Consider the following 67,597-nt stretch of genomic DNA (forward strand, 5'->3'; position numbering starts at 1 on the left):
AAAACTCAAATATATCTTGATTAGATCAGTATTCACCCTCCTGGCCTCCCGAGTGGTGCAGTGGTCTAAGGCACTGCGTTGCAATGCTTGAGGTGACACTACAGACCTGGGTATGATCCCAGGATGTCGACCGGGAGACCCATGAGGCAGCGCACAATAGGCCCAGTGTTGCCCGGGTTAGGGAAGGGTTTGGCCGGCAGGGATTTCCTTATCCCATCGCGCTCTAACGAGTCCTTGTGGCGGGGCGGGCGCCTGCAAGCTGACTTCGGTCACCAGCTGGACGTTGTTTCCTCCGACGCATTGGTGTGGCTGGCTTCCGAGTTAAGCGAGCAGTATGTCAAGAAGCAGTGCGGCTTGGTAGGGTCGTGTTTCAGGGGATGCATGGTTCTCAACCTTCACCTCTCCTGAGTCCGTAGGGGAGTTGCAGGGATGGGACAAGACTATAACTACCAATTGGGGAGAAAAAGTGGTAAAATTACAAAACAATAATGTATTCACTCTCCTGAGACAATACATGTTAGAAACAGATTTGGCAGAATTACAGCTGTGAGTCTTTTTGAGTAAGTCTCTAAGAGCTTTGCACACCTGGATTGTACAATATTTGCCCACTATTCTTTAAAAAATTCTTCAAGCTCTAGCAAGTTGGTTGTTGTTTATTGCTAGAAAGACATGTTCAAGTCTTGCCTGCATCTTGGCCACTCAGAAACATTCAATGTTGTCTTGGTAAGCAACTCCAGTGTAGATTTGGCCTTGTGTTTTAGGTTATTGTCCTGCTGAAAGGTGAATTCGTCTCCTAGTGCCTGTTTTTTTCACCTTTATTTAACCAGGAAGGCCAGTTGAGAACAAGTTCTCATTTACAACTGCATCTGTTGGAAAGAAGACTGAACCAGGTTTTCCTCTAGGATTTTGCCTGTGCTTAGCGCTATTCCTTTTCTTTCTATCCTAAAAAACTCCCTAGTCCTTGCCGATGACAAGCATACCCATAACATGATGCAGCCACTACCGTGCTTGAAAATATGAAGAGTGGTACTCAGTGATGTTTTGCATTGGATTTGCCCCAAACATAACTCTTTGTATTCAGGACAAAAAGTAAATTTCTTTGCAATATTGTTTTGCAGTATTTCTTAAGTGCCTTGGTGCAAACAGGATGCATGTTTTAGAATATTTATATTCTATACAGGCGTCCTTCTTTTCACTCTGTCATTTAGGTTAGTATTGTGGGGTAACTACAATGTTGTTGATCCATCCTCAGTTTTCTCATATTGCAACCATTAAACTCTGTAACTGTTTTAAAATCCCTGTTGGCCTCATGGTGAAATCCCTGAGCAGTTTCCTTCCTCTAAGGCAACTGAGTTAGGAAGGATGCCTGTATCTTTGTAGTGACTGGGTGTATTGATACACCATCCAAAGCCTAATTAATAATTTCACCATGCTCAAAGGGATTTTCAGCATCTGCTTATTTTTTTATATTTATATTTTTTTTTAAGATTCTACCAATTTTTGGGGGTGAGGCATTGAAAAACCTCCCTGGTCCTTTTGGTTAAATCTGTACTTGAATCTGTGCTCAATTGAGGGATCTTACAGATAATTGTATGTGTGAGGTACAGAGATGAGGTAGTCATTCAAAAATTATGTTAAACACTATTATTGAACACAGAATGATTCCATGCAAATTATTATGTGACTTGTTAAGCACATTTTTACTCCTGAACTTATATAGACCTGCCATAACAAAGGGGTTGAATACTTATTGACTCAAGACATTTCAGATTTGAATTATTATTCATTTCAAAAATGTTATACAGACAAAATTCCACTTTGACATTATGGGGTATTGTGTGTAGATCAGTGACACAAAATCTAAATGTAATCCTTTTAAATTCAGGCTGCAACAAAACAAAATGTGGATAAAGTTATAGGGTGTGAATATTTTCTGAAGACACTTTACAGCCTTAAGCATATCTTCTTGCAGCCTTTAACCCTGGTGAGGCTAATAGGCCTGAATAATATAGGTCTTCCTATATCCTATATTATAAGAATAATGACAAAGTGAGGGTGATTATCACACACACTGTGGGGATTCACGCCTGTCCAGGTGCTCTGTGTGTGTGTGTGTGTGTGTGTGTGTGTGTGTGTGTGTGTGTGTGTGTGTGTGTGTGTGTGTGTGTGTGTGTGTGCGTGCGTGCGTGCGTGCGTGCGTGCGTGCGTGCGTGCTTGCTTGCTTGAAATTAAAAGTGCTTCTCGTGTGAACATTAAATCCTTCTTTGTTTATCTGAAATGTTAATTAAGATGACCGGAAATGAATAGATTACCCAATAAAATAAATATATTACTCACACGCCCTATCGAATGTTGCAAGAAATGTATAAACAAATTGTCCGTCCATATGGATGAACGTTCCAACCCCCCTTGAAAATCATAAAACGAAAACTTGTTTTTGTATCTTAAATTAAAGTTAGATTTCTAAAGTAGCAGACAACCTAGGTCTGAATTAGCAGACCGCATTTCAGTCTAAAAAAGAAGATCAATTACATGAGAGCATTGTAGCGTCAGAAGATTTGTAGTCTAACGTAGTTTATATGATTTATTCAGAGTGTGTGAGGGCTTTGGTTCTTTTTGCTTAACTTTTTTCTCTCCCGTTTATGGGCTTTAAAAATACAACCATTATGTTAAGGAAAATGTTCCTATTTATCCTAACAATTAGCCGGTATACTAAGTCTATTATTAATTCATTAAACGATTTACTGAGACAAAAAAGCAATAACACATTTAAATGTACATTTCGACAGACTTTATTCATTCTGAATTGTGCTCCAGAGAACTCGCATTGATTTTCTCCTCTCTCTAGTCTGAGAGGCTGCAGTGAACCTTGAATTCTAAACCATTGATTCGACGGGCCATTTCAATTCAATCCAAATTGACATCTTACCCAACCCAACAGCAACTCTTTTCATTATATTCTAAACCCAAGTTTATTTTTATACAAAATATTCTGGTGGTCCTGTAATAAGGCTCCTCGCCCATATACGTCAATAGCAGACAATTTTTTTATGTTAACTTTATTTAACTAGGCAAGTCAGTTAAGAACAAATTCTTATTTTCAATGACGGCATGGGAAAAGTAGGTTAACTGCCTTGTTCAGGGGTAGAACAACAGAGTTTAACCTTGTCACCTCGGGGATTCGATCTCGCAACCTTTTCGCTTACTAGTCCAAAGCTCTAACCACTAGGCTACCTGCCTCCCCAAATCATTCTGCACATCATGTAGCCCAGTAGTGGTTAGAAAGACTCGCACATACACCAACCATATTTTTACCGTCAGCGCAATCTGGAGTTAACCCATGTCACGGACAGTAAACAAACAGTCGCCATGTGCTGCACAACTGTTGGGAAAATGAAATGTGAGACGGAAGGAGAATGCGGCCGCCAGGGAGCAGCAGAGAGCTGGTTACAACTTGTATGGGTCTGTGCGGTAGCCTACAACAACCGCAAAGGCAGCTGTCAACGACATTCTGTCTGTATGATAAAAAAATGTATCTTATTAATCAGAATTAATTTGTTGACATTCAACTGAGTACTAGTTTATAAGATGAGGTGCAACAAAGGAATCGTTAGGAAGACATTATAAGACGATCCATCTACAGGTCCTAGGAAGTCCTAGAAAACATTATTTTAAGGAGGAAATACTGAATATGGAAAATAACAATGCAGAGTTCGTATCTAAAATTGAGTATATCTTTATTTTCACTGTTCTGTTTTAATTAAAAATATTTATGGTGTTAGGCTTGTTACGTTTCATTTACTATAATGTTTATTTTATTTTTTGAAAGACATGCATGCTGGATGAAAAGCAATAATGCACACAACATTACATTTCTAGTGGAAACAATCATATATCCTATAAATATAAAATAAACCTATGAATATTAGCTGCATATACAATGGTTCAATACTAATAAGTGACTTGTTTAGGCATACAGACTACACTGTTGAGCAAGTTAATAATGCAATTCCTCATTCCTCTTAACAAATGCTAACACAGACCTACACAGCTATGACAATGCATATACAGTCCATATGATAATGTACTGGCCATTGAGACAAAGACAGACAACATAATCACTGCAATAATAAGAGATTGTTTTATATAGGTCTGCTGTCCTCATATTCATGGTCGGGGGTGAAATAGTCAAATCAGTAATAGAGGTATGTGAGCCCGTAACCCCCAGTAAGCTGGGCTAAGACCCTCAGACAGGCTGGTACTTCTCTACCCGCGCCAGCAGAGTCTCTGAGTAGCCAGGGGAGTAGTACCTACAGCAAGAGAACAGAGGACACATTTAGGGTTCACTTGGGGCTGAGGAAATGCCTGGTAGTCGAAACATGCTAGATGAATATGATGTTTTTGTGTGAGATTGTGTGTGTGTGTGTGTGTACCTGACTATCTCCTCAGGGTAACAGTTGTTGATAGAGTTGATGTACTCCTGCAGGGCAGATCCAGGATCAGCCTTAATTTCCTGAACCTTCTTCAGGCCTCCGCTGGTTACAAACAGACGACGAGCCTTGCTGTCATGGGGCAGCACCTGGAGAGGGGGGAGAGAAGGGGAGAGGGGGGAGAGAAGGGAAGAGGGGAGGATACAAGGAATAGAATGCACTGGATTTTGAAACCCTGGGCTGTCTGAACAAAACCTTCAGGGCTGGTTACCCAGACAGAGATTAAATCAAGTCTTGCACTTGTAAACTGGACTGATGAAAATTATGTTTCTCAAACATGTTTTAAAAAATGTCCTAAACTTATATGTATTAAAACATTCTGATTTCCAAGTTGAAAATAGTATTAGGCTGTGTGGGGCCCTTGTAGAATATTTTCTGTGATACCTAGTAGTCTGAAGAGGCCTATGTAAATAAGTGTTGACAAATGCGCCCCCACCTTGCTGAACTGGCAGACGACATGTTTCAGGATGTTGCTCGGAGCTTCGTAGAGCAGGGGCTCCAGAGCAGGCAGGTAGGTGCACTTCTGTAGAATGCTCTTCAGAGCCTTCTTAGCCTGGGGGACAGAAGCAGGGAGGGGAGATGTCAGGACTCAGGATGATAGAGAATACGTTATGGTCTTACTGTCTGCAGCTCTTATGACCCTCAGAATTGTTCAGTAAGATCTTCAGTAGCATCCCTGCCTACTACACAGGTTTTGTGTAACCTGTGACAACATTGACATATGACACCTTACCTTGACCTGCAGGTCCTCTGAGCTGTCCGTGTCCATGTAGAGGGCCAGCAGCTTGGGCAGGACGTTAGCTGTGGACACGGCCCTAGCGTGCTCCGGGGTGTGGCGGCCGATCTGGCCAAACGCCCACGCTGTGGCCGCTTTGATGTGCTCCTCTGGCTCCTCAGACAGACAGATGGCCAGCTGGGGCACCCCCTACAGGGCCGGAGGAGCAACAACAACCAGGGAGGACAGGAGGAGGCGAGAGGTTATGAAGGAGAGGGAAGGAGGGAGGAGGAGAGCGGTTATGAAGGAGAGGGAAGGAGGGAGGAGGAGAGAGGTTATGAAGGAGAGGGAAGGAGGGAGGAGAGAGGTTATGAAGGAGAGGGAAGGAGGGAGGAGGAGAGAGGTTATGAAGGAGAGGGAAGGAGGGAGGAGGAGAGCGGTTAGAAAGGAGAGGGAAGGAGGGAGGAGAGAGGTTATGAAGGAGAGGGAAGGAGGGAGGAGAGAGGTTATGAAGGAGAGGGAAGGAGGGAGGAGGAGAGAGGTTATGAAGAAGAGGGAAGGAGGGAGGAGGAGAGCGGTTAGGAAGGAGAGGGAAGGAGGGAGGAGAGAGGTTATGAAGGAGAGGGAAGGAGGGAGGAGAGAGGTTATGAAGGAGAGGGAAGGAGGGAGGAGGAGAGAGGTTATGAAGGAGAGGGAAGGAGGGAGGAGGAGAGCGGTTAGGAAGGAGAGGGAAGGAGGGAGGAGGAGAGCGGTTATGAAGGAGAGGGAAGGAGGGAGGAGAGAGGTTAGGAAGGAGAGGGAAGGAGGGAGGAGGAGAGCGGTTAGGAAGGAGAGGGAAGGAGGGAGGAGAGAGCGGTTAGGAAGGAGAGGGAAGGAGGGAGGAGGAGAGCGGTTAGGAAGGAGAGGGAAGGAGGGAGGAGGAGAGAGGTTATGAAGGAGAGGGAAGGAGGGAGGAGGAGAGCGGTTAGGAAGGAGAGGGAAGGAGGGAGGAGGAGAGAGGTTAGGAAGGAGAGGGAAGGAGGGAGGAGAGAGGTTATGAAGGAGAGGGAAGGAGGGAGGAGGAGAGCGGTTAGGAAGGAGAGGGAAGGAGGGAGGAGAGAGGTTATGAAGGAGAGGGAAGGAGGGAGGAGGAGAGAAGTTAGGAAGGAGAGGGAAGGAGGGAGGAGAGAGGTTATGAAGGAGAGGGAAGGAGGGAGGAGGAGAGCGGTTAGGAAGGAGAGGGAAGGAGGGAGGAGGAGAGCGGTTAGGAAGGAGAGGGAAGGAGGGAGGAGGAGAGTGGTTAGGAAGGAGAGGGAAGGAGGGAGGAGGAGAGCGGTTAGGAAGGAGAGGGAAGGAGGGAGGAGAGAGGTTATGAAGGAGAGGGAAGGAGGGAGGAGGAGAGAAGTTAGGAAGGAGAGGGAAGGAGGGAGGAGAGAGGTTATGAAGGAGAGGGAAGGAGGGAGGAGGAGAGCGGTTAGGAAGGAGAGGGAAGGAGGGAGGAGGAGAGCGGTTAGGAAGGAGAGGGAAGGAGGGAGGAGGAGAGTGGTTAGGAAGGAGAGGGAAGGAGGGAGGAGGAGAGTGGTTAGGAAGGAGAGGGAAGGAGGGAGGAGGAGAGAGGTTATGAAGGAGAGGGAAGGAGGGAGGAGGAGAGCGGTTAGGAAGGAGAGGGAAGGAGGGAGGAGGAGAGAAGTTAGGAAGGAGAGGGAAGGAGGGAGGAGAGAGGTTATGAAGGAGAGGGAAGGAGGGAGGAGAGAGGTTATGAAGGAGAGGGAAGGAGGGAGGAGAGAGGTTATGAAGGAGAGGGAAGGAGGGAGGAGAGAGGTTATGAAGGAGAGGGAAGGAGGGAGGAGAGAGGTTATGAAGGAGAGGGAAGGAGAAAGAGCTAACACCTTAGAGACATGCACAGTGCACACACACACACACCCCTTGGAGACATGCACAGTGCACACACACACACACCCCTTGGAGACATGCACAGTGCACACACACACACCCCTTGGAGACATGCACAGTGCACACACACACACACACCCCTTGGAGACATGCACAGTGCACACACACACCTTAGAGACATGCACAGTGCACACACACACACACCCCTTGGAGACATCCACAGTGCACACACACACACACCCCTTGGAGACATGCACAGTGCACACACACACCTTAGAGACATCCACAGTGCACACACACACACACCCCTTGGAGACATGCAGTGCACACACACACCTTAGAGACATCCACAGTGCACACACACACACACCCCTTGGAGACATGCACAGTGCACACACACACCTTAGAGACATCCACAGTGCACACACACACACACACCTTGGAGACATGCACAGTGCACACACACACCTTAGAGACATGCACAGTGCACACACCTTGGAGACATGCATAGTGCACACACACACCTTGGAGACATGCACAGTGCACACACACACACCTTAGACACGATGACGGCCATGGCAAGGTTTTCAGAGTGTGCGGCCACATATCCAAGCATCATGATCCCAGGTAACCGCACGTTACCACGGCTATCACCCAGGTAGTCAATTACCGCAGCCACACCACCCGCGTTCACGATCATCAGAGACAGCTATACACACACACACATTCAGGCGAGGGTAGGGATACAGGTGAGAATTTGTTTTGGTACCTCTAGTGTGTGGTGTGTTTGGTGTAGATGAATGTGTGCTTTGAAGTGTGGTGTGTGTATCATCTGTGTACCTCTGATGTTTGGTGTGTGTGTGTGTGTGTGTGTGTGTGTGTGTGTGTGTGTGTGTGTGTGTGTGTGTGTGTGTGTGTGTGTGTGTGTGTGTGTGTGTGTGTGTGTGTGTGTGTGTGTGTGTGTGTGTGTGTGTGTGTGTGTGTACCTCAGGTGTGTGTTTGGTGATCTCTCTCATCAGTGTGGTAACATTCTTCCTGACGTACTCATCTGGGTCTCGGAGGCAGGCCAGGACAGCAGGGAAGATCTCTGCTTCCACCACCATCTCAGCCAGGTCCACCGAGTGCTTACTGATCTGACTCAGGGCAGAGAACACCTGCCTCTGAATGGAGGGGGGGGGGGGGGGGGGGGGGCATGGGGAGGGAGAGGAATTGAAGAAGAGGAGAGGGAGGAAAGAACGAGAGTGGGATGCAGGGTTTTAGAGACGACTGTAACATCTAACCTAATCTCGTTTATGTCTTTCCACATGACATACATTTAATCTGCAAACCTGTCTAGGTAGGCCTTATTTTGTCTCAGTGTTCCTGCCCCTCACCTTCAGTTTGGCATCAGGGTTGAGGATCATCTGGGCCAGGTGTGCGATGGCGCCAGTGTCGACCACAGTCTGAGCTAGCTCAGGGGAGTGCTTGGCGATGTCGCTAAGGGCCGAGGCAGCGATGCGTTTCAGGGCCACCTCTGGTTCCTGGATACACAGCACCAGCAGAGGAACGGCCCCCGCATCCACTACCGCCTGAGACAGGTCTACATACAGAAAGGGGAGGGTTGTTACTGTGTGTGTGTGTGTGTGTGTGTGTGTGTGTGTGTGTGTGTGTGTGTGTGTGTGTGTGTGTGTGTGTGTGCGTGCGTGCGTGTGTGTGCGTGCGTGTGCGTGTACGATATCCTTACGTGCATTGTGGCGTGCAATGTATCCCAAAGCCCAAGCAGCAGCCTCCTTGACCCCAGGGTCAAACTCTTCCAGAGAGATGACCAGAGCGTCCAGCGCTCCACAGTCCACCACGGCCTGGGCCAGAGCAGGGCTGTGCTTGGCCACCGCACGCAGGACAAACGCTGCTGCCTTCTTATAGAACCTCTACACACACACACACACGCACACGCACATACACACGCACACAAACACACCGATGGGAGAATAAAATATTTAATGAACATTTAGCAGATGCTCTTTAGCAAGAGTATACATTCAGAGCAATGGCCAAGCACCCAGATCCCTGTGAGAAGGTAGATACCAGATAGAGAGAGAGGCCCTGCTGTGGTGTGAAAGGTGCTTTAGGCTCTGCAGTGGCCCCCTTCCCAGGGGAGAATGCCAACACACTCTCAGTGTCAGGGACAACATTCAGCATGGTGCATGAGGGAGGGTATGTAGGTGTACACACACACATACACACATACACAGACAGAGACATACGTTCTGCTCGGTCAGGGAGTAGACGAGCTGTGGGAGGATGTCTCCCTTGACGACGGCCTCTGCCAGGTCGTCATTGTAGTTGGCCAGCCGTCCCAGAGCTAGAGCAGTTGTCTGCTGGATGGTAGGAACCACGTCTAGCAGTAAAGGCCTCAGCAGGGACATCACACCTAGAGGAGGGACAGGTAGGTACAGTAGGGAAGGACTTGTGTCTTGTTATAAGAGCTAACTTTAGCTATAGAAATGTGATCAGAAGCACATCAATGAGTCACCTAAAAGAGGATATTGGTTTAGAGAGAAACGGGTACTGTAGGCGACTCAAGTCCCAACTTACCAGCATTTTGTAAAGTTTCAATGTTTTGTGGTCTTGTTGCAAGCTCAGCAATAGTCTGCACAAACTGTGTCCTTGATTTCTGATACTGCTCAAACACTAAAAAATAGATCCATTAATATTTCAACAAATGAGTCATCGTGTTCTTCAAGTTTTGCCTGGCACTGCTTGGGGTTCAATCAAAACTGTCTTGAAAACAGTCGTGAAAACATGCAACTTCGAATGATCTTACCTTGTAAAACCTGTCGTTGACTCATGATTACAATTCGATTTTTTTTTTTAAAGAACTCCACTTTTCTAATAAATTTCTAATAAATATGTGAGTTTTCCCTGAAAAGCAGCAGTAAACAGTGCGATGCAGCATCTAACTCTCGCAGCCTCAAGTTTGGGTTAGCGTGTTACTGTTGCCGTAGCAACAAACCGGAAGCAAAAGCAGGTTGCGTCACTGAGCTGTAACGAGATACACGTCTCTTAGACCTTTTTTTTTTTAAACAACAAATCAATACAGAGAGTACACGAGGGAACACAAGTATATATAGATTATATACAATGGACAATTGAGCTAGATGGTACAGTATTACATTACACAAAGACCTTAAGGGATATACATACACTTATAATTCTAACAGCTTTTTGGTTAGTAGAGTATTTAATGGTCTTAAAATACAGTTCCATTTCTTTTTGTTGGGTAAGAAAATGTGTTTTTGTGTTTGTTAATTTACATTTGTGAATATGAAATTTGGCCAAAAGAATAATTAAACTAATTACATAAAAATGTTTCAGCTTATTCCTATCGTAGGTAAAGAATCCAAGCAGTACATCTCTCCACAATAGTGTAAGACCTTCATAAAAGTGTACGTCTCTTAGCCCTCACAATGGGAGTCGTTGTCCACAAGCTGTCTAGCTCCCGCCTTTCCTTTCTTTGGATGAGTGAATACATCTCATTATTGTAAATCTTGTTTTGAATATTCGATTATATTTGTTGACGTCAACCGCCTGTATTCAATGGAGATAGATGCTATGCTACTAGCCTACATGAATATGCATACTCTAATGGCTGCGTTTCAAACTCATTAAAAGACACATCCTCCTCCACTTACCTTATGGCCTTGGGGGAATCCCCGCGGCCATCTTTGTCGTGGGTCGAAATGATTATCCAAGCAATGGAAGTTGGCAAAGTAAGCCCATCATCCCTCGTTTTTGGTCGAGTTTGTGAGTGTACAATTATGTTCCAGTGAAGGGAAATCTTTAATGTTACAGCATACAATGACATTCTAGATGATTCTGTGCTTCCAAATTTGTGGCAACAGTTTGGGGAAGGCCCTTTCCTGTTTCAGCATGACAATGGCCCCTTGCACAAAGCAAGGTCCATACAGAAATGGTTTGTCGAGATCGGTGTGGAAGAACTTGACTGGCCTGCACAAAGCCCTGATCTCAACTCCATCGAACATCTTTGGGATGAATTGGAACGCTGACTGCGAACCAGGCCTAATCACCCAACATCAGTGCCCAACCTCACTATTGAGGTCCCTGTAGCAACATTCCAAAATCTAGTTGAAAGCATTCACAGAAGAGTGGAGGCTGTTATAGCAGCAAAGGGGGGACCAACTCCATATTAATGCCCATGATTTTGGAATGAGATGTTCCACAAACAGGTGTCCACATACTTTTGGTCATGTAGTGTATATGTACAGTACCAGTCAAAAGTTTGGACACACCTATTCATTCAAGGGTTTTTCTTTATTTGTACTATTTTTCTACATTGTAGAATAATAGTGAAGACATCAAAACTATGAAATAACATATGGAATCATGTAGTAACCAGATAAGTGTTAAACAAATCAAAATATATTTTAGATTCTTCAAAGTAGCCACCCTTTGCCATTATGACAGCTTTGCACACTCTTGGCACATCATTACAACACTGTATATAGACATAATATGACATTTGAAATGTTTTTATTCTTTTGGAACTTTTTTGAGTGCAATGTTTACTGTTAATTTTTATTGTTTATTTAACTTTTGTTTATAATCTATTGCACTTGCTTTGGCAATGTAAACATATGTTTTCCATACCGATAAAGCCCTTAAATTGAAATTGAATTGAGAGAGAGATCTTTTTTTTTAAACCAAAGAGATGTCTGAAATCCATCAGATAAACAGTTTTTTATGAAGCCAGCAACGCAAATAATTAATCTCTGATTGGCAGTATACAGGACCTGTATGTTGTCAATCACTGAGATGAATTATTTGCAGGTAGCCTCTTATTGCATGTTGACTAATCAATCGCAGTGAAATATGTGTAAATCTAATTCTCAGGTAAATATCGCGTATTGGCTTGGTAGCGGCATTGACGTTATTGGTTGGATAGCAGGCAAAAAGTTACCCATGTTACGCTTTTGGGAAAACTGGTCCAGCCACATGGTAGCTAGCTGTCGTTGGTTCAAATCAAGCTAAATGTACTAATATGAAAGTGGAATTGTAAACTATATATATGCTAAACCCACCATATCTTAATTTATGAATGAGGTCCCAGGGTTCTCGGTTGAACGTGGACGCGCATCGGACAGTTCTTGCACTTTGAAGTATAGCATGCCGACCGAGAGAAACAACGTGAAAAGTGTGCCCCTTCTGCTTCTGCTTTCCATTGTCTCGCTCCCGCAAACATATATTGCCCAAGTAAGAGAGAATCAGTATGATTTTTTTCTATGGTGAAATAATCAATTTAGTCGTTGATGACTTGGCTCGCACATTCACGCACATAAAAAAGCTAATTATAGAATAACAACATTGTTACTTTGAAGCTTCAAATGGTTAGCCTACACTGAAACGTTGAAGTAAGAGAGAATCTACACACAAGTTTGCAACAAGTTTGCAACAAGTTTGCAACAATGAGCCACCATGGGGATATCATGTGGTGCATCTCCATTGAACCAATAGGTCTATAGACTTTATATATACGCACTAATAGATATAATAAAAAAATATATATGCTTAGTCTATATGGTGACAGAAAAATGCTATATGCCTAGCTACGGTTGATTGTAAGTACTTTTATTCCGAAATTAAGCTTTATGCTAAGGAAATGAAAGTAATGTAAGATGGTAATTGTTTAGATATATTTTTGTATCTTCAAAAGTCTGACATGAATGACTAGGTTTGATTCCCTCTACTCAAGGCTGCTTTAGGGCATCAGAAGAGCTGAGAACAGCGTGACAAAGGAGAGTGCTGAGGGGGGAGAGTGAAGACTAACTTTCAGGAGATGGTTGTAGCACAGACAGTACGTAATGAAGACAGGCTAAAACTGCTTCTCCAATCGAAAAACGTGTAGGCGATGTCATAGCGACTTTGGCTAGCAAAGCTCATGTGTAGAACAAGTCACCGGGTCTAACGGTCGTCTGGCGCCCTGAAATGCGCGTGCGCAGGCCGTTAAATCAAAGACACTTGATATAAAGTTGTTTTTGACGAAAATTAAAACGTTTCAGTTTGTCACTTTCACGAGGTTGGAGTAGTAACATGTTCAACTACTTAAGACATTGTCTCGAATCTAGCTTGTTCCTTTAGACTTTGAGAAAATTAACAACTAAGGAATAATGCTTAACTTCTGTCATTGACTTTTTTTTTAAAACGGCCTGGTCTGTTTGGTCTGTTTCGCAGGCGTTCCCGGAAGTCTTGCGATGTTGCGCCTCTTAGTTCAGAAACTCTGTGGTAGTAGGCTGGGCCTGTATGCAGCGCACCGGAGTTGGATATGACCTGGACGAGCCAGCCTCTGTTGAAGACCATTGTCCAGCCCAAGAACTACATGTAGCCTGCGTTTGTTTTTTTAATCTGTATAATGAAAAGCGCTATATAAAACGCATATATGATTTGCATTATTTTTATTATTATTATTATTAATCATAAGGGAAATGGGTTGTTCCATGAAATGAGTTCCTTCTGCATCCCTAAGATATTTAAAGTACAAATTGTACACAAATATTGCATTTTAAAAACCTGTTATATTAAATAAAGTGCCCTTTAATATAGACCACATTAAATATTCAATAAATACGATTTTTAATATGAATAAACTTGCTAAAGTGCCAAAGTTCAGCATTTTGACATGTCTGTCTAAGCATCCTCTGACTTCTAGGAAGATTTTAACCCACTTAACCCCATAATTTCTCAAAGTTTTCACCGTCATTGTAAAGCCCTAGTTATTTTGTTACTTCTGAAGATTATGATTTATTCAATGTGATTAGTGATTCATAAAAACAAGCATAATTTTAAGGTCAACCCTGTTACATAAACTGAACTCTTGTTTTTTTATGGTGAAACTATTCCTTTTTAAATATTTTTTTTAAGAAACATTGAACATCTAGTAGTCAAGTCATAGTGTTAAAGCAGGTGAGCTGGTTCTACTCTTTTTGGCCATCTTTTTGTGTTTTGTGGTGGAAAAGTTAGAGGGTCGAGCATAGCAAGTCAACCCTGTTACCCATAGAAAGACAGGATAGAAATGTTTTAACAATGTAATTTTAGGGGTGAAAGCTTGCATTTTATTGCCCCTCCATGGTGCACACAACAAGTTTCTATTCCCTCTGTAACAAGAGGATTTATGGATGGTTTAAGATTAAGTTGTCAACCCTGTTATTGTCAACAATTACCTTATTTGTCACTAAATAGGCACTTACTATAGTACTTTTTTTATTTAACTTCTTGCGATGGGAATTTTTTTAATGTTATTATGTTGAACATAATAACAGCTCTTCATGACAGAATGTAAAAGTTTGGTGAAATAAAACGTTTTTTTTCATTCAAGTTACACTACGCAAAAGGCACCTAACTGGTGGACCACCCAAATACTAACCGATATTGACGTTCTTTCAGACCTGTCAGACCAATATGCACAGCTCCAAAGTTTCTCACATATTAAACAAATTAATGAAACCAAAGTTCTACCATGTCGGCTACAAGGCTACAAAAGAAATCATATATTTGAAACTTTTTAATAAATGTTGTATTTTGTCACGATTAAAAACATTTATTATTAAATAAAAAGCAAAAAGTTAAAAAGCTAAGTTGTTTCTAGGCGAGATATTTTAGCAGAATGTTAAAATAAACAATATTAGGCTAATGCACGGGCCTAATTTCTGTCCATTTGGGAAATAATCTGTCGAAATTTAGCATGATTCAAATGCATTTACGTATATTTTCAGTAAATCTAATTCTTGGTCAGATAAGGAATGAGTGGGGATAGAGGTTCAAAGAAACAGCCATGCAATAAATTAATGAATAAAAAATAAAAATAAACTTTGAAAATGACCTTTGAATGTCATGAAAATAGTGATCTCAAACATCTGCATTAGTGCAGTCTAATTACTTAAGGGGTTGTTGCCGATTTACTGAGAAACTTATACAACCAATATGGTGTATAGCTTACAGAACTACAAACCAGCAGGCAATTGCAAATACAATTTTCTTGGGATTTTGTGTTTGAGCACTCAAAACCGTCAATCTTCACAGACACCGTTTTAAAATTGTGCAGTGCCTATAAATATACATAATAAAATAAAATAAATGTTTATAAATCATTATAATCAATATCAAAATTGCCCTTTCCATTGTTGCACTGATAAGACACACACCTATTTATATGGAATTTTCATATATTGATGGTAATTACATTAAATTAACACTTAGCATTTAAAAAAAAAAATCTTTCTACAGTAATTATTTCACATGATTGGGAATATAGATATGCATCTGTTGGTCCCAGATACCTTAAGAAAAAAGGTAGGGGCGTGAATCAGAAAACCAGTCAGTATCTGGTGTGACCACCATTTGCCTCATGCAGCAAGATACATCTCCTTCAAAGAGAGTTAATCAGGCTGTTGATTGTGACCTGAAGAATGTTGTCCTACTCCTCTGCAATGTCTGTGCAAAGTTGCTGGATATTGGCGGGAACTGTAACAAGCTGTCGTACACGTTGATCCAGAGCATCCCAAACATGCTCAATGGGTGACATGTCTGGTGAGTATGCAGGCCACGAAAGAACTGGGACATTTTCCGTTTCCAGGAATTGTCTACAGATCCTTGCATCATGGGGCCATGCATTATCATGCTGAAACATGAGGTGATGGTGGGGGGTGAATGGCACGACAATGGGCCTCAGGATCTCTTCAGGGTATATCTCTGTTCACAACGTTGACATAAGCAAACCGCTCTCCCACACAACGCCATACACACTGTCTGCCATCTGGCCTGTACAGTCGAAACCGGTTTTTCATCCGTGGAAAGCACACTTCTCCAGAGTGCCAGTGGCTATCCAAGGTGAGCATTTGCCCACTGAAGTCGGTTATGACGCTGAACTGCAGTCAGGTCAAGACCCTGGTGAGGACGACGAGCATGCGGATGAGCTTCCCTGACACGGTTTCTGACAGTTTGTGCAGAAATTCTTCAGTTGTGCAAACCCACAGTTGTATCAGCTGTCCGGGTGGCTGTCCTCAGACGACCTGCAGGTGAAGAAGTCTGATGTGGAGGTCCTGGGCTGGCGTGGTTACACGTGGCCTGCGGTTGCAAGGCCAGTTGGACCTACTTCAAAATTCTCTAAAACTAATTAGGAGAAGGCTTATTGTAGAGAAATTAACATTACATTTTCTGGCAACAGCTCTGGTGGGTATTCCTGGAGTCTGCATGCCAATTGCACGCTCCCTCAAAACTTGAGACATCTGTGGCATTGTGTTGTGTGACAAAACTGCACATTTTAGAGTGGCCTTTTATTGTCCCCAGCACAAGGTGTACCTGTGTAATGATCATGCTGTTTAATCCACTTCTTGATATGCCACACCTGTCAGGTGGATGGCTTCTCTTAGCAAAGCAGAAATGCTCACTAACAGAGATTTAAACAAATTTGTGCACACAATTTGAGAGAAATAAGCTTTTTGTGTGTATGGAACATTTCTGGGATCTTTTATTTCAGCTCATGAAACAAGGACCAACACTTCACATGTGTTTATTTTTTGTTCAGTGTAATAAAAACATGATCTAACAAAGATGTGTCAAAATGATTGTCACCCCTGTTTCAAATACTTTGTGCACCCCCCCTTGCGAGGATAAAGGCACCTTGGGAGGGATCTTACACCAATCCGTACATAATCAATCCAGATCCTTGATATCCTTCATCTGCGCTTATGGCCTGCTCTCTTCACTTCAAACCACAGGTTTTCAATGGGGTTTAAGTCCGAAGACTGAGATGGCTATTGCAAAATGTTGATTTTGTGGTCAATTAACCATTTCTTTGTGGATTTTGATGTATGCTTGGGGTTATTGTCTTGCTGGAAGATCCACTTGCAGCCAAGTTTCAGCCTCCAGGCAGAGGCAACCAATTTTTGGCTAAAATGTCCTGGTATTTTGTACATTTCATGATGTAGCTTACTTTAACAAGGGCCCCAGGACCAATGGAATAAAAACAGCTCTGTGACATCAAAGATCCACCACCATATTTTACAGTAGGTATGAGGTTCTTTTCTGCATATGCATCCTTCTTGCATGGCCAAACCCACAAGTTGTGTGCTTGGCCAAAGAGCTCTATTTTCATGTCATCTGACCATAGCACCTGGTTCCAGTCCAAGTGCCAATGCCGTTTAGCAAACTCCAGGCATTTACATTAGTTGTTTGCTCTCAATAAAGCTGTTTTATGGCAACCCTTCCAAATAGCCTATTGGCATGGAGGTGCCGTGTAATTGTAGATTTGGAGACTTAATGACCCCAAGATGCGACCAAGTTCTGTAATTCATCTGTGGTTATTGGACTTTTCTTTGCCTCCTGAACCATCTTCCATACTGTGCATGGGGACAAATACACATGCCCTCTACCAGGCAAGTTTACCACTGTTCCAGTGGTTTTAAACTTCTTAATTGTTGCCCTAATAGTGGAAAGTGGTATATTTCGTTTTTCAGTTGTTTTTTATAACCATTGCCTGATTTATGAAAGTCAACAATCATTTGTCTCTTTTCATTTGTGAGTTCTTTACCTTTCCCCATGGGGATGGATGATAAAGGGATTTTACATGCGTGTTACCTAATTGTTATACCCTAGTGAAACAGGAAGCCATGGAAGTCCACAATACAGTTCCTGAAGCTCAGATTAACTTGAATAAACTAGAATGATAATACAGATTTTATTTTGTTTGATTTTATTTAGAATCATTTGAATGAGTGCTAATAATTTTGACATCTATCTTTAAACCTTTTATTTACTTGTTAAACAAAATCTCTTTCTCTGAGTAATTGTAGGCCTATTAGTATAACATAATGTACTTTTTCCAATCCTTTGAGCATACAATTTAGCTCGGCATTTGTATTATACAGTCTTTTTTTATCATCTTTATCAAGGGTGCCAATCATTTAGGAGTTGACTGAACATACATACATTACATACAGTAGCCTGAAGATTTATAAAATAGGTTAACATCTTTAAGCATATTTCAAATGTTTTATAATGCGCTATATTAATAGAGATTTTGTCTGATTTAAATTGAGTGTTGTCGCATGGAAGACCAGACAGTTGATGAGATACTACCTTACAGTATCTGAACCCTGTAGTCTTATTTCATTGAGTTCATCTCAAAGTAAAATCAAAGAATATGAGCTTATTTTATTTCTTATAACAATGTCCATATTATCTGTTCTGCTGCCACAACCAATATGTGTTCGCCATAAAGGATAAAGCTTGAAACCACTCAATGCCTCTTCAAATGTCATTTACCTTTGATAAAATCAACGGCCTTGAAAAACATGTAGAGTAACATATCATCACCATGGCACACATGATGTTTGATGTGCACTGGTCACATTTTAAAGGCTAGACCTTGGCCTCTCCAGTGAAGGATTGTTGGGTGACCCATGCATTAATGCAATCCACTTGCCTACAGTGCACCTGCCCGTCATGCCAGTAGACCTATAGGCTACGTAAAACAAAACAAAACCACTTGAGAACCCGATGAAGTCCCAATCAGCTCTGTCCCAGTTAGGTGTGGAGTGCCTTGAAGTAGAAGGAAGGAGTAGCGATTGCATATATATACATATAGATATATACACAGCACCAGTCAAAAGATTTGACACACCTACTCATTCAAGGGTTTTTCTTATTTTTTTACTATTTTCTACATTGTAGAATAATAGTGAAGATATCAAAACTACGACATAACACATATGGAATCAGGTAGTAACCAAAAAAGTGTTAAACAAATTTAAATAGATTTTAAATGTTAGATTCTTCAAAGTAGCCACCCTTTGCCTTGATGACAGCTTTGCACACTCTTGGCATTCTCTCAACCAGCTTCACCTGGAATGCTTTTCCAACAGTCTTGAATGAGTCCCCACATATGCTGAGCACTTGTTGGCTGCTTTTCCTTCACTCTGCGGTTCAACTCATCCCAAACCATCTCAATTGGGTTGAGGTCAGTGATTGTGGAGGCAAGGTCATCTGATGCAGCACTCCATCACTCTCATTCTTGGTTAAATATCCCTTATACAGCCTGGAGGTGTGTTGGGTCATTGTCCGTTTGAAAAACAAATGATAGTCATACTAAGCGCAAACCAGATGAGATGGCATATCGCTGCAGAATGCTGTGGTAGCCATGCTGGTTCAGTGTGCCTTGAATTCTAAATAAATCACTGACAGTGTCACCAGCAAAGCACCCCCACACCATCACACCTCCTCCTCCATGCTTCACGGTGTGAACCACACATGCGGAGATCATACGTTCACCTACTTGATGTTGAGATGTGTCTGTTACTTGAACTCTGTGAAGCATTTATTTGGGCTGGTAACTCCAATGAACTTATCCACTGCAGCAGAGGTAACACTTGATGGTTTTGCGACTGCATTTGAAGAAATGATCCACATTGACTGACCTTCATGTCTTAAGGTAATGATAGACTGTCGTTTCTCTTTTCTTATTTGAGCTGTTCTTGCCATAATATGGATTTGGTCTTTAACCAAATAGCACTATCTTCTGTATACCACCCCTACCTTGTCACAACAACAGATTGGCTCTAACACATTAAGAAGGAAATAAATTCCACAAATGTACTTTTAACAAGGCACACCTGTTAATTGAAATGCATTCCAGGTAACTACCTCATGAAGCTGGTTGAGAGAATGCCAAGAGTGTGCAAAGCTGTCATCAAGGCAAAGGGTGGCTACTTGGAAGAATCTCAAATATAAAATATATTTTGATTTTTGTAACACTTTTTTGTACTTTTTTTTTTACAAAAACGTGTTACAAAAATACATGTGTGGAGCCAATCTGTTGTGTTATGACAAGGTAGGGGTGGTATACAGAAGATAGCGCTATTTGGTTAAAGACCAAATCCATATTATGGCACTTATGCATTTAGTGTACCTATGCATCATGCCAGCAGGCCTATAGGCTACGTAAAACAAAACACCAGTTACTTAATATAGGCTACATAAAAAATGTAAACCAGCACACACACCCAAATGTTTTCTATTGCACGAAATTGTGTAAAATTAAGTCACATCATGCCATCTGCAAGTCAACATCAACGTCCCAATCTGAATACAATACCTTTAACTCACCACCATAAACCGAGGACTAATACTGCGTTCATATGCTAGTTGGAACTAGGAAACTCGGACATGTCCGACTTCCTAACTGATTGAAGTCGCACCTTTAGGCTATACATAACCAGTTAGCAAGTCGGAAATGTCCGAGTTTCCTATAGTTCCGACTAGCACGTGAACGCAGCAAGATTTCCCAATATCTCTCAGCTCAGTAAGAATATGGGATGATAACAAGGGCTACATGTAGGTTATATGGAAATGTAAAACTACTCACATTTACCAAGACTATAAACCCATCACAAATGAGTTTGTAAAATTATTGAATGACATTTGGAAAATCTTTGGATTGTGGCTTTAGGCTACGTTAACCACTTTCTGGTTCTTTTGACCAGTGTTACCACTTTGTTGTCTCTCCTCCACGAGCAAAATTGGCTTTATAAAACCTGATAGTTTCTAGGTTAATATTTATATTTTAATCCATATTTTTAATGTATTAAATGTAAACAAATAAAAACCTGTTTATTTTTGTGGGGGAGACGAATCTCGCTTGAAGCGACATCAGTGTACTGTAGTTAATGACACGTCTTTTATAGCATCTATTTGCAGCCAACGGAAAATTACCTCAACAATTAAATCCTTAGCTATTGAGAAATGTTCACTTCGATGGCAGACGAAGAAAGATATGAAAATAGTGGAATATTTAAATATTTCATGTTAGTCCACAAGCAATTGACAAAATGTTCTCGATCTGAAATGCACCTAAATAATTGTGTCTGTAGAAAACCTGTTTTGTCATTTGAAGAAAAGCTGTGTTCTTTCAATTTGTTAGCAGCAATTTATTTCACCCATTAAAAGTATAATCCTTGCTACAGATATTGAGCGCGACGGAAAATATCTAAGTCAAGGATGTTCTAGGCCTATTCAAAACACAAAATATATTTGCGACTAGTGGTCTCTGGTGAATTAAATTAAATCAATCCTGCGCCAGCACAAGACATCTTTTCAAAATGTCCTTGGAGGTCTGCTTTGTCTGCGATTTTTTCTTATTCGAAAACAAAAAAAACGGATATTTAACTTAACAATTCATGAATGAAACTAAAATAGATTATATGTAGGAAAATTTGTACAAATGACAGACATTTTCAAAATGCCTACAAAGAGGGGACAATACCAGATTTATGAATCACAAAATTAAAAAAACACACCCAACGTCTTTAAGTGTAAAATGTTTTATTTAGATGTTATACTGTGCAACAGTAACAATACAATAGTTGTCCATACAATCGAGCGATACAAATACGCAGAACATGGGAGACATCAAAAAACATTTGTCATCTAGCATGAAGGGGGGGGGGGGGGTTTGTTCAGGACAGTATTTGACATAATTACTGCTTAAATATGCATATATTTCGCTATATACATGGGTGTGTGTGTGGACTTTCTGAACTGCTTGGCTGCTTCAAGGGTTCAGGGATGTCGAGACTATAAGCAATTCGATTCCACAGCAGCTAAAAAATTATTTCCCCCCCGAGTAGCCTACAGCCTAATAAAAGCTCTGTACATTTAGCAGATCTTTCATATGTTTTCTCATAAAATCGTGGGCCCAATACTACAATAGTTGACTCCACATAATATATTGATTATTATATTTCTCTGTGAAACGCTTTCCAAAAGCCAATCGAAAGAACAATAGATACGTTTCAAATATTAGTAAAGCCTATCGGTTTCTACCATGCTTTTATCTGACAACAACAGGCTGAAATACACACTTACAAGAGTCAACACATGTATATTTTGATATGAAAAAAATAAAAAATAAAATAAAGGAAATAATATAAAGGCCATCTTCAGTCACATTTGTAAAATAAAACGCAGCTTTTTGGGGGCTTTCATTTTCGACCATTCATCTATCACCAACATCCCTTTCACCAACTTAATGTCCCATCCCTGCTATGTTCCTATTGAAATGCTTCACTTCCACTACTTAAACAGATATCATATATTTATAACAACAACGATAACAAAAAGAGAGCGTCTACAACAATGGAACTACATTGGCATGAAGATATTAGCTGAGCGGTCTGGCGTTGGCTGTCGGCCCGGATTTCAGGCCAGTCATCCCGAGGATGCAGAAGAACCATTCAGCGAGGCCTTCCGTGGTTTTTTTCCAAAGGGGAAGGGTCTGGTAGGGGCTGGGGCTGGGGCCGAGGTGGAGGCTCCATTGACAGGCTTGGAGATGTGGGGGAAGTGTGGGTGTGGCGATTGCACCGGGGTGCCAGGGCTGGGCAAGGAGGAGGAGGTGGAGGGGACAGCGGCAGGGCTACAGGCTTTGTCGCTGGCTGAGTCGCTCTCAGCGGACCGACCAGTGCTGTTCTGGCCCTCCTGCTGCAGATGACTCATCTTCATCTTCTTACAGCTAGGTCTGACGCGGTACTTCAATGGCAAAGGGCCATTCTGAAAAATATTTGTAATACTTAGAGCTACTTTGTCTCAACTTGCAGGGCAATCATGATTTTTTCCTTCATGGATAATAAAGCTTTTGAACTGTGAACTTTCATGCATTCCACACTCTAAAGTAGGCCTATGAAACATCAGAGCCAAAGGTTGAAATAAAGTCATGCAATCATTTACAAAAAAAACATTACTTTCAACTTGTTAAAAACGTTTACATTGCCTTTAATTGCATGTTTTTACAAACTTCCCCTTTAATATCATGTTCCTTACCCTTCTCCAGGTGTAGATGTAGGCTATGTCCATTAATGTGTAGTAATCTTTCAGTGGCTCGTCTTCATACATCACTTCAACCTACATTGTAGAAATTACAAAATGAGTTATAAAAATAGGCCAACAAGTACTTATTCTACTGAACTTCCATGGTCCTTCAAGAATTGCTGAATATCTTTGATCTTTTTTATTGGTTCAAGAGAAGCATATGAGAGAATGATCTTGCAGTGATATGTACTAATGTCGTTAAATTCATCTTAATTAAAAAATATATATATAATAATAAAAAATGGTGATGCAAGCGTTATGGCTGCCCTTGTGTCATTTCATATAACCAAACAAATTTTTACCTGATAGGTACAGGGGATGTCCATCTTACTGCGGAGGAACTTCCTCAGGTGCATGATGGTCATGGCTGCTGGACACTGCAGATACCTCTTATTGTTCACCTGGAGGAGGACAGAGCCATTTAGATCAGCTCAAATCTCCATTTTACTACAGACCAAACTCGAACAGGAAACTGAAGCTGTCTGCAGCAAATACACAATAAAATAGCAAGAGAAAAGAATGTAGCTACAGTTCCTAAAGACAATTTAATTTGAGGGACTTTATATGCGGGTTGATGTTTATTTTCAAGAGTCTTGTCCTGGAGGCAGAACTGAGCAATTTGGCTATATTGTAAAAATGTATGCAAAGAAAAATTAGCTTTTTGGTTAAGGTTAGGTTTAAAATCAGATGGGACTTTGTGCCTATGCCAGCTAGCGACCACTCTGCAGAGCTGCCTCCAGAACAAGATTCATGCCGAAAAAAGGCTAACATGCACTTTATACAGTACCCTTATTTACAATAAAGTATAAAAGAACATGGAAAATGGAGATGAGACATGCAGTGAGATTTGAAGACAAGCTCTTTAAGGGTCCAGAATAAAGAACAATCTTATATCAGAAACCAAGCAATAGGCTCTGTGCAGCAACAGAGTGTTAGAACTATCTGATATGGAATGCTTCTGAGCTTCAGCCGTAGCGGCCTACCTGTTCTTTAGTCAGCTGGTCCTCAGCCACGCCGGTCTGTTCAGCCCTGAGAAAAACAATGTTACACTTGTTTTACAAAATGTGTTAGAAAACATCTTGATAATGCACTCAAGGTTTTCATGGTTGGCAATTCATGTACAAAAAGCAGAAACTAGTAAAACCAAAGTCTCAAAATGAAAATGACTATAGAAAGGAAAACATATACTGTAATGTATTGTAATGAAACAGGCAGGGAATGGTGCTCAAACCATCAACCTTCTGGCCCCAAGCCCAGTGCACAAAAGCATGGTCAAGTGGCAACGTCGATATACACGCTTATATACCAGGGTCACTACAGAATAATAAATAATAAACACTAACACACAACTGACCTAAACGGTTTTTGAACACACTGAATTAATAAATATAAGTATACATCTATAAATGTTCTAACATAATTGTCTTCCTTAGACCTTATGATGAATCCATAGCGAACTAGATTTAATCATTTTTAAAAAGCCTGGCTGTAACAGACTTGTTGAAGTACTTGTTGTGATCGAAGAACTCAATGGAGAGGCTGATGATCTCATCGTCTGTGATGATTCTCTTGTCCTCGTCCGCCACCTCCCCTCGATCCTCATTAGACCTTGTCGTAGCTACAGACACAAATGAACAAGTTGCATGAGATTTCCCAAAAACTTGTAAAACCGTGAAAGTGAGAGCTTAGAAATCCTATCATTATAGGAGAATACCATCAGCTAATATTGAAGTTACTTTAGTGGGTTTGTAGAGGGAAAACCAATAGAATCTTACTGGAGCAGGAAAAAAATAGACCATTATTTTTGTTGTTAGAAATAAAACTACTTAATGACAATTCACTTTTTACATCTTCAGTAGACTTACACCCTATCTGACCTAGGAAAGAAAGGTCATGAACCGTTTTCTTAACATTTACATTTGAGTCATTTAGCATATGCTCTTATAGGGTAGCTAGGTGACACAACCATATATCACAGTCATACAAGTTTTAAAAAATCTGAAATAAAGCAACTATCAACAAAGAGTGCTGAGACTCACCATCTACAGAAGGGTGATCCGCGTAAAAGTCTCTCCTTCTCTTCATCTCATCTAATGGGAGAGAAAAAAACTGTCACAAATGTTTATTTGAATAGGGATAGAGATACAATTGAAAAATTGAATTATCAATCGGCTGATGCATTGCACCCTCATGCTTTAACTATATAGCACCCATTTCCAGAATCAGTCCACGGGTGGGTTTTAAACCATTTTCCAGGGGAGACAAGCCAGCAGCTCCGATTTGAAACAGGATAATCAACCATTCAGGATTAACAATTTAGTAGATACAGAATACATATGTCACAGAGAACAAGACAATGACATGACTGATAAGAGGGATTTAACACATTCCACTTACTTTTGAAGAGACCAGGGACCAGCTTGTAGACAATGTCTTGTAGGGTTTTGTCAGACCTTGAAGAATGTTCATAATCAGTCATATTTACCCAGAACTCATTGCATGCTATGAGGTTTTAATAAATTGACGGATGTTGAGAAAGTAGCAAAATGTTTATGAAACTAGACCAATCCTTTGATGACATCTAACTGCATTGGGTGGATTGGATAATAGCGAGAAACAGCAGAAATGCAACAAAACAATGTAAGGCTATAGAACAAATGTAAAAGAAACAAAGTGATTAATTACCTTATATTGAGCAGAGGCTTGGTTTTGTGTACTGGCACGTCACAGATGGGGCAATACTTGCTGGTCTCCAGATAGCGCACAATGCACATCTTGCAGACTGAAACCCAAGGGGAAAAACTGGATCAGTTTCTCAGTGGATAACAATACCCTACAGTCCAACGATGAAAAATGCCTTTTGTAGCATCTAGTGAATTAGACATAAATAGTGTAGCCAATGCAATTATGTGAGAAGAGAATGTGAGAGTGAAATTGGTAAAAAAAAAAAATGAGTAATTAACTAGCTACCTATTAGTGTGAATTTGCAACAGTCATATTTATCATGATTGGTCCAATTCCCATGTCTGCATTCAGCCAAGTGTCACTCACATGAATGGAGACATTCTATAATGGTTGTGGCATCGATGAAGTATCCACCACACAGCACACACATGAGGTGGGGGTTCAGCTCAGTTATCTTAATTCTGGTCGTTCGATGCATCGTCATGGAAGGAAGATCCCTGCGAGGGAGAAAGGAGCACAGAGTCACAATCTGACAGGAAGGTAGTCTATATCGTGTTAATACAAATATAATTTAGACTTTATAAGTTGAGGATACTTTTGAGAAGAAAAAACAGACAGCAAAAAAACAGAGATGAAAGCCTATCATTGGATCGGGACTACAGATCTTTCACAGCTTGATAAAGTGGTCGTTCATTAAACCACTTTAAACCCATTTGTAAGGATGTTTTGTTGTTCTACTGTTAGAGAAACACCCATACTTTATGATAATAGTATAATAACCAGGGAAGGGGTTGGTCGTTTTTCAGAAGCTGACCCAGAGGTTGATTGATAGCTAACAATTGGTGGGAGTCGATCCGTGTGGATTTGTCGAGGGCACAGCTACAGCCGAAAGAGCTGCGTTGTCATAAATCAATCCTTTCATTGGGATGGTTCATATAGCCTACCTCCCAGCGCCTCTCTATAGATAGATATGGGAGAACGGAGGTCGTTGGTCGCTCAGGAAATGTGATAGTACCCTAGTCCTATAAAACGAAGAAACGCTGTAGACCTATCCAACCTACATCAGAGTATCTATTCTAAAGCGATTCAGCGTAGAAGTGTCAAAACACAGAGGGGTTCTTACTTTCTAATATTGGAACCTGATGATTAGCAACATCATTCCGGCCAGTTGCAACATTTCATATCACATTCTTCAATGAATTAATCTTTCAACTCTCGGGGATGCGGGAGACCGTAAGCTATTTGACTCGGCGTCAGGTGTAACCACACACACTTGGAAAGTCTTACCGTTTCTATGGCAACTTAGGTTCCACTACTTGGCATCTCGCCAGGAACCAATACGGAGAGATTTGCTTCGCCCAAGACCAGATCACCGCTCGCGTTGATGATGTGACTGCGAATAATATGAAAATAAATATATGTCCTTCCCTCGCGAAGCGAATAGACTACAGTCCGTCCCCGCACCATGGCTGCCATTTTGTAAAGAACGTCTCGCTCGAAAATCATAGTGCAATTCCCGACAGGGTTTAACATATTTTCACACCGAAGCCTGTTTACGTTCAGTTCCTATGTCGCCAACCGTATAGGCTACCCATGCTTTGTGCATTAGTTTGGATAAATCTAATCGTTTTCCGTTGCTTGTGTCGTTTCCGTCTGCACAAAGCATGTGTGCGTGCACAGCACAGTAGAATAACAACATCACTCGACCAAGTATGTTCTCTGGCCGTATGAAGTTGAAGCCCGAGAGAAACCTCGCCACTGCTCAGCCAACGCGACATGGATCACTAATGAAGTGCCACATAACAGTTCGATTCAAATAGCCAGCAGGCAACAGCAATGTGGAGTAGAAAGAGGTTTAACAACGACTGTCTGGAGGGAAATTATGAAATAAGTTGCACAATATTCGTCTAGTTGTGACGCCTTTTTGTAGCCTAGACATCTTTCTTCTTCCAAATGGCTTTTTGTATTTCTGCCACACATAGGATACGATCACATGAGCCGTCAGTTAAAACATGGGGAGAAATGACTGATTCTGCGTGTCAGATGCTTTTGGCTTCCTAGCACTAGGAATAAAACTCATGACAAAACAAGAAACATAGTGAGATTGGCACTGGGTCATGCCTGCATCAAAGGTGACCCGCGCAATATGTTTCATGGTGGCGCTATATACATTTAAACGGATTCTGCGTGTAGCCTATGGTGAAAAAAACCTACGGGGCTTGCAAACAGAACCATCGTCATTTTATAAGGATGCACCTTAGTTCAAATATATATATAGAAACACCGATATTGGCTCTGCCAATAGGCCACTGGTGTGGAATATCCCAGCTCTTCCTGTCAGTAAAAAAAATATCTTAAAAATGTGTATTTGAATGTAACGCAGTGGAGGACCCCACAATGCCATTACAGTGGCTGTCACGCATCGTGTTTGCAATGCAAACAGATAGCCTGTTACGCCACCAATCGATTAACTACTGATGTTTGCACAACTGTTACCACTGGTAATATAGCAGAGCCTTTGTAGAGTAAATGATACCAGGCTTTAACATGCATATTGCAACTTCATCTGCAAGTATCATCATGGAACACATGTATCCGTACAGGACACAGCCAAACAACAAATAAAGCACTGAATAAAAAAGTAGTTGAGAGACTCATAGAACAGGGTATTATCAATAACGATGTTGGCCAGATTTGCTCCCAATTGCATTCTATCTAGCCTACTGTACTCAGCACAACCTTCTGGGCCATGAACTGTGTGCTGCATGGTGCAACCCAGGGTTTCTCCATCTAGCTATAATGAATGGCTGAAAATGGGAAGTAGAATAGGCGACTCCTTCCTCAAAAAATGTGGGGAATCGTCTGTGTATAATCTACATACAATTAACAACATTTTCATGTAGTATGGATAAAGATGCATGTGATTTTTCTCCAGAAAGACAGGCTAGCCTTTGAGGGCTGTGGTTGTTTTGGTCTATATATGCTGCCCCAGTCTCTCTATTTTTGGATGGAACCTTAATCTATTCATCAAAGCTAGATTTCCATCACCATTTTCAGAAGACTTCGTTACATGGGAAAGAGGAGGCCTCACTTTATATAATTCATCAAGAAGTCAGCAGTCAATGTCGAAATCTCTATTTACCTGGCTGTGTGTTAAAATTGCATTCCAACAAGTATCACAAACAGAAACCTTATATCAACACAAATCAGGCTACACCAGAATTTCAACTAGCACCGACATTGGCAACTTTAATCTCACAGAAATCCTCTGTGGGTAGGTTATCAACTGTCAAACAACGTTAGGCTATTTATCTTTCCCACCAAACAGTTCCCTTCCACATGACATAATCTCACACTTGATAACCTGGTGATAACGAGATTATTAAGAGGGTAAGCATAAAAATATCAGACACCATGGATCCAGGCAAACACATTTCAAACCAATCAAGCAACAGAATATTCCACCACCGTGCAAACCGTCTGACATGTTTGATCTTTGCATGGTTGGTTTTTACGCATATTCCTGCTTTATAAACTTGTTATGCGCCATTGTGAGTTAACAATCTGCGGTCAGATTGTTGGTTCCAAAAGTGGGGGAAAAATTACAAATCCTCAAAAAACTAATGTTGGCAGATGGAGGCACATAGCCTCCGCAATAAAGTCGTGACGAAACTCAATAGTAAATATATGCCTTTTACAGAGAATTCAAAGATGGTTGGGTAATTGAGAGGACCCTTGTTCTGAATCAGTCAATGGACCTTTGTACCATCTTGACATCATGGTAACAAAAATCTGAAAATTGGTTTTATGCATGATTAATGTGCGCCAATATCGTTACTTTGTCAACTTGCGTGTAGACCTATACATTCAAATCCTTCTTTAACAACTAACTGGTCGTGATGATATTTCAGTAAATCATTGAAATGGTTTACCCTCCACCAGGCTACAGAGGACCGGTTCAACAAGAGGGAAGTTAAGTTCAGAAAAACAACACTTGATGACATGTGCGTAATGCAACCACGCTGATCTGTCCCCAACATCCAAAAGATCATATTTCTATAAAATGGGGACAGTATATGGAACCAAACCAACCAGGAGAACCCATTGGACTGTGTGCTGCCGTAAACACCTCAACAATCTCGGTCCTGTTCGATTGAGATCACTGGCTTTGTGGAAATCTAACCAATGTCCCAGAAACACTCTCAATGGACACTCATAACAGATAATTACATTAAATACTAAAGAATTCAATGCGCTGGTCTGTTGAGCGCAAAACCAAGGCTTGCGCAAGAAGGGAACACAATTTTAGAAGCCGTGAGAGGACAGAGCTCCACGTCCGTGAGTGCGAGACACCGTCAAAGCCCCATCCACCACGGGCTGGAAACCCATTTAAACCCGCAGAAAAATACATATACGCGGCGAAAACGTAATCATTATTCATCCGTTGGTAAGAAAATATATCGAATAATACATACCTAGAGACTCGGCTGGCGATCTGCGATATTGGAGACGGAGAGACAATGAAAGTTAGGAGGCGATCAGCAGAAAATGAATACGAGCTCAGCCGCCATCTTGAAACAAGCTGCAGACGCTGTCAATTGCATAGAGCGCCAGGCAACTAGGGGCTCATTTCAGATGCGTAAAAATCGTATTGTTCTCCTTCTATGCACTTTGGGCGCGTAGTGTCCTCTGTTGTCTAATATTTCAGCTTTTTGGCTGTGCGTTCCGAACGGTGTGTTTGTGTTCCCAATGAGTCTCTTCGAAAAATGCAGCAGTGTGGCTCAGTGGAAACTGACACCGTCCCCAAAATGGCTTGTAGTTCGACCGCCCCGCTTTGGTCACGTGGTATCATTCCTTAAGGGTGGCCTGGAAATTAGTGTCGGTGTATTCGGGGGGCTCGCCAATTCACGATGCTTCGTAAAATGACACAAAGAATATGTTATCCAAAGCCCATCATGATCTCGTAATTTGCTTCAAACGTTGTAGTTGTGTCACTCAAGACATCACTGATGTTTCTAAACAATAGCCAGTGTGCGTTTTTCCAACCACGTTTCTATTATGTGCCTCTGCTATGTCCCTTCCAAAGACATGAGCTTGGCAAAATGCATCTTTGTCATACATGCGTTGGTTAGGATACACTTTCCAAAGACGATAGAAAGCTGGGGCTACTGTGTTGATATTCCATGGCCAACGACCACATACAATACTAATTCATGATCGTCCTGAAAACGGGGGCATTTAGGAAATTAAAGCATCGCTAATAGGTCGGCTACTATAGGAGGCTCTGTACGTAAACTATATGCGGTTCAGTTCCCTCTGGTGAGCCGCAATATGATTTACCCAATGCATTGCCACCAGTTTGTAAACTAGATATGACACATTCTCATCTTCGGCACGATATTCTCTCCAATGTGGATAATTTATTTGACACAAACACACCCATTCACCGTCATGTTGCAGTGGAAAATCTATTTCCACAAGACAAAAACTCAGTCGGAGACTGCATAGACTACACATCTAGAGTTGATATGAACTATGCATTGGACTATGGAGACACAAGTATGCTATATAGCTTTAATATCATTTGGCTCTTATTTTATGCCTGCAAATTACCATGCATGCATTGAACTGTTTTATTGAAAAAAAAATAGGCCTACATCATTGAACGGATACAAATATATTTAATGACGAATTACATGAGTATAAAATACAAAGCGGATATCAACGCCGCTTGAAATCGCTGAACTTCAGTGCTTTCAGGAGATGAAGGAAGCAGACGAGATCACGTGAGAAACCGGATTCCACCGTTCGAGTAGGCTAAGGTCACAACTGCATAGCCTTTTCAAGACTCTTGGTAGCGTCTATCATCTTTCCCACCAAATCCTGAAAACAAAGTCACATACACAGTCGGTACTCTTCCAAACAGAGAATGACGGAGAGTTTGAATCACACAGCATTTAATGGTTTCCCTCAAGTACTGGAGGAGTTTGGAGCACTGTTGAGTGTAAATGATAACCTTGCCTCAGTCTGAATCCTGTCAATCAGATTACCAGGATATTTTACACGGAAACCTGCCAGCGTGAGAGTCAATTCCATTTAAAGTCATCATAATAGGCCTGAGTACAATTCGTTCATTTGTGAATATATTTGATTAATTATAAGGATGTTCAGGTCAACTGAAATGTAATGCAACAGTTCTGGTTCACCTCATACCCAAAAGAAGGATAGACAGAGTGTTCCCGAACATACACATTACCAAACTTCCTCCCTCAGAACTGTATCTTGGCAACAGGGTAAAAACTTTTCTAAATATATTTTTTTCTGCCCCCTATTTCAATACTCATAAACTAGCCATGAAGCGATAGCTACTGCAGGAGATGACACGTTAAAGCAGACAACCTCAGGTCGCAGTGAAGATAGGCCTACAAAACATACGGGATTTTGTTTACGTCGAACTCAATTGAGGAAAAGTAAAAATAACATGTAACAAATCGAGACTTTTTTAGGATAAGTTCATAGGCTACACTTAGATCCCGAGACATCACTGCCTGCCCTGTCACTCAGCGGTTATGCTTATTTCTTGCATCAGTATTCACACAGAAAGTAATGGATGATTTGGAAATACACAATTCGAGTGAATATTGAAAAAAAAAAACGAAATACCCTATTGTTTTTCTGTTAAATATGACTTTTTAAAATAAATTAACAAATGTGTAAAAAAAAAAAATAATATTAAACAAATAGTCTGCAGAACACTATTGAATGAGATTACTACACATCGATTAAAATACACTGGAGCTATTTGCAAATTCAGGTTTTAATCTCTGCTCAGTGGCAGAAGTACATCTATCTAAACACAGAACACTGTTGAAAGAAATGCTATTCAAGAAAAGTTTAATAATCATTTAACAAACATCAAATAGAACTAACATGACTTTATTTGTACTCATTCACGTGGACCTAACAGCTAGCCAATAATTATATACAGATCTGTAAAGTGTGCTGATTTAAAAAAAAACAGTGTAGGCTGTTTAAATCAATTGCCACGTTCAAGAGTGCATGTAAAACATTATCACAGACTTTTTTTGAAATGACCTTATTCAACTAATGGTGAACCCCACATTCTATATAGGCTGCAAACAAACATTAGCTACCTGAAGTTGTTCCATAGTGCAGCTAAAATTGACTTCTTCCGTCGATCCTCCGTTGTTGGTATTCTGTAAAAGTATAGGCTTACGTTTGTAAGGATGACACATTTAACAGACTCAAAACAGTTTTAGATCATTGGGTTCTGGAAAGGGACATACCTCAACGTTTAATGAAATCAGATAGGACGGCTCGTTGACCTTATGCACATGCCCGTTCTGTCATGGAAACAAAATCTGTTAGGGCTACGGAGTAACCATAATACCTCTAAACCATCATTATCTGAATCTATTGTAGTTTATTATTACCAACCAATACCTTGATAAGGTACTCCAGACGCGTCGTTGATAGGAGGGCATCTCCCTATACTAAAAGGACAACCAAAATACAGAATTACCAATGTGCTACAGAGGCACACAATAGGCCTATATTAAACAAATATATTTACAAGGCAAGAAGCATGCATACAGGATCCCATGAATATCGATTTATATAGGCTGTTCAACGGTAACCGTATGCATTAAAAACCTTTGTTTATTTAACCCAGAGTCCTTCCACATATTAGGCTATGTGATCATATTACGTGTGTTAAAATCAAACAGCAAAACGTCTTGTCGCGGCTGGAGCCCTATGGGGAACAAGGCAACACTTTTCAGCATTCTGAAGTTTGGTTGTCAGGAGGAAGACAAAAGGGGACAATCGTGGTGATTAATTACAATGTAAAAGAAACTATCAATGCGCTACAAACAAACGCTCATCGTGAAAGAACTGCGCTTTCTCCAAGGAAAATAAACCGATTCAAAGTTGTGAAACAAATTGTCATGTCACATTTGCAGGTTAATTCACTAATCTTAAAACGGTTAAGAGTTCATACATGGTCAAAATACGTCACAAATAAATGTGACCCGATTTAGGCTAGGTCCATTCCCTAGTGTGCTGTACTCTATGAAAGTGAAGCATAAAACAATTGAAGAGATATTGTCAGCACATTGATAATTTCTATAAACTTTTTGTAGCTCAGCTGGTTGAGCATGATGCTTGTAAAGCCAGGGTAGTGGGTTTGATTCCCGGGACCACCCATATGTAACATTTATGCACACATGACTAAGTGGCTTTGGATAAAAGCATCTGCTAAATAATATATACATAAATACACACACAGAACAAAAATATAAAAGCAACATGCAACAATATCTAAGATTTTACTGAATTACAGTTCAAATGAGTGAATCAGTAAATTGAAATAAATTCATTAGGCCCTAATCTATGATTTCACCTGACTGGGAATACAGACATGCATCCGTTGGTCACAGATACCTTAAAAAAAATTGCCATCGATAAAATACAATTGTGTTCGTTGTCAGTAGTGCCCATACCATTACCCAACCATGGGGCACTCTGTTCACAGCATTGACATCAGCAAACCGCTCTCCCCACACAACAGCATACACGTGGTCCACGATTGTGAGGCCAGTTGGATGTACTGCCAAATTCTCTAAAAACATTGGAGGCGGCTTATGGTAGAAAAATTAACATTCAATAATCTGGCAACAGCTCTGGTGGCCCTTCCTGCAGTCAGCATGTCATTTGCACACTCCCTCAAAATTGAGACATCTGTGGCATTGTGTTGTGTGATAAAACTGCATATTTTAGAGTGGACATTTATTGTAAACTAATTTATGCACAACATTTGAGAGAAAAGCTTTTTGTGCATATGGAAAATGTCTGGGATCTTTTATTTCAGCTCATGAAACATGGGACCAACACTTTACATGTTGCGTTTATATTTTTGTTCAGTGAGCTAAATGTGTCAAATAACTGCAAATAATGCAAAGCAAGATTATTAAATTGACTCATCTGAGTTTATGAAAATATAGTATCTATATTTCCTGATGACACACCAAAAGCTTTCAAACAAAAAGCTTTCAAACAAAAATCGGTGGTTCATTTAAATGTAACAGTTAAATACATTTGAAATAAAAACCATAAACTGTTATTGCCCAACTTCAAACAAACTTTAATTATATATAATGAACACCCCCTATATTGTTTTATTGTTCACTATTTTTTTAGGCTGTACTTGATGTGTCAATGGGAATGGATGTGTGTATCGGGGAAGATATATAATATTACTGGAAAAGTTCAATAGCGTGGATTTATAACATTTGTAGATCTACAGATGTTAATGAAGTGTAAACTACATGGTCAAAGTGATGTTCCATGAGCCATATAGAGAACCCATAACAAAAATGTAGGGCTCCGATAAGGTCTTGTCTGTATTGTTGGCATGTGTTAGAATGTGACTATGTTCTCACAGTTTACAAACTACTATCTCTGTACTGTGGTGACCCAGAAGACTTTCTGTACAAACAGACAATGTAGTATTTTATATTTAAATCTAATAGTTTAAAATCAAGTATATTTGTCCAGTCAACGCTTCAGCCACAATAACCCCATAGTCATGAATTGTTATGGCATTTCAAATAGGCCGACTGGAAATGAAAACATCAGGAAAAGTTACCTTGACAATAGAATTTCCACATCACTTTTATATTTCTGGAGAACAAAGAGTCAGTTTGGGGTTGAGATCTGGTATGGATTTGCATTTCTTTGCAATAAGGTCATTAAGGTGTTATAAACATAATAAGGTAGTCATCACCTGGTATGTGATGTGGAATACATCTGTTCTCTCTGCATCAAACCTAACATCCTCCAGGCACAAGCTGTAATGACAAAATTAGCTCAATCATTTATCAATACATTAATCATAATGAAGTCACTTTCGCCTCATGTAGGCCTACGGATTTTATTTAGCAGGTGATGTGTAATGCTCTTGATAACAGAGTGCTCCACACTCACACTTTACTTTTTCTACTAGGACTAACTTTGCTGATAGCTACTAAATTGAATAAAAATGTACTTACTATGACAGAGATATGTAGTTGTCCCAACTAGCTGTCTTAAATGGGCAATTCCACTGCTTTTCAAACTAATTTTCATTATCTCCAGCACAATACCACTGTGTACATATACATGAGAAAATTGTGTATTTAGACATTTTGTAGAAAACAATAAAGTTAAAAAGTTCAACTCGATGAAATGATCAAAAGTTATAACAGTGATTGTCAAACAGATTTACAGTGATGTTGGGAGCAAGTATACTGCAATGAGTTTCTAATCAGAGGGAGTTTTCCCCCCACTTTTAATCATACCTTGTGATAACACAAGCTAGGTTTCAATTGGCGACAGATTGTCATGCAAATAATTTAAAATCCGCATAAAGAAAATATGCAAATTTTCCCACCACAAAAACGGTTGCGTTAAATAGCAAACGTGCCTACTCTATAGTCTTGGCACCTGCGCTCTAGCCAACAGCTCGCAGATACTGTGTGGTTAGGCTAGTCTACATGATAAATTATTATGGTTAAGAGCAAGAATGTTTATTTGTCAAAACAGCAGTCAAGCATCCATCATCTTGTCACCAGAATAAGACCATCCATATTTATTGGAAAGGAGGATCAAGATCACCATGCACTTTCACCACTCTGAAGTCTCCCATAACATATTTCATCTGTAGCCTAATAAACTGCATGCTTTCCTGAGTTACAGTGAGAGGACCACTTAACTTAGATATGATTGTTATTTCAATATTTACGCATAAAAATGTTTCCATCTCTCACATAATTAACAAAAATATCCCACAATGTCAAAGGAACAAGTTATCTGTCTGCATTTATGAAATTGTAAAAAACTTCCCAGTTTCCATCACAGCTGTCCTAATCTTTTGGGGTATAAAGTATGACTTTACTCACATAAAAGTGTAGATGGAAACATTCTTCTCTTTAACAATTTTTTAGGGCCCTTATCTTTTTAACCACAGATCATAGAAACGTGCTGTTTTCACATATGTAGACACTGGTATGGTGCTGAGATAATAAATAGGGGCTTGAAACGTGGCAGAATTGCCCTTTAAGATGAATGCACTACCTGTAAGTCACTCTGGTAAGAGCGTCTGTTAAATGACTAAAATGTAAATGTATTATTTTCTAAACTCAACCCTAGTCTTTGGGGGACGAGATTAATGATTTATTAACTTCAGAGAGGTCAACCTCCATTAGCAATAATATAGCAGGACAAACCAAGCGTTACCTTATAGTGGATTTGTCCACATTTTGTTTGACCCCCTCTAGTATGCAGGTGGTGGCAGCTGTGTGACAATGTTTCAGCAACTTCTGGTCAATATGTTTCAATTCAGGTTGATCTATGATCAGGAAAAAAAAACATTGACCAGTTATTTATTCATCACACATATCATAAAGGAAAAAATCCACTCAAAAACGAAATATATATTTATTTATGTCCGCTGTTAACACCTATCAAGTGGACAAATGAAAAAAAAAAAATCTAAATATTTTGAGAGGATTTTTCCTTTAACTGTAGCCAAATGTCTTTGAAAGCCTTTATAGTGGGTCTAATTAAACAATAAGGCACGAGCAGTTTATAAGATTAGCAGTTTATAATAGCAATAAGGCACCTTGGAGGTTCGTGGTATATGGTCATTATACCACGGCTAAGGGCTGTATACAGGTACTCCGCATTACGTCCTACATAAGAACAGCCCTTCGCCGTGATATATTGGCCATATACCACACCCCCTCGTGCCTTATTGCTTAGTTAAAGTGTATCATCCAGTTCCAATCACCTAAACGTTTATACATACAAAGGGACGCAAATTACAAACAGCAAGGTGCGCACACACACAATTAATTAAACAATTTAGGCTACGACTGGAAATATATTATTAAAATCACATTTAGTCACTAGGGAGCACCTTTTTAGTCCTAGATTGCTTCCTACATTTTCTAACCTATATTTTTTAACTGTAGCCTAGCCTGCATTCTCAGTTATTTTTATTTAATTTAACTAGGTATGTCAGTTAAGAACAAATTCATATTTACAATGACGGCCTACCGGGGAACAGTTCAGGGGCAGAACGACAGATCTTTACCTTGTTAGTTCGGGGATTTGATCTAGCAACCTTTCGGTTACTGGCCCAACGTTCTAACCACTAACTTAGGCTACCTGCCGCCCCAAAATTGCTACTACTTGGTGAGCAAACTCACTGTTCGCCTGGGTACACGTTGTTGTAGCCTGATAAAAAGTCATATTTCCTATAACTACCACTTGAAACATAGAAGATGCAAACACTGTTACATTTGATTCATTTCAGATCCACGGGTGTTAAAAAAATCTATCGTGCATTCCACATTTTTCAAAACGAGCCTTCAAGTCAAACTGGGTAGAAACCGGAAGCTGTGAAAGAAGCAGAAATAAAAGGCGACGGTGGAGAGAGCGGGCTTACCGAGAACACTACGGTCGGCATGGGCGGTTAGCAAGCTGCGAAAGGCTAATTCTATCAACACGGAGAAGGTCTTCAAGTCAAAAAGCGTCGGGTCTGCTAGAGACTACAGCCCTTTCCGCACCGACTCAGACAACTCCATTTTGAAACAGAAACAACCCACGAAACCGGATCACGTGACGTAATCAGCTGACACTGCATGCAGAGGAGAGGGCAAAGCTCACACAGCGTTCATTCACCGCTCGTGGTGGAGTGAAAAAATTTGCAGCTCCACAATGTATTACGTCTGTTTGTTTAATTTAGGCTAGAGTATCTTTCATTGAGAACAAAAAAAAAAATATATATAGGCATAGTTTATTCTCAAGTAGGTCTAAATAATTTGCAGGATTGGGCATGTGAGGCTACAGGATGCATATTTTGTTGCATCATCAAATCAAATGTTATTTGTCACATGCTTCGTAAACAACAGGTGTAGACTAACAGTGAAATGCTTACTTACGGCCCTTCCCAACAATGTAGAGAGAAAATATATATAAATAATAGAAAAAAATAGCACGAGGAATAAATACACAATGAGTAACGATAACCTGTCTATATACACGGGGTACCAGTACCGAGTCAATGTGTAGGGAGGGATACGAGGTAATTGAGGTAGATATGTACACATAGCAGTGGAGGCTGCTGAGGGGAGGACGGCTCATAATAATGTCTGGAACGGAATGACCAACCTCCTGTGACATATAGGTAGCGATAAAGTGACTAGGCAAATGAATAGCTAATAAACAGTAACAGCATGTATGTAACAAGTCAAAAAAGTTAGTGCAAAAAGGGTCAATGCAGATTGTTAAATAGTTAACCAATAGCTACCCAGACGAACTATTTAGCAGTCTTATGACTTGAGGGTATAAACGGTTCATGATCCTGTCATTTCCAAAGGTCTTAGATGGTGTCCTGATAGGAGTCACATTATTTCATTCAGAAAAGCTTTGAGGGTAGAATAATAAAGTAGGCATACTCTAACTTTGGTCTGGACCTTAAGTGTAGCATGCTTTTGAAGACAGGGCAGGGATTCCCCAAACTCTATTGGATCCTTACAGGGATTTTGTTTCCCTTCATTGAAAATCTGTTTTTTAACCCAGAAGAAGGCCCATCATGTTTAGACTGATTAGGCTATCTGAATAGATATTTTAAGGAGTGAGTTGCATTGATTGAAGGTAGTCTGGTGGTAAAACAATATTCAGAAAACCACCCCAAAGACAATATAGATATTTTAAATTCTCTCTGAAAAACCTTGTTTCTGATGCAGACGGGGAGAATAGGTTGTCCAGGACTGGACTGACATCAGACAGACACCTATACCAGAGCAGTGTGTCTAGGGTTTAGAAAGACAACATGGAGCTGATCAAGGTCAAAGTTCATGACCTCTCATCTGGCTGGCTCTCAGGTGTCATCCCAGACAGTGCAAAGGCCCCCCAACTTTTTTTTTACATTAATTTTTTATTTGCCAATATCCAAATATAGGATAAACATTTAGTATTGCAAATTGTATTGTTGTTCTTTTCAGGTAAATAGGCTATAACTGAAGTATTTATGTCTTCATGAGAACTAGTTTTATTTTTGTTTTACTCGGTAACAACCTGAGTTGTTAACCCTTGTCTTTTTTTGTCTCCGGGGCTATAGGCACAAATCTCAGCAAAACCCGTTTTTGACGCTGGACTTCTTATTTAGCTTTTTACATTTTTTTTTACTTGTCTCTGGCTCCGTCCCAGCGCTTTATATCCTCTCTAACTTGCCCACTTTTGTCCTCGGGATTCCTGCTGACCATTAATCAACCGCGAGCATAATTATTAATCTAAATTTGGCCCCTCTCCCAGTCACGCCTCGAGCAGAAGGTCAATAATCGAATCTGCATACATCTCCATTATACCACTGACCGATTTACAATTATCAGCACCAGTCAGAATAGCATAGACTATATAGCCAAGATTACATAATAATAACTTTCAAAGAAAGAAAAAAAATGCGTTGGGTGTAGGCCTACAGCCTAATCAATAGACTATGCTCTCCACATCCAAACAGCGGTAAAGTCAAAACAATTCATTCACATCCGTTTACTTCATATATTACTTTTTGCTGTTAGATGTTTGGTAAAATATTGCATGATAAAGTTTCCAGGTGATTCCCCAAACAGAAGAGGCCTTTATAGCCTATTCTAACGGCTCCTATTTCTGGACAAACCAACAGAAGAATATCGATTGGTTTGATAAAGCAAGGTAGACATATAGTGTTAATATCAAAATTGAAAGCTGTTTTTTAGTAGAAGTTCTCGTTTAAAAAGTTAATTCATTTCAATTGGTGCCCCAAGTCATCGTAATTTAACGTTGGATATCACTGATGAAATGTGTTTTGTCTAAATCTGGATTTATCAAAACCACAGCTCATTCTTTTATAGGATGCCGTTGTCAGTTTAGCCACACAGACCTTTCCAACCCGTTAATTTAGTATTTTTTCAGTCGCCTAGTCATGATTGGGAGAGGCTAGGACTCGGGAGAACAGCTGCTAATGCGAAAGTAGAGATCAACAAGTTGTATGAAGGTTTTTTATGTCTTTTGTTTAACTTTTTATAACTTTTACTCTAACTTTTATACTCTTAAATCAAGAAACAAACATAGGGCTTTGGAACCCTGAACATGTCTGGAACAGAGAGAGAGATGTTGTTTGTCCATATTGCCTTTATCAAACCAAGAAGCAAAATATTTTATATTCTTTTAAACAAAATATTATACGAATGTTTTTCTCAAGTCGATGACTAATAATCATCTCGTCGTTTAATGGATGGTTTATTTCGCTTTCAATTCATCAGCTAAAAAATATTAAGGGGTCATCGAATAGTTTTGACAACCCAAACTAACCTCACTCACATTAATCAGAATAAAAATATCCTACACACTGCGGGTCCAGAGAGTATTAACTCGACAACATGTGAAATATATATTAAATAGGTCAAGAAGCAAACGAGTGTAGAAAAATAAACTAGTGGAAACGTACAAGGGGTCCTACTGTGCTAAATATAAGATTCTTTCATTTGCTCCTTTAGTTTTCAAAGATGTTGTTATATTTTAATGATGATGTATCGTAAATTGTAACTATTATCCTATAATCAGTGAAGGACAAAAGCTCTGTGGCATAAATTGAGACGTGTCGGGTTGGTCAATAACGGCAGGTATCACGGACCCAGAATAAATACATGCATTTGGGCCTAATATGGTTCAACGTAATCTAAGTAATATGATTAAATGAAAAGTAATGAAAGTTCAATTAGACTACTGATCTAAAGACAGCCCATGCGTTTCAATCAACTCAAAACGTTTTAATTGAAGATAGGTCTAAACAGTATATGGTCTTGGAATACTTTAACCAATGCTCTAAAGTGTTGATTAAATCATGGCATGTGACATTGGTGGATGGCTTTATAAATAAATCAACGATTATTTATTCACATTAATATAAATTGTCTTTATTAACCACCTAGCCGACACATAGGTATGTGTTAATTATCTGTTAATGATCAAATTGATTAATTATGACTTAATGTGAATATCTTTACTAAGTTTAGTTTTGGATGAAAGTGAAAAGTTCTGAGGGGAGACTTCATGTTGTTATTTTCTGTTTTAAACGTCCACACCAGTAGAAATCTACTTTTTCGATCTGAAAGACGATGGCCAGAACTTACCTATGATGTTGCACAAGGATTTAGGTCAATAAGTCATCGTCTTAGTCAAAGTATGATATATTTGAGTTTGAAGTGACAACTGCCCACTTCATGCAAATTCACATAGTAACATTCACATGGTATTTTACTATGATATGATGTACACATTAATTTCAGCCTATATTTCGTTTCAGGGTCGGGTTTTATTTGAATGTTACCACCCACCAGTATCACATTGTTTACTAATCAGAAACAGCTGCTAAGTTATTCCTGATTGCGACTGAGGTGAGCCTTTTGTCCACTTGACCGCTTGAGCCATGGAGCAAATGAAAGTAGGGTGTGCAAATTTATGTTTCTGCACTCCACTATTTTTTTCCAGAAAAGTATCATAATTCATTGGATAATTTGTAAATGTTCACCTATTTTGGAGCTACTCTGTATAAAATATACAGTACCAGTCAAAGGTTTGCAGCCCAAATAAATGCTTCACAGAGTTCAAGTTACAGACACATCTCAACATCAACTGTTCAGAGGAGACTGCATGAATCAGGCCTTCATGGTCGAATTTCTGCAAAGAAACCACTAATAAAGGACACCAATAATGAGAAGAGACTTGCTTCGGCCAAGAAAGACAAGCAATAGTTATTAGACCGATGGAAATCTGTCCTTTGGTCTGATGAGTCCAAATGTGAGATTTGTGGTTCCAACTGCAGTGTCTTTGTGAGATGTAGAGTAGTGGAACGGATGATCTCCACATGTGTGGTTCACAACGTGAAGCATGGAGGAGGAGGTGTGATGGTGTGGGAGTGCTTTGCTGGTGACACTGTCTGTGATTTATTTAAAATTCAAGGCACACGTAACCAGCATGGCTACCACAGCATTCTGCAGTGATATGCCATCCCATCTTGTTTGCGCTTAGTGTGACTATCATTTGTTTTTCAACAGGACACTGACACAAAACACACCTCAAGGCTGTGTAAGGGCTATTTGACCAAGAAGGAGAGTGATGGAGTGCTGCATCAGATGACCTGGCCTCCACATTCACCCAAACTCAACCCAATTGAGATGGTTTGGGATGAGTTGGACCGCAGAGTGAAGGAAAAGCAGCCAACAAGTGCTCAGCATATGTGGGAACTCCTTCAAGACTGTTGGAAAAGCATTCCAGGTGACTACCTCATGAAGCTGGTTGAGAGAATGACAAGAGTGTGCAAAGCTGTCATCAAGGCAAAGGGTGGCTACTTTGAAGAATCTAATATCTAAAATCTATTTTGATTTGTTTAACACTTTTTTTGGTTACTACATGATTCCATATGTGTTATTTCATTGTTTGATGTCTTCACTATTATTCTATATATATATATATATATATATATATATATATATATATATATATATATATATATATATATATATATATATATATATATTACCATTTTATAAATAGCATAATTGCGTGATATGATGAATGGTTTTGACCACGAAAGCTTTGCTTCCCCTCAAGCTTCTCTGCTTTGATTGGTGTAAAGTTAACTCTTTGGGTATCCTGAGTGGCGTAGCGGTTAAAGGCATTGCATCGCAGTGCTAGAAGCGTCACTACAGACCCGTGTTCGAACCAGGGCTGTATCACAACAGGCCATGATCGCGAGTCCTATAGGGTGGCACACAATTGGCCCAACGTCGTTGTTGGCCGGGGTAGGCCGTCATTGTAAATATGAATTTGTTCTTACCTGACTTTCCTAGTTAAATAAAGGTTAAAAAAAATACAAAATAAATACAAGAATATAAACCACAAGTGTCTTTCCAGATAATGAAAAGGCACACAAAAGAAGATTCAAGGAACTTATAGCTAGCTACCTGTCATTTGCAGCATGCATGATGATGAGCAAAGTGATTGTAGCCTATAATTTCAATTCCCCTGTGAGAACCATGGGCACAGGCAGACTTGGCTTTGCTGTACCGCAGCCAAAGCCTGCCAGCAGCCTATGCCTACCAAAGGGTGCACCGTGTCCATTAAAATGTAGAAAAACACATATGAGCTATCTTTCAATAGTTATCCATATTACCAGAGCTTCATCTAATTCTTTCTAACTATTTCTATGGCAGATTTGCAGATACAATTTATGGAATATGCCCAAACTTTGGAAATAACAAGAGTAGGTGGCGAAGTCAAAGAAAGGCCAGTGGTTTCCATCTGTGGCTAAGTTTTCCCTAAATCAATCTTTATAATAACAATAATGGATTGGATTTAAATAGCGCCTTTCTACTAACTGAGGTATTCAAAGCACATTACATAGTAAGGGGGGAACTCACCTCATCCATCAGCAATGTGTGGCACCCACCTGGGTGATGCATGCCAGAACACTCACCACACATCAGCTAGCATTGTGGAGAGGAGTGATACTGTATATGCTAATTAGGAATGACGGGGGTGATTAGGTGGTTATGATGGAAATGAGCTAGGTTGGGAATTTAGCCAGGACACTGGCGCAACACTCCTACCCTTTCAATTATTGCCTTGGGATTTTTAATGACCACAGAGAGTCAGGACACCCATTTAACATCCAAGCCAGCAGTGGGATGCAGGGCAGTATGCTGCTGGTTTATGACAAATCCAGCTCCAGAACCAGCCACAGAGCCAGCTAGCTAATCTTTTGAATATGGTGTAGTTAAAAAGAACTGAGCAACAACAGCTAACATTAGCTAGCTAGCTAGATAAGACTAGCAAGATAGATAGCTAGCACACATAAACTAGAAGTCATGAGTAACTAAAGGTGGCGCTGTTATAAGCATTCTCACTTAAACCCTCATATCCGTCTCCCCATTTGGCGTAGAGACTTGAAACTTTGTATGTAGGAGTCTTTCCTCATGCTGAACAAATTTGTATCAAGGACCCATTAGGTCCATCAGGATAGATTCTCCTCCATCTTGGAAAATCTTTGAAAAACCTACACTCGTGAACCATAATCCAAATAACACCAAATTAGTTTGGTTAAAAGATTGTTTAAGAAATGGTTCAGTTATTGGTAAATCAGGAAATTTGATTTTACATGTCAATTTAAATCCTTTGTAAATCTACTCCAAATGAAAAGTTTTACATTTTTAGGGTCCTCAAAGACATCCTCACAGTGAACCATATTAAGTTTGGCATTGCTATCTTAAAAAATAAGGAAACTGTTGTAACGTTCGCCTTGTGGTGATTGAACGGACCAAGGCGCAGCGGGTGATGAATACATACTGAATTTATTTAACAGACGAAACACGTACAAAACACTAGAACAAACTACAAAACAATAAACGAAGGCAACAGACCTGAAACAAACGAACTTACATATAGACGAAGAACGCACGAACAGGAACAGACTACCTAAAACGAACGAACAAACGAACGAAACAGTCCCATGTGGATTACACAGACACAGGAACAATCACCCACAAACAAACAGTGAGAACAACCTACCTTAATATGGCTCTCAATCAGAGGAAACGTCAAACACCTGACCTCTAATTGAGAACCATACCAGGCAAACCATTAACCCAACATAGAAAACACATAACATAGACTACCCACCCCAACTCACGCCCTGACCAACTAAACACATACAAAACAACAGAAAACAGGTCAGGAACGTGACAACTGTTAACAATTCACTTTTGACAATGTAATGCTAATGCTTTAAATAATCATAAAAAATCTTCTTCTCACTCCAAATGTGGTCTTTGAACTCATCAAAATAGTCCCTAAAGAGTTTGAGAAAATAATATTGATGCATTCAAAGATGGCCACACTATACCAATGGATGCTGGTATGCTAATGTACTAAAATATGCAAAAGATACTTTAAAAATGTTTTTCTCATGAACCATAGGACCAAATTTCTCAAAATTTTGAATATAGGACCATGGCATGTCTTCTCTTAGTTTGAGAAGCTAAGGGAATAGTAAAAAGAAGATAGCCGAGTTATTGACAAGTAAAAAATCTGATTTTACATGTCCATTTAAACCACTGTAAATCCACACCACAGTGTCCTATCAACTTGAAACTTATCATTGCTAGTATGGACCTCCCTAAGATGAACTACACTGAGTTGGCATTGATATACATATAAAAAAGTAATTATTAATAACTCATTTACATATGTAATGGTAATGCTCAAAATCATCTGCAATCATCTTCTCCTCATGAACCATACATCATATTCACTCCAGATTTGGTATTTAGATTTAGTCTTTAGTCTTTAATAGTTTGGAGAAAAATTGTTGCTACGTTCAAATATGGCAACAGTGTAGATGCACGTTAGCACATATGCTAATGCTAAAAAAAAAATTATCTTCTCATGAACCATAAGTTAGATTGACTCCAAATTTGACATATGTACTCAATGAATTAGACTCCAATAAATTTGAGAACGATTAGTTGCAAATTTGTAAAACCAAAGTCAGACATGCTACACCCCTAGATGGCACCATATCACACCAGGGCTATATTACCTGAACCAATGGACATTTTATTTACTTAACCAGGCAAGTCAGTTAAGAACAAATTCTTATTTACAATGACGGCCTATCCCAGCCAAACCCAGACAATGCTGGGCCAATTGTGCACCACCCTATGGGATTCTCAGTCACTGCCAGTTGTGATACAGCCTGGAATCGAACCAGGGTCTATAGTGACACCTCTTGCACTGAGATGCAGTGCCTTAGACCACTGGGCCACTTGGGCCATGGAATGTTATGAGTAACCTTATGCATACACTGAGTGTACAAAACATTAGGAGCACCTTCCTAATATTGAGTTGCATGCCCTTTTGCCCTCAGAACAACCTCAATTCATTGGGGCATGGACTACAAGGTGTTGAAAGCGTTCCACGGTGATGCTGGCCCATGTTGACGCCAATGCTTCTCACAGTTGTGTCTTGTTGGCTGGATGTGCTTTGGGTGGTGGACCATTCTTGATACACACTGGAAACTGTTTAGTACACTCAGTGTATGTCCTTGGAAGTTGTGTGAATATGGTCACTGCAACCTTAGATGGCTGCCCCAGACTAGTTGGTGGCACTGAGATGTCGTTGGCACCAGAGGCACCATAGGATACTAGAAGAATAACTACTGATTGAGTGGATTTTGTCTCATGCAAATGAAAATGTTATTTCAATTATGTGGACAAACAATGTGATTTGTAGAGCTGTATAATCACATATTGTTGTCCTATTATGTGGTCTGAACACAAATATGTGTTAATAAAATATATTTGTTCAACAATGAAGTACAGATTCAGAGTTGTTCTAATTTCTGAGTGCACTGTGCGTTCTGTGAGGCACAAGGCAGCAAACAAAGTGAAGGGATGCGTCGTGCCTCCAGGTTGGCGACCTGCTCTCGATCATACTCTCATGGAGTTTAAGCTATAACGTGGCCTACATACACACTACCGTTTAAAAGTTTGGGGTCACTTAGAATTTTCCTTGTTTTTGAAAGAAAAGCACATTTTTTTGTCCATTAAAATAACATAAAAATGATCAGAATTACAGTGTAGACATTGTTAATGTTGTAAATGAATATTGTAGCTGGAAATGCCTTTCTAAGTGACCCCACACTTTTCAACGGTAGTGTATATACTGTAGTTTGATAACTGCTGAGCACTGTAAAATTCTATATTTTTACGTCATCATCAATTCAAATCAAATGTTATTGGTCACAAACATATTTAGCAGATGTTATTGTGGGTGTAGCGAAATGTAGTGAAATGCATGTAAATGTGTAACGACTCCCACCGAAGGTGGCTCCCCTTCCTGTTCGGGTGGCGCTCGGCGGTCGTCGTCACCGGCCTACTAGCTGCTACTGACTTTTCCTCCCCCTCCCTTTTTGTTGATTATTGACACCTGTTTGTGGTTAGGGTGATTTGTGGGGCTTTATTACCCAGCAGCCCGGCCTGCTGGGTGTGCGGGATTGTTGTGTGTACAGTCTGTACATTCTTGTGTGTCAGGATACGTGTTCGTTGGTTTATGTTTATTCGTGTTTCTCACACTGTTTTGTGGTGAAGCATTTGTTTTAGAGTAGCGTCGTGTTTTCACCCGTGTGGGGAATTAAATTTGGAACGCTACTCTGAACTCTCTGTCCCGTTGTTTTGACACGGAGGATCGGCCCACCGAACCTACCCACATCCTTCCCGCCTCAAGGCTTATAGCACCAGTGGTGTGGGAAGTGGACTCGGACATCGAGCGGGCATTAAGGGCGGAACCCGCTCCTCCTCAGTGTCCGGCGGGGCGGAAGTACGTGACGCTTGGTGTTCGGGACAAATTGATTCGGTGGGCTCACATTCTACCCTCCTCGGGTCACCCTGGGGTGAAGAGGACAGTGGGGAGCCTTCGGGGGAGGTATTGGTGGCCTACGTTGGCTAAGGACGTTGGGTTTTATGTCTCCTCCTGTTCGGTATGCGCTCAGAGTAAGGCTCCTAGGCACCTTCCTAGAGGGAAGTTACAAGCCCTCCCCGTTCCACAACGGCCTTGGTCACATCTATCCGTAGATTTCCTGACCGACCTTCCCCCGTCTCAAGGGAATACTACGGTGCTGGTGATTGTGGATCGGTTTTCTAAGTCCTGCCGTCTCCTCCCGTTGCCCGGTATCCCTACAGCCTTGCAGACTGCGGAGGCATTATTCACCCACGTCTTCCGGCACTACGGGGTGCTGGAGGACATCGTTTCTGATCGGGGCCCCCAGTTCACGTCCAGAGTCTGGAGGGCGTTTATGGAGCATTTGGGGGTCTCGGTCAGCCTTACCTCCGGTTATCACCCTGAGAGTAATGGGCAGGTGGAGAGAGTGAACCAGGAGGTGGGTAGGTTTCTGCGGTCGTATTGCCAGGACCGGCCAGGGGAGTGGGCGAGATACATCCCTTGGGCCGAAATGGCCCAGAACTCTCTACGCCACTCCTCTACTAACATGTCCCCCTTTCAGTGTGTATTGGGGTACCAGCTGGTCCTGGCACCATGGCATCCGAGCCAGACCGAGGCTCCTGCAGTGGAGGAATGGGTGCAGCGCTCCAAGGAGACATGGAGGGCCGTCCAGGAATCACTTCACCAAGCTAGTGGACGGCAGAAGAGGAGTTCTGACCGCCACCGCAGTGAGGCCCCCGTGTTTGTACCGGGGGACAGGGTCTGGCTCTCGACCCGAAACCTGCCCCTCCGCTTGCCCTGCCGGAAGCTGGGTCCGCAGTGTGTAGGGCCCTTCAAAGTCCTGAGGAGAATAAACGAGGTGTGTTATCGATTACAACTCCCTTCCTATTATCGTATTAACCCCTCGTTTCATGTGTCTCTCCTCAGGCCGGTGATAGCTGGTCCCCTGCAGGACGGTGAGGTACCGGAGGTCCCTCCCCCTCTCGACATCGAGGGGTCCCCGGCGTATAGGATACGAGCCATTCTGGACTCAAGACGCCGGGTGAGGGGCCTGCAGTACCTCGTGGACTGGGAGGGGTACGGTCCGGAGGAGAGGTGCTGGGTACAGGTGGGGGACATTCTGGATCCATCGATGTTGAGGGATTTCCATCGCCTCCATCCGGATCGCCCTGCGCCTCGCCCTCCGGGTCGACCTCGAGGCCGGTGTCGGCGCACTGCGGGAGCCGCGCGTCAGGGGGGGAGGGTACTGTAACGACTCCCACCGAAGGTGGCTCCCCTTCCTGTTCGCGTGGCGCTCGGCGGTCGTCGTCACCGGCCTACTAGCTGCTACTGACTTTTCCTCCCCCTCCCTTTTTGTTGATTATTGACACCTGTTTGTGGTTAGGGTGATTTGTGGGGCTTTGTGGTTAGGGTGATTTGTGGGGCAGCCCGGCCTGCTGGGTGTGCGGGATTGTTGTGTGTACAGTCTGTACATTCTTGTGTGTCAGGATACGTGTTCGTTGGTTTATGTTTATTCGTGTTTCTCACACTTTTTTGTGGGGTAGCATTTGTTTTAGAGTAGCGTCGTGTTTTCACCCGTGTGGGGAATTAAATTTGGAACGCTACTCTGATCTCTCTGTCTCCTGCGTTTGACTCCTTTCATCCACGACATCCCGGGCATTACAAAATGTGTCAATTTATGTTGGAAGGTAAAACCAAATCATATATGGATGTGGCTGTAAATACTCTACAAGCTCTCACAGTCTCATGTCAAATAAGATATTCATCCATGTTCCTCACACCTCAAATTTCAAAGTTGTTCCAAATGTCAAATTTCAAAGGGTTTAAGTTTAAGTTTAGACAGTAGTTCCAAATTTGTAAGGTTAGGGTTAAGTTTAGGCACTAACTCCAAATTCTTAAGGTTAGGTATGAACCCTCTAGGTTCTAAACTGGGGGAGGGGGGATTCTAAGCTAACGTATGGATTTGTTTTAAGATGGTCATATCAAAAAATGATTTAGTTATTTGATTTTGAATTTTTATAACACCCCTTAAGGTATTAAAAAAGTACATATAAGAAATTATTGGATGAAACACTGAATTTGGCATTACTGCTATTAGCCAATAGAAATGCACTGAATACCAGATTCACTACATGGAACAACAGATAGCCCCCCCAAAAAAATATAAAGGAAGTTTGTTCTGAAGTGTCTGTCCTATATCTGAGAGATATAAGAAAGATCAGGAAACATATTTTTTTTTTTTTACATGTAATTGTCCCCTTATTTTAGGCAATAAACAATCTCCATATGTGACTCGTTTGAGGAAACCAGGTGTATGTGCATGTCACTACTTGCGCCATCTGAACATAAACTTATTTTTTTCATCAAAATGCTTTTTTTTGCAGAAATGCCTTCTGGAACTTGGAAACTTTCATGTGCCTTAATAACAAACTTGCATGCCATCTATAAATACGATTACAGTTGTTAAATTACGAGCCTAGTTGGTTTAGCCATGGAAAAAGTCAGCAACCTTCCCGCTAGCCATGATTGGCTGAGATAATGAGTGAGCTGGACATGTCGAGAGATGAGTTCGGATTGGTCTGCCATGTAGCGCGCTTCAGTCTATAATATGAGCTGGACAGTATGTGTAGGTAATCCTTTCTAACGTGGCTTTTTTGAACGATATCACGTAGTAGAACTGCATAAGTGTGGCTTTCCACTTTCTGGAGAACCAAGTTTTGAAATCAGTGGAATTAGAGTATGATAGCTAAGGAAATTGAGAAAATTCTGGCGTTTGATTGCAAATGTGCAGAGTCGAAAAGAGAACACAGAAGGCTCTGGATTACATCTTCAAACTAAGGGCAACCATGGCATCCGTGACAGAGAGGGAGAAGCGTCCGTCTATGTATACGGGTAAGCGAGTCTAGCTAGCTACATTTTCAGATATTACACGTTTCTAATTTTGTTAGAAAATCATTTTCATTTCAAGTTAAAGTGAACTGTTAGCTAGCTAGCTAATGATAGCTGGCTGGATAGCTAGCTAACATTACGTGTATGATCTGTGTAGTAATATTATTCTTATCTCAGAGCCATTGCATTGCTAGTTATAGCCTAATGTTAGCTAGCTAACATTGAACCTGGTTGGTTAGCTACCTGCAGATTCATGCAGGGTAGTAACGTTATGAGTTGGGATTATGATTCATTGTTTAGCTACCTAGCTACATGTCTAAACAAAAGACTCCACTATGCAAGTAACTATTTCAGTAGAATGTTTATTATGTCACTGCGACAACTGTCGATAGATGTAGCTGGTAAATTCGCTCTGGCTATCTACTCCCGGGCCCGTGTGGCTCAATTGGTAGAGCATGGCACTTGTAACGCCAGGGTTGTGGGTTCGATTCCCACGGGGGGCCAGTACAAAAAAAGTATGAATGTATGTACTTGTAAGTCGCTCTGTATAAGAGCGTCTGCTAAATGACTTAAAATGTAAAATGTACTCCGATTTCAGAGAACTCTCGTCTGAGTGTGCCAGAGTGCAGAATAACTGACGAATTTACGAACGCTCAACATCCATTGAATATGGCCGGTGTCAGTAAACGTTGGCAAAGAAATAGTTATAAAATTGTTGCCAGTAGCACAGTTGCAGTCACCAATGCTCTGGATAACCAGCTCTGCTAGGGCGAGTAAAATGGTCAGTGAGCTGTTCTCTCATTTGTGTCTGGAAGTAGCTGGCAAGCTAGCCAATGTTAGCCAGTTAGCTTGGGTGCTTGACTGCTGTTGTTAGGCCAGGATGCTTGGATCAACCCTACTTTTCGACCAGAGTGTGCTCTGAGAGCGAAAAGTTCAGAATTTACGAACGGCCAATCTGACAACCCTCTGAGTTTACGAACGCCCAGAGCACACTCTGCCACTCCAGATTAAATTTACAAATTCGTGGTATAAACCAGCCTTTAGTCTTGAAATCTTTAGTTGTTTAGTACATAGCCTCACATGTGAATCCTGAAAGAGATGGGTGGGGCTAAAGCTTAAAAGGGTGTGAACGATGCTGAATGGGTGTGGACAAAGAAGAGCTTTCCAGTAGGTACCAAAACATTCAAGGACCATTTTCTCAAAAGTGAGGTTACAAGTTTATCAACTTTCAAAGCAGAATTACTTTCCCATTGTTCCTTAACTTTAGTGTATGCTATACCATTTTCTAGTCTCTACTTTTATCCAATGTAAAAAATCACAATTTTGCTACATTAGACTGAATCGAGCCAGTCGGTCACATATATACTTTCATTCATTTTTTAAACTGGTACTGGGACCTTCAGAAGATAAATTTATCCCCTTATTTTAGTCAATAAACTATCAGAAAAAAGAAGAAACCTACACACTGCTCTTAAGCTTTATCTATCGGCCTCACGACCTTTGTCAGGGCAATAAACTATCTCCGTATATACTTCAGAAGAGTCTTGTGAGAATTGTGGGCAAAACGGAGAACACCATCGTGGTCGTGAGAGTCTCATCTTTCAATAGAGTGGTCATAAAAGTTGATAGGTCAAACCGTTCAGACGCTACATACGATTTTGTGAGAAGACCGATTTTCGGGACGTCTCATGATCTGACAAACACCACCCTAGCTCTGCCACTATACATATCTCAGCCTAAACATCAGCGGCACAGGTAACTTCCACAAAGCTGTGAACGATCTGAGAGACAAAGCAAGAAGGGCCTTCTATGCCAACAAAAGGAACATAAAATTCGACATACCAATTAAAAATACTCAAATCAGTTATAGAACCCATTGCCCTTTATGGTTGTGAGGTCTGGGGTCTGCTCACCAACCAAGAATTCACAAAATGCGACAAAAACCAAATTGAGACTCTGCATGCAGAATTCTGCAAAAATATCCTCAGTGTTCAACGTAAAACACCAAATAATGCATGCAGATCAGTATTAGGCCGATACCCGCTTTTATCAAAATCCAGAAAAGAGACCTTAAATTCTACAACCTAAAAGGAAGCGATTCTCAAACCTTCCATAACAAAGCAATCACCTACAGAGAGATGAACCTGGAGAAGAGTCCCCTAAGCAAGCTTGGAGAAGAGTCCCCTGTTCACAAACACAACCACAGAGCCCCAGGACAGCAACACAATCAGACCCAACCAAATCATGAGAAAACAAAAAGACCACTGTGACTGACGCTAAATTAAGAAAAGCTTTGACTATGTACAGACTCAGTGCGGTTGGCCTTGCTATTGAGAAAGGCCGCCGTAGGAATACCTGGCTCTCAAGAGAAGACAGGCTATGTGCACACTGCCCACAAAGCGAGGTGGAAACTGAGCTGCTCTTCCTAACCTCCTGCCAAATGTACAACCATATTAGAGACACATATTTCCCTCAGAACACACAGATCCACAAAGAATTTGAAAACAAATCCAATGTTGATAAACTCCTATATCTACTGGGTGAAATACCACAGTGTGGAATCCCAGCAGCAAGATTTGTGACCTGTTGCCGCAAGAAAAGGGAAACCAGTGAAGAACAAACACCATTGTAAATACAACCCATATTTATTTATTTTCCCTTTCATAGTTTAACTGTTTGCACATCGTTACAACACTGTATATAGATATAATATGACATTTGAAATGTCTTTTCTTTTGGAACTTTTGTGTAATGTTTACTGTTAATTTTTTATTGTTTATTTCACTTTTGTTTATTATCTATTTCACTTGCTTTGGAAATGTAAACATATGTTTCCCATGCCAATAAATCCCCTTGAATTGAATTGAGAGAGAATCAGAGAGAGAGAGAGGTTTTTGTGCAGTGATTCTGCCCCCTACGGGTTCTGAGTGTTGCTCTCTCTTTCTCTCTCCAAATCATTTCATATAAATAAAAGTAATTTATTCTAGCAGGGTATATTAGTTGTTTGTCTATTAAAGTCTGTATAGGCCTAATTAAAGTTATACTTTTTAATTTCTTGATGTTTTCTTGCCCCTAATGGTTTAATTTGTCTATAGCCTTTGTGTTTAATTTGTCACTGTAATGCCAACGACTCATTTCCACAGTTCTGTTGTAGGCCTAGTTCCACAAAACCTTGAAATGGATAGTCTGGTCATATCCTATATTATCCTTTATATTGATCCTTGTGAATGAAACGTCAAGTCATACGATATAAATATCGTTGTCATCCAAGCAGCCATTAGATATCTGGGGACAGACAGGCAGAGAGGGATTTATATTTATTACATTTAGGGGGACATTTAGATGGATGATTATGGCTAATCATGTTAAATGACACACTAATTTTATGTATCTGATGAAAAACTGCAATGAGAGAGAGGGAGAGAGAGCGACATTGTAAATATACATAATATGACATTTGTAATGTCTTTATTATTTTGGAACTTCTGTGAGTGTAATGTTTACTGTTCATTTTTATTGTTTATTTCACTTTTGTATATTATCTATATTATCTACTTCACTTGTTTTGGCAATGTTAATTCCCATGTCAATAAAGCCCCTTGAATTGAATTGAGAGAGATGTAGGAACGGTAATTACCGTTTCCTCGTCAAATATCTCATTAACATATCTAAGCCTAATTAAATTATATAAATTACACCAGAAGCCTTTAGTATTAAAGTTGCTTCCGCCTTCATTGTTCTGGTGAAAACCACAAAGAGACGCATGCGTGGTGAGAACAAGGGATACGCACGGCTGAATCCGGCACTCTTTGTCTTCAAATTTAGTCGATTTGTATGCATTTTCATTAGGCTACAGTAGCCGATAGGCTATATATCTGTAAATACTCGTTTACAGTAGGATGTGATCATGTGTATACCACTTGCCCGAGTGAACAAAGAACGCACATGCAACACACACACACGCACTACACGCACGCGCTAGTGGCCGCTGGGTGGCAGTGGTGTGGTTTGGGTGATGAGCGAGAGCCAGCCACCCCCTCCCCCTTACCTCTCTCTCTTTTCGGCTTGTATAGAGAATCAATGGAGGGGAACAAAGAGCGGAGAGAAGAGGGGGAGGGGGAGCAGGGACTTGATCGACAGGAATTTGAATATGTTTCCAAAGTTCTCATCATTGATCGAACTGGTGCACTGTCTAGATTGCTCTCCACACACACTAAGACCGTCATTTCCACAAGGGGTGCATTGCCAGTAGGCCTGTAGACTACAATAGTTCAATGGTTTGACAGACAAACATAGTTGTGGACTGGTGATTAGCGACGAACAGTTCTTGCTTGCACTTATTTATGGCCCAATTTGTGTTAGCCTATACAGCATATAGAGATCAAGGACTTTGAAAGGGCAGGTTTCAATGTTTAGACCTAGGCCTATAATGTTAATGATTTAGGCCCTATACAACCATCTCTTTAGATTAGCTAAAGATGAAAATCCCATCAGTGTATGAATCAGTAAACAAGGAGCCCATGATGTTATCATTTGACTGTGCATAGACAACTAGCCTACTGTAGGACACAACAACAAGCCAGTGTTCACCGTGAAGTCTTGGTCAAGGAGGACACGAGCTGCACTGGCCGGGTCATAGGCATGGATTTTGTGAAACCCCTAGTGCAGAATATAATATCTCATTTAATGCACCTAAATATCCAACCAGTGCACACAATATTTGACCTGTATTTTTTTTAAATGTAGTCTAAATGTTTTGAAATAATGGTTACATTATTATTTTTATTAGGTTATTGTCATTATTATTATTATCATGAGGACTATTATCAGTATATGAATAATAATATAATAGGCACTATAAAGTTACCGATAGGCTATTGCTATTACGGCCTATTGTTGTTTTATTATTATGCTTTAGCATATTGTTTATCTGATTTATTTAAGACCGTCATGACATTGTATCATATCCATTAGGTCATACATTTTTTTCACAGAGTAAAACTTGTTTCCCCCCTCTTTTCCGCAGCGGGTTTTCCTCTCTCGATCTAGCTGGGGAAAAGCAGCTTTCTTCCCGGCTCTAGCTTCTCGCAGCAGCCTCCCTTGCACGCACAGATCTCGGTGTGAAATCCTATATAGCTTTACCGCTTTACGGAACATTCCACTGTGTAATAGTCTAAATACACGGCCGTCAGTGATATAGGCCTGTGTCAAGCCTGCAGGAATAGTTTTAGTTGCCTACATGTTGTCAGATTTGAGACATATCCCTCGATCCACCGCTATACTTTCTCAATTCACAGTCGCATAATTTCTGTCGCACGTGCAGCCGATTCTCCCGGGTGCACACCGGGCTGCATGGGCCGCTCATGCAGATGGGCTAACACAAGGTCAGGACCATGATTGTTTTATCTACTGAAGAAAATGTTGGACAAAAGTATAAAAAAAATGTGCGCAAAAAGGAAATAAATAAATAAAGAATATATAGGGCCTAGGCCAAAATAACTCAAATAAGTCACGTTTTACATAGGCCTATATTTTTGTAGTGTGAAACATTTTTTGTGTGAAAATGAAGCCTATTGCCTATATTTTATATTAGATTTGCGTTAATTTAAAGTATTTTCCAAAAGCAACAGTTGCCTTCCTTTGCATTGTCTGTGAGTCCTAAAATACTTTGGAAATTAACAAAATTTGGTATGCTATAGGCTATCTGAAATCTCATTCATTCATTCAATGTGTGTGAGTGTGTGTGTCAGTCATTACCTCCGCCCTCGGGCGATACTTGCCCCCGGCGTTGTGCATGTTCCCCGGGTGAAGGTTAGCCAACTACTTGCTCTGTGGGTGTCGGTCTGACTGGGGCTGTTGGACAAAATGGAAGCCGGGTGTGATGTGTAGGCTGTACGCCTACCTCTTTATAGAGGCTAGGTAGGCTACGTCTGCACCTTTCGGCTCTCCCTCCTCAAACAGTGAACTCACATCTCTAGAGTAATCATTTTTATATTATTAAGCAAGTCAGTTAAGAACAAACCCTAACCCGGATGATGCTGGGCCAATTGTGCGAGCCCCTATAGGACTTCCAATCACAGCCAGTTGTGATACAGCCTGGAATCAAACCATGGTCTGTAGTGACACCTCTAGCACTGAGATGCAGTGCCTTAGACCACTGCGCCACTCGGGAGCTAATGATAGGCCTCAATGCGATTCCGACCAAATTAAACAATGGCTGAGGCATCAATTGCGCACCCCCAACCTTCTTCTGTAGAGCTAAAGGTCTGATTTACGTTCTGCGCATGTGTTTCTTTACATCTACTATATGCACACATTTGTGGTCACTATCCACAACAAGCTCTCACAGTCTCACTGCAGAATTAAACGTTTAACCACGTGTCTCCAAACATTACATTACAAAGTTGCTTCAAAGGTCAAATTTCAAAGTGTTTTTTACATCCTGTAGGGCTTTCACTCACTGCTAGAATGTAGTGAAATACGGATAAATTCAAGAGGGTGCAACTAAATGAATGTCTAAACATCGTTTTCTTTGCCCTATATCATCATGAATCACATTCAACTATTCATTCCATTTTTCTCTACACTATTATAACCTTAATGTGCTTAACAGTGTTGGTTAAATAATAAAGTCAGTTTGTTGTGACCATTGCTAGTTAAACCACCCAGCTCTTGGTTGTATCTCTACCATTTTCCTGCCTTGGGAGGTTGTAACATTTGAGGTATTTCTGCGGTTTGGACCAATCAAAATCAACTTGATACCCTTCTCATTTTCATCACCAGATGTGTGGCTTTCTATTCCTCTAACCCTGTCAATCAATGTTGAGAGGGGCCATTTCATTTTAAAGGGAAAGACTCAAAAATACACCATGAAAACTGGAACAGATTGTCTTCTGGGAGGTTAGATATTGAAATTCAGTCTGTTAGCTTTGTAAAATGTATAATTATATACACCCAATTTTGTTTCGTATTCTGCGGATTTCATTTAGGAAAAAAAAAACATGTTATCGCACAGGAACCTGTAGCCACTACCTAGCTTGTCAGTTGTCTTTGGAAGTTAGCACCATTCTGCCCTCGTAGAAGTGACAGAGTTCTATTGAGCAGTGACCACTTTTTGACCATGGCCATGATGACATTCTATTGACTCTAATCATGCTAAATTCTCTGAGTAAATCATCTCTACCATGGATGAGACATAGGATTTGGACTATTTAAAAAAAAAAAAAATCTATTGAATTAGTATATATATTTTTTATAAACATTGAATAAAATAATAATTTTATGGGTTGACATGGATAGACATCCAATTTCGAAGTCACTCTTGAGCGATCTGCCTGCACCATCACCATACCTTCACATTTCCCACTGTCAATCATTAATGATATTTCTTCAAATTTTACAGGTGAAATGTCCATGCAGCATCTGCATGCCACCATTTGATCTCAATCAGTTTTAAGGAAATATGCATTTAGATCTTCTTGGGTTATGTACAGTGTTGTTTTGAAGTACGTTGCATTAACAAACTGTAGCATAGCCTACCTGTGTTTCCCCAACCAAAGTGCATACTACGGATTCAAAGCAATACCACTATTATAGTTTTAATGTCATTTATTTGTAGGCAAAAACTGCATCTAAAGTCCCACATATTATACCTATAAATGTTACGATTATTGATATATTTTCCCTGTGGGAACATTGTGAATAATAATTTATATGGAGGTGTTTATATTCTCTTCTTCTTCTTCTTGTTATTATTATTTTGCTGCAAACCCATCCATTCTCTCTTTCTCTGGCTCTGGTTCAGTCTCTCTCTTTCTCTCTCTCGGAGGTAGTAGAGAGAGAGAGAGAAAGAGAAAAAGAAAGCATGCTTTTCCCATGCTCTCCCTCATAGGCAGGCGTCCACTGCTGCCCAAATTAAAGTGCTTTTACAATCAGGCAGGGTGAAGGACGCCCGGGCCTCTCAGGTTCCTTGTGCAGGGGGATCAACTTTCATACATGTGCTCTGAAAGAAGGATGTTTCTTTGTTCTGTTTCCCCAATAATCTCTGCTGCCTGTGTGTGTGTGTGTGTGTGTGTGTGTGTGTGTGTGTGTGTGTGTGTGTGTGTGTGTGTGTGTGTGTGTGTGTGTGTGTGTGTGTGTGTGTGTGTGTGTGGGGGGGGTGTTGTTTGTGTGTGTGTGTGTAATGGTGTTTCTATTTTTAATTGTAGAATTTATTATCCTTTTACAACATTTTGTGAATTGAAATACAAGTTTGCCGTTTAAAGATGAAGATGACTAGATAGCTTGTAAATTGTGCAGAGGAAGAAAACTTACAATACAACACTTATTATCAGGGTATTGGACTGGTATTATGTTTCACTAAATGGCATTATGTTTCACTACCTGGCATTATGTTTCACTAACTGGCATTATGTTTCACTAACTGGTATTATGTTTCACTAACTGGCATTATGTTTCACTAACTGGTATTATGTTTCACTAACTGGTATTATGTTTCACTAACTGGCATTATGTTTCACTAACTGGCATTATGTTTCACTAACTGGCATTATGTTTCACTAACTGGCATTATGTTTCACTAACTGGTATTATGTGTATTATGTTTCACTAACTGGCATTATGTTTCACGAACTGGTATTATGTGTATTATGTTTCACTAACTGGTATTATGTTTCACTAACTGGTATTATGTGTATTATGTTTCACTAACTGGTATTATGTGTATTATGTTCTTTCACTAACTGGTATTATGTGTATTATGTTTCACTAACTGGCATTATGTTTCACTAACTGGTATTATGTTTCACTAACTGGCATTATGTTTCACTAACTGGTATTATGTTTCACTAACTGGTATTATGTTTCACTAACTGGTATTATGTGTATTATGTTTCACTAACTGGTATTATGTTTCACTAACTGGTATTATGTTTCACTAACTGGTATTATGTTTCACTAACTGGCATTATGTTTCACTAACTGGCATTATGTTTCACTAACTGGCATTATGTTTCACTAACTGGTATTATGTGTATTATGTTTCACTAACTGGCATTATGTTTCACTAACTGGTATTATGTTTCACTAACTGGTATTATGTGCATTATGTTTCACTAACTGGTATTATGTGTATTATGTTTCACTAACTGGTATTATGTTTCACTAACTGGTATTATGTTTCACTAACTGGTATTATGTTTCACTAACTGGTATTATGTGCATTATGTTTCACTAACTGGTATTATGTGTATTATGTTTCACTAACTGGTATTATGTTTCACTAACTGGTATTATGTTTCACTAACTGGTATTATGTGCATTATGTTTCACTAACTGGTATTATGTGTATTATGTTTCACTAACTGGTATTATGTTTCACTAACTGGTATTATGTTTCACTAACTGGTATTATGTTTCACTAACTGGTATTATGTTTCACTAACTGGTATTATGTTTCACTAACTGGTATTATGTTTCACTAACTGGTATTATGTTTCACTAACTGGTATTATGTTTCACTAACTGGTATTATGTTTCATTAACTGGTATTATGTTTCACTAACTGGCATTATGTTTCACTAACTGGCATTATGTTTCACTAACTGGCATTATGTTTCACTAACTGGCATTATGTTTCACTAACTGGTATTATGTTTCACTAACTGGTATTATGTTTCACTAACTGGCATTATGTTTCACTAACTGGTATTATGTTTCACTAACTGGTATTATGTGTATTATGTTTCACTAACTGGTATTATGTTTCACTAACTGGTATTATGTTTCACTAACTGGTATTATGTTTCACTAACTGGCATTATGTTTCACTAACTGGTATTATGTTTCACTAACTGGTATTATGTTTCCCTAACTGGTATTATGTGTATTATGTTTCAATAACTGGCATTATGTTTCACTAACTGGTATTATGTTTCACTAACTGGTATTATGTGCATTATGTTTCACTAACTGGTATTATGTGTATTATGTTTCACTAACTGGTATTATGTTTCACTAACTGGTATTATGTGTATTATGTTTCACTAACTGGTATTATGTTTCACTAACTGGCATTATGTTTCACTAACTGGTATTATGTTTCACTAACTGGTATTATGTTTCACTAACTGGTATTATGTTTCACTAACTGGTATTATGTTTCACTAACTGGTATTATGTTTCATTAACTGGTATTATGTTTCACTAACTGGTATTATGTTTCATTAACTGGTATTATGTTTCACTAACTGGTATTATGTTTCACTAACTGGTATTATGTTTCACTAACTGGTATTATGTTTCACTAACTGGTATTATGTTTCACTAACTGGTATTATGTTTCATTAACTGGTATTATGTTTCATTAACTGGTATTATGTTTCACTAACTGGTATTATGTTTCACTAACTGGTATTATGTTTCACTAACTGGTATTATGTTTCACTAACTGGTATTATGTTTCACTAACTGGTATTATGTTTCACTAACTGGTATTATGTTTCATTAACTGGTATTATGTTTCATTAACTGGTATTATGTTTCACTAACTGGTATTATGTTTCACTAACTGGTATTATGTTTCACTAACTGGTATTATGTTTCATTAACTGGTATTATGTTTCACTAACTGGTATTATGTTTCACTAACTGGTATTATGTTTATTATGTTTCACTAACTGGTATTATGTTTCACTAACTGGTATTATGTTTCACTAACTGGTATTATGTTTCACTAACTGGTATTATGTTTCATTAACTGGTATTATGTTTCACTAACTGGTATTATGTTTCACTAACTGGTATTATGTTTCACTAACTGGCATTATGTTTCACTAACTGGCATTATGTTTCACTAACTGGCATTATGTTTCACTAACTGGTATTATGTTTCACTAACTGGCATTATGTTTCACTAACTGGTATTATGTTTCACTAACTGGTATTATGTTTCACTAACTGGTATTATGTTTATTATGTTTCACTAACTGGTATTATGTTTCACTAACTGGTATTATGTTTCATTAACTGGTATTATGTTTCATTAACTGGTATTATGTTTCACTAACTGGTATTATGTTTCACTAACTGGTATTATGTTTCACTAACTGGTATTATGTTTCACTAACTGGTATTATGTTTCACTAACTGGTATTATGTTTCATTAACTGGTATTATGTTTCACTAACTGGTATTATGTTTCACTAACTGGTATTATGTTTCACTAACTGGTATTATGTTTCACTAACTGGTATTATGTTTCACTAACTGGTATTATGTTTCACTAACTGGTATTATGTTTCACTAACTGGCATTATGTTTCACTAACTGGCATTATGTTTCACTAACTGGCATTATGTTTCACTAACTGGCATTATGTTTCATTAACTGGTATTATGTTTCACTAACTGGTATTATGTTTCACTAACTGGTATTATGTTTCACTAACTGGTATTATGTTTATTATGTTTCACTAACTGGCATTATGTTTCACTAACTGGCATTATGTTTCACTAACTGGTATTATGTTTCACTAACTGGTATTATGTTTCACTAACTGGTATTATGTTTCACTAACTGGCATTATGTTTCACTAACTGGCATTATGTTTCACTAACTGGCATTATGTTTCACTAACTGGCATTATGTTTCATTAACTGGTATTATGTTTCACTAACTGGTATTATGTTTCACTAACTGGTATTATGTTTCACTAACTGGTATTATGTTTCACTAACTGGTATTATGTTTATTATGTTTCACTAACTGGTATTATGTTTCACTTACATTTTTGTTGTTTTGTTCAGAAAATGAATGTGACTACCCACTAGTCCTGACAGGCTTGGAAACAATACGTTGAATTTATGATGTGAAAGAGGAACATTCGAAATGCTTCTTCCTCTACACAGTAGTCTGGGCTGAACCAGAAATAACAATAGTTACAAATGGAAATATTTTATGTCATTGTTGAATTGCTAAAGGAAGATGACTTTGTAAACTATGTTAATATGGTCGATATGAGGAGAAACAATATCCCCCAGATTCTAGCAGTAGATTTTAGAGTGAATATGGTCCCAGTCACAAACCCCCACAGATTCTACTAGTAGATTGCATAGTGAATAGAGCCACAGGAGAGGATGAAGTGTGTGTGTGTGCGTGGGGGGGTTTAGGATAAAGCAACAATATGTTTCTTTCTGATGGAAACAAACAAAATCTATTTTCTGTCATTCTATTTTCTCCTGTTTCTTTCACTGTCTGTTCATCGATCTCTCCGTGTCTCCTTGCCTCAACCCCTCTTCCATCAATCTATCCATCCTTTATGTCTCACTCCATCCTCCCCCCTCTCTCTCTTGCTGTTTTGCTTTTGTCCATATCACTCTGTCCATCCGTCCATCCCCGGCCTCCATCCACAATGAAGGAGGGATGTGTGTGTGTGTGTGTGTAAAGCAGGGCAGTGCGACAGAGGTCTGATCCATACTAATGTCCATTGATAGGAAAATCAATGCTGCATTGATCCAAGGGAGAGAGAAAGAGGGAGAGAGGGAGGGAGAGAAAGAGAGAGAGGGACAGAAAGGATTAGATGAGTTTTGGAGGGAAGAAGGCCAGAGGAAGGAAGAAGACAGGGAGAGCCAAAAGACAGCGAAAATTGGAGAGAGTGAATGAGAGAATGAGAAAGGAAAGGAAGGATTAGGCAGGTGGGAGGGATGGAATGGGAGAGAGGGATGAAGAGCAGGAATAAGAGAGGTGGAGAAGATTTGAGAGAAAGATCTTCAGATGATTAGGCCTCTGTAGCTCAGCAAATACCCTCCCTCTCTCTCTCTTCTCCCTCCCTCTCCCTCGTCCTCCCTCTCCCTTTCCTTTACCCTCTCCCTCTCTCTCTCTGACTAGAGAAGTTGATCAGCCTACACCTAGAACCTGAGAAGAGAAAAATAAGTGGAGAAAGAGAAATGAGGAGAAGAGTAAAAGAAAGGGAAGGGAAAATCAATGTTTCCCAGACAGACAGCGGCTAATGGGGCTCTGAGGTAGAGGACATTTTTTACCCTGTGGTCCCTGAGAACCCACAGTTCTAGAATGACTAGAATGGAAATGAACAGTTCTATTCATGATATTCTATCAATTGTAATTCTATAGTGAAACAAAGCTCAACTGAAGGATCACAGACTGACCCGAGCCAACCCAGAGAGCACAGTGTTGTTTACTACTGCATTTGATTGAGGAAATTGGACAACCCAAAGAGTAGAGTGTCAGCAAGGTTACACAACCCACTCCTGTCCTGGGGGGTCTCAGAGAGAACATCAGGTAGATAAACCTTTTCATTGGACAACATGATTCATTTATTATCATTACAGAGAAATATGTGTCTGACATTGCAGGTAAAGGTTTTTAGACATCCAACAGTATGATGCATGATGACAATGTACCCCTGAATTACTGTACATATACTATTCTATCCACATATTCTTCAGATATACTATATATTATATCCACATACTGTCCATAATGTCTACACGTCCCATCATATATATATATTTATACTCCAGTCTCCGACATTGCTCGTCCTAATACTTCTATATTTCTTAATTCCATTCTTTTACTTTTTTAGATGTGTGTGTATTGTTGTGTATTGTTAGATATTACTGCACTGTTGGAGCTAGGAACACAAGCATTTCGCTCCATGTTTCTGTTGCTTGGAAAACGGTTTAGACTTTCGCTCACCAGGCCTTGGTGTGTTCTGTTTCCCATAAGGGCAAGGCGAATGCTGGCTACTAACTTACTTTTTATTTAGCTATGTCATGTGTACAGCAATGTTATGTCATGTGTATGACAGTGTTATGTTAACATTTGGGTAAGCTTCTCATATCAGTCTTGTCTGGTGTGAATATGCATGGAGAGAGTGACTGGAGTCTGGAGACTTTCATAAAGTTCTATCTGACTTGTTACAATGATATACATAGCTGATTTCTGTTGTCACTGTTAAACATATAATTCTTTTTCTCTTTGTCTCTCTCTCTCTGAGGTGACATTGGGTACCATGGTAACGGCACACTCTGTTTACGCAATGTCTCACTTCATCACAAGCTGTTGATGGGTTTGATTTGCATGTGTGTGCTCTCCTGGTTACACACACACACACACACACACACAACTTTAAGGTCTAATCTTATTTTTTCTCTTTATTGTTTTTATTATTTAATTTTTTAGGAACACAGCTGGTGCAGACTTTGCACTAGACAAAACGCTTAGTAAAAACTTTAAACAATTAGACGTTATATTGATTATTCTACCACCTGGAGAATCTACGCTAACATCACTGGAAGATGCACTGGTGATGCTTCATTGTCAAACTCATAAACATTTCAGAAAGAAAATAAATGAGTACTTTGACACTTAACGAAACAATTTATCAGAATCATTTTTTTGTCAGAGATCTGACCTCATACACTTCACCGCTTAAGCCAGTGAAATTAGTGAAGAGGGAGGGGGGAGATGGAGAGAGGGAGGGAAAGAGAGAGAAATAGAGAGAAGGGGATGGATGGAGAGAATAGAGAGAGAGGGAAAGGGAGAGAGGTAGGGAGGGAATAGATAGAGGAGGGGAGGGGGGTAGCCAGTTGAACCCCCTGCCGAGCACAATGAGGGAAGAATAGATTCCATACCAGGAAATCCATTAGAGCTGGGAACGCTACGGAGCACGGAATACAGACGGCTGCCATGTTTTCAAAAATCCCTCATTAACTGTAATTTATAAATTACAATCAGCAGCATGGCCAGAATGACAAGCAGAATATCAGACTCACTGAATAACTGGGAGTATAGTTAGATATAGGATGGAAGAAGAGAGAGAAAGAGAAAGGAAAGCGCAAGGAGTGAGAGAAGGGAGCGAGCAAGGCCTCTGGAAGTACAGAGGAGTTGTATGAAGTCCCCAGACACTGAGCTAAGGTCAGTATTGAGTTGTCCCACTCTATTGGGTACATTACGGTTTGGTGGAGAATAAGCTGATCTTAGATCTGTGAATAAGGGTAACTTCTACACTCAGAAAAAGGTGCTATCTAGAACCTAAAAGGGTTCTTCAGCTGTCCCCATAGGAGAACCATTTGAAGAGCCATTTTTGGTTTGAGGAAAAAACCTTTTGGTTCCAGGTAGAAACCTTTTGGGTTCCATGCAGAGACCTTTTTTACAGACGGTTCTACATGGAACCAAAAATGATTCTACCTGGAACCAAAATCTGCCGTTCTGCCCTTGAGCAAGGCAGTTAACCACCCACCACAACAACTGCTTCCCAGGCGCTGATGACGTGGATATTGATTATTAAGGCAGCCCCCGCACCTCTCTGATTCAGAGGGGTTGGGTTAAATGCGGAAGACACATTTCGGTTGAATGCATTCAGTTGTGAAACTGACTAGGTAGCCCCTTTCCCTTTCAAAAAATGGTTCTTTCTTTCTGTCTCTCTCTCTTTCTCTCGCTCTCTCTCTCTCTCTCGCTCTCATTTAAATTCAAAGGGGCTTTAATGGCATGGAAAACATATGCTTACATTGCCAAAGCAAGTGAAATAAAACATTGCCAAAGCAAGTGACAAAGCAAAAGTGAAATAAACAATCAGAAATTAAAAGTAAAAATTACAATCACAAAAGCTTTAAAAGAGAAACATTTTAAAATGTTACATGTTATATACATTTGCACATTGGCTATGCACAATGCTCTCTCTCTCTCCTCCCTCTTTCCTCTTAAAAGTCCTGGTTTCCAATCTTCACCCCTCTGTCAATCTCTCTACTCTCCACCCCTGAATGAGAGACAGCAAGTGGAGAGAAAGTGGAGAATGAGAGAGAGGGAGATGGATTATGGAGTGGGGGTGGGGGGTGGGGGTGGGGTGAGAGAGACAGAATTAGGGGGGAACTAGTGAGAGAGAGAAAAAAAAGAGAGAAAGGGTGGGACAGTGGAAGAGGAAAAAAAGAAAGGAGAGGGTGAAGGGGCCTCTGAGAGGAGGGAGGAGAGGAGGTTAATTTGCACATATTAGAGAGGGCAGGATTTTTCATTAAAAAGAGATTGAAGTTGATATATGCCTGTGTGCTCCTGACACACTGTACACTCTGATTGGGTAAGTCCTTCACAGAACAAAGGAACCCCCCCCATCTCTCTCTCTCTGCCTCACACACACACACGCTCTACGGCTGCTAAAGACAGCTGTAGCTCCAGCAGCTCAAAGCCTACGAAGCCTTTATGAAGCCTTATAACTGTGAATAGAAGCATTACTATTAAGCCCTCGATCTCTGTCTCTCGCTGGCTCTATATCTGAGGTGATAGAGACTCCCCTCGTTGCCATTCCACGCCTCTACTCCCTGCTTAACCAGCTGTTGGGTGTGTGTGTGTGTGTGTGTGTGTGTGTGTGTGTGTGTGTGTGTGTGTGTGTGTGTGTGTGTGTGTGTGTGTGTGTGTGTGT

At 40.3% G+C, this 67,597-nt stretch overlaps 2 protein-coding genes, 1 non-coding gene and 1 pseudogene across 5 annotated transcripts; 1 reads left to right on the top strand and 3 right to left on the bottom strand.

Moving 5' to 3' along the window:
• Window positions 1-3,720: 3,720 nt before the first annotated feature.
• On the bottom strand, window positions 3,721-10,055 carry spag6 (sperm associated antigen 6). Its single transcript, XM_055881625.1, has 11 exons — window positions 9,881-10,055; window positions 9,652-9,747; window positions 9,321-9,487; window positions 8,801-8,984; window positions 8,451-8,656; window positions 8,064-8,237; window positions 7,634-7,786; window positions 5,224-5,415; window positions 4,927-5,043; window positions 4,434-4,579; window positions 3,721-4,310 (listed from the first exon to the last, which is right to left on the bottom strand). The coding sequence occupies exons 1-11, from the start codon at window positions 9,903-9,905 to the stop codon at window positions 4,247-4,249; spliced, it is 1,524 nt and encodes a 507-aa protein (XP_055737600.1). The 5' UTR covers window positions 9,906-10,055; the 3' UTR covers window positions 3,721-4,246.
• Window positions 10,056-21,430: 11,375 nt separating this feature from the next.
• Window positions 21,431-30,493, bottom strand: LOC129822989 (polycomb complex protein BMI-1-A-like). Of its 3 annotated transcripts, none has more exons than XM_055881628.1 (10): window positions 30,150-30,493; window positions 26,041-26,171; window positions 25,675-25,771; window positions 25,387-25,442; window positions 25,029-25,079; window positions 24,499-24,607; window positions 23,973-24,018; window positions 23,292-23,390; window positions 22,942-23,022; window positions 21,431-22,671 (listed from the first exon to the last, which is right to left on the bottom strand). In XM_055881628.1, the coding sequence occupies exons 2-10, from the start codon at window positions 26,156-26,158 to the stop codon at window positions 22,333-22,335; spliced, it is 996 nt and encodes a 331-aa protein (XP_055737603.1). In that variant the 5' UTR covers window positions 26,159-26,171; window positions 30,150-30,493; the 3' UTR covers window positions 21,431-22,332. The 3 variants fall into 3 exon arrangements, with proteins under 3 accessions (XP_055737603.1, XP_055737601.1, XP_055737602.1); XM_055881626.1 differs by having other exon boundaries at window positions 24,487-24,607; XM_055881627.1 differs by lacking the exon at window positions 30,150-30,493 and adding an exon at window positions 26,962-27,475 and having other exon boundaries at window positions 24,487-24,607.
• Window positions 30,494-31,335: 842 nt separating this feature from the next.
• On the bottom strand, window positions 31,336-38,321 carry LOC129822990 (COMM domain-containing protein 3-like; annotated as a pseudogene).
• Window positions 38,322-51,595: 13,274 nt separating this feature from the next.
• trnat-ugu (transfer RNA threonine (anticodon UGU)) lies at window positions 51,596-51,668 on the top strand. The gene has a single exon. It is a non-coding gene; the product is annotated as a tRNA-Thr (tRNA).
• Window positions 51,669-67,597: the final 15,929 nt, after the last annotated feature.

Source organism: Salvelinus fontinalis, chromosome 25, assembly GCF_029448725.1.
Source record: "Salvelinus fontinalis isolate EN_2023a chromosome 25, ASM2944872v1, whole genome shotgun sequence".
Classification (NCBI taxonomy): Eukaryota; Metazoa; Chordata; class Actinopteri; order Salmoniformes; family Salmonidae; genus Salvelinus; species Salvelinus fontinalis.

Excerpts from the sequence above, each read along its gene's own strand:
- spag6 (XM_055881625.1), bottom strand. The coding sequence starts at position 9,905 with ATGAGTCAACGACAGGTTTTACAAG. Across the intron at positions 8,238-8,450 it reads ACCCTGATGCCAAACTGAAG|AGGCAGGTGTTCTCTGCCCT; the intron begins GTGAGGGGCAGG and ends CCCTCCATTCAG. Across the intron at positions 5,416-7,633 it reads TGGCCGTCATCGTGTCTAAG|GGGGTGCCCCAGCTGGCCAT; the intron begins GTGTGTGTGTGT and ends CCGGCCCTGTAG.
- LOC129822989 (XM_055881626.1), bottom strand. The coding sequence starts at position 26,158 with ATGACGATGCATCGAACGACCAGAATTAAGATAACTGAGCTGAACCCC. Across the intron at positions 24,608-25,028 it reads GGATCACCCTTCTGTAGATG|CTACGACAAGGTCTAATGAG; the intron begins GTGAGTCTCAGC and ends TTGTGTCTGTAG. Across the intron at positions 22,672-22,941 it reads ACATCTACACCTGGAGAAGG|AATGGCCCTTTGCCATTGAA; the intron begins GTAAGGAACATG and ends AATATTTTTCAG.